Genomic DNA, 72,089 nt, shown 5'->3' with positions numbered 1-72,089 from the left:
TCCCTGCATTGGTTATAAGGCATAATGATCCCTATGGTTACATGTATTTTCTGAGAAGTATCTTACTAACTGCTTTGGGGCTCATTTACATGTGGATGTAAATCAATTTTATGACACGCCTCTCAGATGTAGCATTACACGCCCACTTTACCGCTGCGCTCATAGGTGCTGCTTTCACAATCTCCCTGAAATGCGTTTTCAAAAGTAGGCAAGTATGCTCTGGGTATTAGTAGACTCTAGTGCTGTTGCAGACTCTACTGCGCAAGCGCAGAGCGATTTTCCTAGTGTATATGCATAAAATGCCTGAAAAATGGCCGCTGCTCCATTTTTCCGGTGATTTGTACATCGCTGCTACCACCAATGCGGGACTCCGAAGAGGTAAGTATTGACTAAATGGGTGCAGGATGTGTGGTGTGGGCCCCCTTGGACCCAGGGGCCCATGTGCACCGCGCACCCTACGCCCATTATAGATACGCCCGTGCTTATTGAACACCCTATTGAGACACCTACCAGCTGCGGTGCAAATCTGCCGATGTGCGTGCAAAAGACGCACTATTGGACGGCTACCCTATCGGTCATTGCACCTTCCCCATGGCCGGTGCAGAATGTCCAACTGAACATGGCCGCCGGTGTCAGTGCAACTGTGTCTTTAAACTCAGTCTCTGATACCATCTCGCCAGCAAAACGCCCCCTTCTGGTAGCCACCCCCCCCCAGTTACCAACCAAAAACGCCATTGAAATGGATCTGCATGTAATTTGGATCTGCGTCTCTATGCGGTAACCATCGCGGCACATGAGCAGCGCAGGTGCGACGCATGTGCAGAGGGAAACCACTGGCTAATTGCGCCCGATGGCTGCCCTGCGCCCACCTCTGAACCACCCCCTCAATGTCTCATTTCTGACAGACGAACCTGGAGTTAATGAGGCGTCAGGTCATGGGGGAACTAACTGAGGAAAACCTAAAGCTGGGTACACACTGACAGATACATTGTCCGATCAATTGCTGCCCATCGGCCAGTGTGTACCCGCGATATGTCGGTTAATGTCGGCATTCGCCGACATATCGCATTGGCTGTGCTGCACAGCCAGTGGACAGATATGTTTGCAGACCGCCCATACACACACAGCAGCACCCGCGAGGAGGGGGGCGGGACAAGCCCCCGACCCACCCACCGGCCACCGGGTCCCGCCCCCGGCTGCCTGGACCCGAGGGTACAAGCAGATGATGGCCGTTCAGTGTGTATGAACGACCATCATCTGCAGATATATCTGTCCGGTGTGTACCCACCTTAGGAGTCAGCTTGAACCTTTGAGAAGTTGGAAAGTGACGCTTCCCTGAATCTATATGAATTACTGAAAAAGTTAGAGACCAGGGGGCCTATTCATCAACACTAAAATAAAGTTTTTAAGGACATTTTCCTTAAATAACGTTATTTTGGTATTCCTGAACAGACTTAACACAGGAGATATCACAGATATCTCCTTGCTAAGTTCCCCTGCATTAATTTCCACACTCCCCATACATACCGGCGCTGCTATCTACAAGATAGCAACGCCGATAGCCTGGGCTATGTATGAACGGTCAGATCGTCTGACCGTTATCGACAGCTACAGCCTGGTACTAGCCTATCCCCACAGCAGGGACAGCGCTGTCCCTGCTGCGGCGGCTGCCGGCTCCAGGGCTCCATGCGGGGGGGGTACGAAACTTAACGCATCTGTAGGCAGTGCTGCGCATGCGCTGGTTTTACAGATGTAACAGCGCATGCGCAGCACTGTTTCCAGATGCGATAAGGTAGTGTAGGCAGGGAAAAGTATCTATTTCCCGAAAAGCTGTCATCGCAAAAATGACAGCTTTTCGGAATAGATACTTATGGAGAGGTGGAATGATGAATTTCACCTATAATTAGCTAGAACTCCATGAGAGTTCTAAAGCTAATTATCTCCATTGAATTTTTATGTTTAATGAATAGGCCCCTATGAGGCAAATTTACTAAAGTGAGAGTTTTTAGAAGTGAGTTTTAAAAGTGATTTTGCCCATAGCAACCAATCAGATTCTACTTAACATTTAACTAGCACCTTCTAGAAGATACTGGGGTAGATGTATGAAGCCCAGAAACGATATCAGCGCACGTTATGTGCGCTGATACCGCTTCTCCCCGATATATAATCGGGGATCTGGGCGGTAAATGACAGAGGCGCTATGCGCCCCTGTCATTACCGGCGCTGCTATCTACAAGATAGCAACGCCGATAGCCTGGGCTATGTATGAACGGTCAGATCGTCTGACCGTTATCGACAGCTACAGCCTGGTACTAGCCTATCCCCACAGCAGGGACAGCGCTGTCCCTGCTGCGGCGGCTGCCGGCTCCAGGGCTCCACGCGGGGATCTCGCGATACTTGCGAGATCCCGTGTATGCTCAGTGGAGCCGGACGAGACAGAGACACAGCGCATCAGCACTAGGCTGATGCGTTGCTGTCTCTAGCGGGTAGCGCCGGAAGGGTGAGTTAACGCTCCCCCTCTCCTGGCCGATGAGATGTTTATACATCTCATCGGTAGTGCTTCCTGCTTCGCCTCGGTAAAGAGGCGATGGAGGAAGCGCTATAGCGGCACGTTAAGTGCCGCTATAATACATCTACCCCAATAGCTAGAATCTGATTGGTTGCTATAGGCAACATCACTTTTAAAACTCACTTCTAAAAACTCTCACTTTAGTAAATTTACCCCCAGCAGTAAAGTTATCGGTGATTTTCCTGCCCGGCTCTTGGGCTATGTCCAGCTCCGCATAATCTCATAGGATAGACAATTAGAACAATGTAATCTTCTTGCCGCTGTTTCACAAGATCACAGATGAAAGGAGCCAGGTACATTCAGGGGCGCTGAGAGGGGGGTGGGTACAGATTACTAGGGTCCGGGCTTCCTGAGGGGCCCGGCGGGGGCCCGGGTCTGGCGCCGCTCCCCCTCCCTCACAGTAGCCCAGCACACAGCGTGTGCTGAGCTGCAGTGGAGACTGCTCGTGGTTGCTGTGCGGGGGAGCGATCACACTGATCGCGCCCCCCCCTGGCTTTGAGCAGGGCTGAGGGGGCCCAGAGTGCCCCCCTCCCCGTGCTGCAAATCTTTTTTTTTTTCGAGAAGGGGGCGTGGCCACGCCCCCCCGCGATTAGGCCACGACCCCTAATACCCGGGGCCGCCGCGGCTCTCAGCGGGCCTGGGTACATTGAGCGTCACAAAAGGATCATCAGAAAGGAAATAAACTTCTACAAGTGTAAAATTAAAGCTGCTGACTCAGGATGTGGAGTTTCCATTGTCAGTGTAGATGTAGACACTGTACTAGCAGCACATGACAACACCTAGCTATCACTATATCTCCATGGTGCCTGGGATTGCAAAACAAAAAGACTTTGGGCGTGTTGCCTGAAAGAAAAATTAATTTGTAGATACCAGTGGAACTAAAGTCAGAAATTGAAAGTGCGTATTTTATAACTCCATGTAAGGGTGGTGTCACATGGGAGCTATCCTAATAGAACTGTAGGCATTCAAAGCACTCAGTGACTCCCATGTGACATGTTCAAGTGGGAATAGTTCACCCGTGTCCAGTGGGGGAGAGAACGTCATGCAGTGTGTGTGTGTCACCATGGCAGGAAGTGAACTTGTACTTTTAGCTGAAGAATATATCCAATCAGATGTTTATAATTGATCATATTTTGTAATGTCTTTGTGTAACCCAGGCGCATATACTACTGTTCTCTCCTGGTGTAACCCAGGCGCATATACTACTGTTCTCTCCTGGTGTAATCCAGACACATATACTACTGTTCTCTCCTGGTGTAATCCAGACACATATACTACTGCTCTCTCCTGGTGTAACCCAGGCGCATATACTACTGTTCTCTCCTGGTGTAACCCGGGCACATATACTACTGTTCTCTCCTGGTGTAATCCAGACACATATACTACTGCTCTCTCCTGGTGTAATCCAGACACATATACTACTGCTCTCTCCTGGTGTAACCCAGGCGCATATACTACTGTTCTCTCCTGGTGTAACCCAGGCACATATACTACTGTTCTCTCCTGGTGTAATCCAGGCGCATATACTACTGTTCTCTCCTGGTGTAACCCAGGCGCATATACTACTGTTCTCTCCTGGTGTAACCCAGGCACATATACTACTGTTCTCTCCTGGTGTAACCCAGGCGCATATACTACTGTTCTCTCCTGGTGTAACCCGGGCACATATACTACTGTTCTCTCCTGGTGTAATCCAGGCGCATATACTACTGTTCTCTCCTGGTGTAACCCAGGCGCATATACTACTGTTCTCTCCTGGTGTAACCCAGGCACATATACTACTGTTCTCTCCTGGTGTAACCCAGGCACATACACTACTGTTCTCTCCTGGTGTAACCCAGGCACATATACTACTGTTCTCTCCTGGTGTAACCAAGGCACATATACTACTGCTCTCTCCTGGTGTAACCCATGTACCTATACTACTGTTCTCTCCTGGTGTAACCAAGGTGCATACTCTACTGGTCTCTCCTGGTGTAACCAAGGTGCATACTCTACTGGTCTCTCCTGGTGTAACCCAGGTGCATACTCTACTGTTCTCTCCTGGTGTAACCCAGGCACATATACTACTGTTCTCTCCTGGTGTAACCCAGGCACATACACTACTGTTCTCTCCTGGTGTAACCCAGGCACATATACTACTGTTCTCTCCTGGTGTAACCCAGGCACATATACTACTATTCTCTCCTGGTGTAACCCAGGCACATATACTACTATTCTCTCCTGGTGTAACCCAGGCGCATACTCTACTGTTCTCTCCTGGTGTAACCCAGGCGTATACTCTACTGTTCTCTCCTGGTGTAACCAAGGTGCATACTCTACTGGTCTCTCCTGGTGTAACCAAGGTGCATACTCTACTGGTCTCTCCTGGTGTAACCCAGGTGCATACTCTACTGTTCTCTCCTGGTGTAACCCAGGCACATATACTACTGTTCTCTCCTGGTGTAACCCAGGCACATACACTACTGTTCTCTCCTGGTGTAACCCAGGCACATATACTACTGTTCTCTCCTGGTGTAACCCAGGCACATATACTACTATTCTCTCCTGGTGTAACCCAGGCACATATACTACTATTCTCTCCTGGTGTAACCCAGGCGCATACACTTCTATTCTCTCCTGGTGTAACCCAGGCGCATACTCTACTGTTCTCTCCTGGTGTAACCCAGGCGTATACTCTACTGTTCTCTCCTGGTGTAACCCAGGCACATATACTACTGTTCTCTCCTGGTGTAACCAGGGCCGGTTCTAGACATTGTGGAGCTCAGGGCGAAATTTCACAGTTGCGCCCCCCCCCCAAAAAAAAACAACAACTACCTTTTGTAGATGACGTTCCTCTGCGCGCGCTGAAAGCATACACGCTTCCGGAAAGGGGGCGTGTCCTTGCGGAACACCTCCAAATCACCACACTGTGGGACGTGCCCAGCACTTATGAAGGTGCTGGGCTTCCCCCAAGCTCTCCCCTCGTGGTGAATAATTCATACTTGCCTACCCTCCCAATTTGGTCGGGAGCCTCCCGAAAATCGGGTGCCGCTCCCGACCTCCCGGGAAGGCAGGCAATCCTCCCGGCCCCCGGCGATGTGCCCACCCCCCCCTGCGCCTTTAGGTACAAACCCCGGCAGCAGTGGGGCCGGTGACGCAATTCGCGCTGAATCGCGTCATCGTTGTTTAATTGTCCGTATTAACCTTTAGTATATTCCTTCCTATAAACCTCTAAGATTCACCTGCCTAGAACCTCTAAGACAAAAACCTGCCTATAACCTCTAAACAGAACGCTAATTGCGTACGCAGTATAACCGCAAATAAAGACAGGAGTTGAATCTGTGGTTCCAATGCACAAGTATTATTCAGGTAAAAGTACAGTCAGTTACACGCAATCTATACATACACAAGTTAGGCGTAAAAGGAAATAATCAAGTGAAATAGCAAAGTATTTTGGTGCGCTGTCACTATAGCAGCCAACCAGAGGTAGTCAGCCTCTACACCAATACGGATAAATTGGAGGATTTGTTGAAATCTGAATCTAGGCATTGGCTAGATAGTGTGAATATCCAACAATATATAGACAAAAAAATGGTACCACGAGGACTGAGGATTTTTAAGGCATCTATATTTCAGGACAATGTGGTTTATCAGCGAGAATGGGACCAACTATTAGATGAATGTTCCCTTTCGCTAATGAAGTTAGTTATTAAGTTCAGAAATGAAAAAGTAGAACAGTTAGAGAAAGAAATAGAGGGACTTAAGTCCTCAATGGATAAATACAATACATTACCTGAATATCGTGAGAAAGATCACAAACTTAGTGAGAGAATAATGGGCTTTGAAAAGAACCTAATGGATACTAAACAAAGGAAATTTAAGAGGGATTTGGAGGATTACAAAAATAATGAAGTTAGAAATTTTAGGAATAAGTATAGAAATAGATTTGTTACCCGTGAGACCACTGATAATATAAATGATCATTCACAGAAATCATACAATAGAAAAGATTCTTATCCCAAATATAATGATAATGATAGGTTTAAAAATAATAAACCTCATTTTAGACCTATTTATGAGAAACCTTTGATCCACAAATACTCTTCTCCGAACATTATGGGTGCTAGATGAAAAGAAATAATAAGAAGAGAGAGAGACGACCCAAATGATCTAATAAATAGAGAACAAGGTGAACAAAGGAATTCAGTAGAACGGAGGGTTTTTTTAGGGAACTGTCTCAGATGTCCCAGTCGCGACAGGTTGGAGTATCACAGTCAGAGACATATATATACTCCCAAAAGACAAAGAGAAATACATTCAGAGGAACGAGAGGAGGGAAACATAGGAAAAAAGAATTCAAGAAGAATCTAACTACACAAGAAAATGATCAACATAATAAGTTTAATAATGTTGTAAATTTATCATCTAAACAATTAGATAGTGCTCAACTTTCTCTCCTCAGTAAGGGTCTTAAGTTTTCTCCCACTGCATCTCCCAATATTTTCGATTTGTTTGTGGACCTCAATAGGTTCATTAGAACATTATGTCGTAAAAGATTTTTTGCCAGCAAAAATCTTAAGAAACAAAGAGATGATTCGGTTCCAATTATTTTGGATAAAACAGATGATATGGCCTTATCCTCTCTTGAGGAACTTTGGGAGGAAAATAATATAGTGAATGAAATGTCTCCAGTAATGGAAAAAAAAAAAAAAAATTTTGGATGTTCAGAAGAACCAAAAACAATTCAAATTAAAATCTGAATTTTTTCCCATTTGTGCTAAAAGTACCAATATCGAAGCTTTCTACAAAATCACATTACAGGATTTTAAAAATCTATGCTGCAGGAGTCAAAATACAACCAAATATAATACTAATCTCTCTAGGGAGGAAAAAAGGGCTATAAAAATTCTAACTAAAGATACATCAATAATTATCAAAGAGGCTGATAAGGGGGGTGCCCTGGTAATTATGAATCGAGTAGATTATATATCTGAGGCCCTCAGTCAATTGCAAGATTCAAGATTCTATACCATGCTTAAAAATGATCCTACATTGGAATATTTGACATCTTTGAAGGGATTATTGGGTGCAGCGGTAGACTCGGGGGTCATATCCAGGGAAGAATGCAGGTTTCTCTGTCCATCCTTTCCCACCATCCCCACTTTTTATTGTCTTCCCAAAATCCACAAATCCCTTTCTTCACCTCCTGGTCGTCCTATAGTCTCGGGTGTTAATTCTCTTACTGCCAATCTTTCATTTTATGTTGATTCTTTTCTCCAACCTCGGGTGAGCACACTGAGGTCACATCTGAAGTACACCACCCACTTCCTTCAATCCATCCGTTCCATTCATTGGAAAGACACATTTGCATTCCTCACATTAGATGTGTCAGCTCTTTATACACACATCCCTCATATCCAGAGCTGTGATGTTATATTGAGGAGGTTACTTTCGGATGGTGACCTCAGTGATGCTCACCGTTCTTTTATTTTAAATTCTATTTCTTTTATACTATCACACAATTATTTTATTTTTCTCGACCACGTGTATTTACAGGTGATGGGAACGGCCATGGGGACCAGATTCGCGCCCAGTTACGCAAACCTATATATGGGTGAGTTTGAGAACACCCATGTGTGGGAGAGCGACTGGGCCGCGTCTCTGGTCTTCTATGGCCGTTATATAGATGACCTTTTTATTATTTGGGATGGGGATCTTTGTTCAGCCACTTCATTTGTACAATCACTTAACTCCAACACTTATAATTTGTCCTTCACTCATTGTTTTCACCCCACCCGCATTGACTTCCTGGATGTGACCCTCGAGATTATTGATAATCAGATCGTGACTTCTAATTATGTCAAAGACGTCAATACATTTTCTTATTTACATTATGAAGCGCACATTAAGGCCCTTGGAAACGTAACATCCCTAAGGGCCAACTTATGCACCTTCGACGCACCTGCTCCTATACAGAGACTTTCAAGATTCAAGCTCAAAGCATGCTAAACTCCTTTAGAAAATGTGGTTATCCGGAGGATTTATTAGAACGAGCCTTTTCAGAGGTTTTACTAATGGAAAGGGATAAATTACTTCAATCCAAGATACCAAAGTTTATAGATAAGAAGGATAATAAACATCTGTCATTTATCTGTAAATATAATAACCAAGCTTCGGCTATTAAAGCTATTATTAAACTTAATTATCCTATATTAAAACAGGATTTTTTACTTAATACTCTTTTACCAACAAATCCTCAGATAATTTACAAGAAAAATAAATCGATTAAAACCATTTTGGCTCCTAGTCATCTTAGAATAGAAAAGACAGATGAAACACAAGATAAGGGTTCGGATTGGTTAGTTCAAAGACCAACTGGTTTTTATAAATGTGGAAAATCCAGATGTAATATGTGTTCCCATGTAGACAGAAGGACTACTACTATTATGATACCAACTACCAACGAACAATATACCTTACGATATTTTATGAATTGTGATAGTTGTTACATAATATACGTACTTACCTGCGGATGTGGACTTTATTATGTAGGTCGCACTATTAGATCGTTACGAGTGCGATTTATGGAACATAAATGGGATATCTCGAGACGCTATCAATATCATAGCGTCTCAAGACATTACTCTACGAAACATGATGTTAATCCCAGCTGCCTTTCGATTGTAGGGATTGAAATAATCCCACATACATTACGAGGAGGAGACAGATATAATAAATTATGTCGCCAAGAGGTGTATTGGACTTTGCAATTTAATTCTTTACATCCGACGGGTTTGAATGAAACAATCGAATTAAACTCTGTCATTTAAAAACATCTTATATATAGTCCTTCAGATCTATTTACTATATAATGAGATATTTTTGGGTTAACAAGATGATGATGATATATATTTAGATTTTATTTTATTTTATTATTTTTATTGTATAGTGGATAATCAATGTGACGGTCTCTATATATACATAATGTGATATAATACAGTCTATGTATATATGACGTGTAGAATGGGATACATATTAAATATTAAGTATTTGGTATGTATTGCCAAACTTAATCTGTAACACATGTCTATTCTATTCATTATAGTAGATAATATTATGTTGTTCTATCTCTCAATTGGGGTTTTAGTGGTTAAATTTCGAGATAGCCATGAGTGGATATACGATCGATGACTGCTTTCAGATGTTTATTAAATATATAGTAAAATCTATTACTAAATATCATTGTACTTGGGATATTAGTATATTCTCTCTCATTGGTTATAGTTTATGTCCTACCTTGTGGAATATTGTTGGTTTTTTAGATAACTGAAAGGGTTACGTGTCTAAGTAATCCTTAATAATACTAAACGCCATCTAGCTTTTTCATTATATGAAAATATAACCTTATCGAGTGGTACGCATAAGGTTGCCTAGCAACCTTAGTTTAATCACATTAATGTGATATTGACTTCCGATTGACATGTGACGAAGACATGTGATCGGAGAAATTTATGACGAGCTGGTTGCTTGGTAACCTGTCTAATAGGATATGAATGCAGGTGTTTTTTACTATATGAGACCTGCAATCATTGTACCATACTTATATTTGGAGTTGTTTTATGGATAATAACAACAAACAATATAATAAAGATAGATTGCCGTATTTGACACATTTACGAATCATAAATATGAGCGCTTGCCACATATCAGTTATTGATATGAACATGACTATACATGATGGCGACCAAACGGTTAGTTAACATCTACCTCTAATGTCATTAGTTTAACATCAGCCTTTCTATATATACCCACTGCAGTAGTATGATCCGGGATATTCAGATTTTCCTTTGGTTACCTAGCAACCACTTATAAACATGATGGGAATTTTCATTGGTTCCAATCTGATCACGTGACACTTTGTAGTCATGTGATCGGATTGATATTCGGAATGGGTTTCTAATAACAATGTATAATACAACCAAACGAGGTTGGTTAATACATTTATTTGTATGTATAAATAAATATTTATGTAGAAAAGGATTGCCTTCATTATTTTATTTATATTTGGCTCATAAGGATTTTAATGAAGCGGAAGTCTATTAATTAGACATACAGGTGTTTCTTGTTACACCCTTTAAAGGGGTATATATGGAGCTTTTCAGAGTCAGTCCATTTATGCTTCTGACGAAGCTGGAGTTCTGTCATCCAGCGAAACGCGTTAAGCAACCATTTATACTCTCTATGGACGTTGGTACTATCTGATTGCGGATCCAAAGAATCTTGTGAATATACCAGGCTCCATTTTCACATACAAGGAGACAACAGTTTCTACATCTATACCCACGACCAGCAATACAGTGTTCTGCTCAGCGGACCTAATCCTGAGGGACCTTCCTTATGGACTGAAGATTAAATACCAGTCTTACCAACAACATCATTGATACCAAATCTTGCAGTTATCTGCTAATTGGACTGCTATCCCGAAGGACTTCAAGCTGGTAATTATTTGTGGCTATTTGAACTATAATAACATTGTCTCCTGACTATATCATCTGGATACTATCTCAAAGATTCATACCCAGGATGTCCATAGATAGTGAATAATCGTTTGACTCACCATCGATGCTCCACAAATAGTGATTTTACATTGATTTATTTTCTCATTTTATATTTCCTTTCATTGAATATGTTATTTATATGTCTAATTGTTATTAAAATGTGTCTAAATATGTTTTATTAGACTTCCGCTTCCTACTTAATTTTATTACAGTTTTATACGCATCAGAACAAAACCAAACACACCTTGCTTATCATGTATAATACCTTAGTTATCAAAAACCTCTATTTCTTAGCATTTAAACTAACTTAACCAACTTGAATCATACAATTTGATGCTAATGGAACCTTGTGTGCGAATATGTAGTGTGTGAGTATTCGGGGTTTGATATAAGGACGCTAGATAATTTGGGGCAGATGCGTGCGCATAAAGCTATTTTTTCAGCGGTTTCATACTAAGTCTCATGCATTCGCTAATATGCGATTATTTAATAGCGCCCTTGTGAGTATAATTGTGCGTATAAAAAAATGGTGAAAGAAGCGATCGCATAGTGCTAATAAAAATATCGCCACATGTACTATATTGTGAGTTCACCTAAAATGGCGCTTTAGGCGGCCATTCGCAAAATGGCGTCTTGCGATCGCATTTCTAAAATGGAGTCTTGCGGCCATTCGCAAGATGGCGTCGCTGCGATTAAATTTTAAACTGAACTTGTCTCCAGTTATTCAGCTTCGACATCGTGGCTCCGCCCCCGCTGCACAATGCCATTAATCACGGCATTGTGAAGAGAGGGCGGAGCCACGATGACGCGATCACGCTGTCACGCCCCCATGCTCCGCCCCAATGCTGCGTCATGTGCCGGGCCCCGCCCCCTTTGGCCGCGTCACGCCCCCAGCCCTGTAAGTCCGACAGCTCCCTCCCGGAAGGAGGGAGCCAAATGTCGGCAAGCATGGAATAATTGCCATGTGCAGTAATGCGCCTTGCACATTAATGCCCTTTATAAATACATTATGCCACATGCAGTAATGCCCTTTATAAACACACTATGCCACATGCATTAATGTCCTGTATAACACATTATGCCACACGGAGTAATGCCCTGTATAACACATTATGCCACACGCAGTAATGCCCTGTATAACATATTATGCCACATGCATCGAGAGAGCTGTCCTTTGCGAAATCCTTGGTACATACCGCGGTAATGAACCGCGGTATGTACGCGAAGTCGGGGGGGATGTACCGCAACGGCGATGTCGCCGTTAATACATCTCCCCCGATGTTAGCTACCTGGGCCAAACTCCGGAGTACTTCACATCCCAGGACTTGGAACATTCAGCAAATAAAAAGCCTCCATAGGCTTCTACTCTGCAAGATTTGGAGTTGCTTGAGAAGCCAGGAGGAGGACAATGCCATGAGCTGGATGCCGTCGCTGCGGTGGGCCTGTGTGGTTTAAACGCCAGGGATGATTTTTAGTCCCAGTCCTGCCCTCGTAGTAACTTGGGTATATTGCACATTTGTGTTATATGCATGTATGCATCATAGGGGGAGATGTATTAACGGCGACATCGCCGTTGCGGTACATCCCCCCCGACTTTGCGTACATACCGCGGTTCATTACCGCGGTATGTACCAAGGATTTCGCAAAGGACAGCTCTCTCGATGAGAGCTGTCCTTTGCGATGCTGCCGGGCAGAGGGACTTCCGGGTTGAACAGCCAGAAGTCCTTCTGCACATGCGCAGAAGGCCGCGGGCCGCGGGGGCTCATGGGAGGGATCCAATCGGATCCCTCCCAGCCCCGAGCGTCGCGCTAAGAAGACCATAGGCTTCTATTGGGTAACGTCCCCTGGCGTTAACTAGCGACGCGAAGCAGCAGAATGCGCTGCATTCTGCTGCTTAATACATACGGGGAATGCGGTAAAACCCCCGAAAACTGCATTTTCGGGGGTTTTACCGCATTTTGCCGTTAATACATCTCCCCCATAGGCTTGATTCAGCAAGTATCGCAACTGCGATTACGCATGCAATCAGCCTATTGTGGCATTCTGCGCATCGGTATGCATTGCGGTGTGCGTGAGCGAACTAGTCATTGCGATCGGGACTGCAATTGCAGTGACTACGCAGACCCATCGCAGAGTGATTGACGGGAAGTACCGTTTGGGGGAGGTGACGAGGGGTGTGGTTGGCGAAACGCAGGCGTGCCAGTGCGTTTGAACGCCGTTGCAGGGGCGTGCAGAAATTATCCACTGTGATGCCATACGAAGCTTGTGCTTTCACAGCGTGCGCTGAGTTGTGCTATGACTGCATAGCGATCGCAATGGATTAGCATATCATCGTAGTGAGACTGCGTGCGTAATCGCTATTGCAATCGCAGTTGCGATCCTTGCTGAGTCAGGCCCAATAACAACTCTCATAAGAGATAATTGAGCCACTAAATCCACTTACTATTACGGCATGCTTTATTAGGGGCGGAGCAGGGGGCGTGACCAGACAATCGCATCATCATGACCACGCCCCCGCTTCACGATGACACCAATCAGCGCAAATCGCATCATCATCGGCCCCTCCGCTGCCAGGGTGTTTGACTTATGGTGTGTAGAGGGGGGGTTCGATGATGGTGCGGGTGGTGGGGAGGGGGGTTCAGGGTAGGCGGCTGGCCAGGAGACTTGTCCACTTTTCTGGGTGGCCAGGAGGGTAGGCAAGTATGCTATTAGATTAGATTAGATGCTATTATGCATGTTTCCGTGACAACACCTGCCCCTGCACTGTATTTATCAACTCTGATTGCTGATTGGTGCTTTTTTACAGCTCAAGCATAGATGAACCAATTGTGTGTATATGAAGAATGGGCAGGGCCAAATGATGCAATTATCATACAAGTATGTCATATTGACCCCACCCACTCCCAACAAACCGCAATTCCAGGCATTATGTTCCCCATCCTGCTCACTTTACTAGGAAGTGAGCTGGATATGGCAAATAAACCCCCCCTCTTCCGAAAGCCCAGGGGGAGTCTCCTGCAGGTTCCGGGAGCAGTAGTGTCATAAGTGGGGTGCGGGTCACACCCGGGTGTCACCAGCCGAGGGGTGACACCAAGGTGCAGACTCCCCTTCAGTGACAGAAGCTGGGTGCTGCTTTGTATAATTAAGTGCAGCACTCGGCTCCTGACACTGTGAGGAAGCCGGCACTGTACACAGGGCAGTCTGCACCTCCGGCACCCCACCTGCCCCCCAGTAATAACGGGACCACGGGGGTTTGGTCGCGGGACCACGCCCCCCTCCCACATGGCCACTCCCTGCCCTCGAGACCACACCCCCTTTCTGGTGGCGCACAGCGAACATAGCATCCCTCCCTGCACTAGGTGACAGCGTGGGGAGGGACGCCACTGTCCGGGAGAGTAGATAATTATCTGTGAGTTGGGCCTGACATAAACTATACTTGCCTACCCCCCTGATTCGGCTGGGAGGCTCCCGAAAATTGGGTGCCGCTTCTGGCTCTCCGGAAGGCAAACAGCCGCTGTCCCCTCCGACTGAATGGTGTACTTTAGGCCCAGCCCCCTGCTTCACAATGCTGGTAATCTCGGCATTGTGTAGCGGGGCATGGCCAAAATTATGCTATCACATGACCACGTCCCCGCTCCACCCCTCGATGCCGGTCACACCCACCTTTGATGCCGATCTGGCTGCCCCCTCCCAGAAGCTAACGCTAAGACCCCCATCTCACCTTCGTTCAGTATGCTGGGTGTTGGGATTTTGTAGTGGGCTAATGATAGGCGTCGGGATTTCGACGCCTATCTTTAGTCCCATGTCGGGATGTCAGTGTCAGGATATCGTCCGGCGGGATAGCGTCCGCCGGTATCCTGACTACATCCCATTCAGCAGAAGTCGGTCTCCATTATTTTGCCATGGTGCTGACCTTTAAAGATGTCACCAAGTCTTCTGCAAATTTTCTCTGCAAGTCTGCACTGCCCCAACCTACGTATTTCCATTGTATGAATCTATCCTTGCCTGCCATGTTTTCTTTATTTCTCATACTGATTATTGGCCAGCTGCACGCCTCAGGTAACCTCGTGTATGTTATCCATACCACTTACTGCAGCACAGGTGTCTCTATTATTGCCTAACACATTTTAAAAGATCCACAGGTGGAACTTTAGCCGGGTACACATTATACAATGTATCGTATGATATATTGTCTGTCGCAGATCGGAACGATATATCGTGCACCTCGTATAGTGCAGGGATGGGGAACCTCCTGCCCGGGGGCCGTATAAGGCCCACGGAATCATTTGCTCTGGCCCTCAAATGAGGCTAGCAGGGTGCCTAGAATGACACCCTGCAGCCAGAATCTATGCAGCAGTGCTGCCTGGAGCGTCCTTAGGACAATTCAGATGGTCACACTGCTGCCCTTACAGCTCCTCAGGATGCTCCGGGCAGTGGCGGGCTGGGCCGGGGGGCAGGGTGCCATGTGCCCCCCGGGCCGCAGCGTCATGCGGGCCGCGGCAGTTTGTGTCACAGTGACACAGACTGCACCGCGTGTGTAGTGCTGACCAGACGGAGTTCGGTCAGCGCTACACAAGTGACAAACACACAGCTGCCGGAGCCGGCGGCTGTGTGTTTGTTTTGATCAGCAGCCAATGAGAGTCTGTCAGACTCTCATTAGCTGCTGCTGCGCCCACTGCAGGAGCCGCTCCATCTTCCGGCTCCCGCAGTGGGCAATGGGAGAGGCGTCATAACGTCATATGACGTCTCTCCCATAATGCAGAGCGGCCCGGCCCGGGAAGGACAGACGGAGGAGCGAATGGCGACGGCCGGAGCAGGGATTCAGGTTAGTGTTTTTTTTGTTTTTTTTACTATGTGTGCCTACTGGGGGGGGAGGTTGGCACTACAAGGGGGGAGACCACTACTGGGGGCACCACAAGGGGGGAACCACTACTGGAGGCACTGCAAGGGGGGGGACTACTACTAATGGGGGCAATACAAGGGGGGGACTACTACTACTGGGGGCACTACAAGGGGGGGACTACTGGGGGCACTACAAAGGGGGAACCACTACTGGGTGCACTACAAGAGGGAGGGACTACTACTGGGGGCACTACAAAGGGGGAACCACTACTGGGGGTACTACAGGGGGAGATCACTACTGGGGGCACTACAAGGGGGGACCACTACTGGGGATTATAACTGGGGGCACTTCAAGGGGGGGGACTACAACTGGGGGGACTACTACTGGGGGCACTACTACTACAAGGGGGGGACTACTACTACTATGGGCACTACAAGGGGAGGGGACAACTACTAGGAGCACTGCATAGGGGGGAGGGGACTACTACTAGGGGCACTACATAGGGGGGAGGGGACTACCACTGGGGGTACTGCATCGAGGGACCACTGCTGGGGGCTCTATAAAAAGGGCAATACTGGGGGTACTGCATAGGGGGGAGATTACAACTGGGGCCACTATTTAAGGGGCACTGCATAAGGGTTACCACTATTGGGGGCACTGCATGTTGTGTGGACTGATACTGGGGGCACTATATAAGGAGCACTGCATAGGGGGTACCACTAATGGGGGCACTATATAAGGGGCTTACTACTGGGGGCACAAGGGGCACTGCACAGGGGGGACCACTACTGGGGGCACTGCATGGGGTGTGGATTGCTACTGGGGGCACTATATAAGGAGCACTGCATAGGGGGTACCACTACTGGGGGCACTATATAAGGGGCTTGCTACTGGGGGCACAAGGGTCACTGCACAGGGGGGACCACTACTGGGGGCACTGTATAAGGGGCACTACATAGGGGGGATAACTACTGGGGGCACTACTGGAGGCCTGCATAAGGGGGTCCTCTCCTGGGGCAAAGGGTGGCACTGCATATGGGCACCACGACGGGGCTGTCCCTAATCTTTATTTTTACTTTACATTAATCCCATTTGGCCAGCCTCCTCCCTGGAACACTTGAGGGGGGGGCGCCGTAGCACGCACATTCTTCGGGCACCCTGGCTACACGCTACTCCTCTGCCAGGGCCGCCTGCATGCATTTGCCCCCCAGGCTAAAAGTTGCCAGCCAGCCCCTGGCTCCGGGCATTGCTGTAATCCCCAGCAACTGTGGCTCCGCCCCCATGTGACATCACATGGAGGGGGTGTGGCCTGCACTGGGCCCGCAAATAATGTTATATATATCAATATGGCCCTCGGCAGAAAAAAGGTTCCCCACCCCTAGTATAGTGTGTATGCCTGATCTGTCGTTCCCAGCTGTCTTTCATTGCATCTTCCCATCTGCTGTTCTGCGCGGTTACATGCAGCATGTAACGATACATTGCACCGTCGTACGCCGAATCATGCAGTGTGTACGGTGTGCACAATGTATCGTTACTCGCATTGCACTGTTGAAAGGTTGCACCATCGTATGATGTGTATCCAGCTTCATTATTTCACTTGTGATTCTCCAAGGAGACCTGGGAGACAGGTACAGAGGGTTCCCTGGGAATAGGAGTTGGGAAACGCTGCCTGAATAACGGTAGGGTTTCGTTCTGATAGAAATGAATAGCTACACACATGACCATTTGAGTGAGTACAAATGAACACACTTTATTTATAAATAATAAACAAACAATTAACGTACAAAGTATACAGTATTCTCAACTTTGTTCTATATATTCGGATGACATCTATCATTCATCATCTTCAACATAAGATATCGTTCATCTTCATCTGGGGAGCCCTCGTTTCAATAAGGCCCAGGTACTGTAGTTCAATTTACATTGCAGGCACTTTACTGCAGTCTCAAGTCCATGCACGAGCCAAAGAGCCTTTGTCTAGGTCTTGATTTATATACCATAGTCTGGGTGTTGGCTTTCCGGATATTAAGCCCATATTAGTTGCAAACCGGGTATCAAGCTCTGATTGGTACAACATAGCATGGACCATTCTTATCTCTTGCACATGCTCTGTAAGCACTAAGATATACTCGGACAAAGAAATACAGTTATGACGTGTCCTAGTATGTTCCACTGTTTCAAAGCCCCTTTGTGTAGAATATGGACATCACTATCAGTAACCCATAATGCTTAGCATCTCTACACAGCTTACAATGGTCATCCCACTAGAATATGGCTAACTGTCTACAACTAACACCATATAAGGTATAAATGGCTCATTATACATCTACTAATAACAGGTACAAGTTGGCCCCTCAAGTTATGTCTTGTCTGACCCCAAAGGTTATCTAACCAGTCTATGCATAGACTAGAACTACATGAATACAATCTCTTTTCAAACCTCAATGTTGCCTAATGTAGGTTGTGTGTTACAATTTATATGCCTATGTAGAATTTTATTATTTAACCCACTGGTTACACTGCCATACAGTATCTATTTCGTTAACACCTACATTCAGAGTTTCCCAAACTCCCCCAGTACAGTCCAGGTTTTAAGGATGTCCAAATGCTTGAGTCCAGATGGTTAAATCAAATTGACTGAGGTACTAATTAAGTAACATGTGCTCGAGCATGGTTATCCTTAAACCTGGCCTGTAATGGCGTAGTTTGGGAGACTCTGGGGGTGATTTAGCACTGGGCAGAATTGCAAGCTGCATGCAAGCCTCTTTCCTCTCCCCCCCCCTCAACGGCCGAGACACATCTGTTTTAGAAAGTGGAGGCCGTCGCTGCCTCCTCCCCCCCCCCACACAGCAGCAGACTGTCAATCACTAACGCATGTGCAGATTCCTGACTATCGGGGATCTGGGTTCAGCAGCGCACTACTGTGCGTTGCTGAATGAGGCTCTCTGTCTACATTTATATGAACCCGTGCCACAGCAACTCACTCACATAGGGCTGATCCTGAGGTTCACGGATTTCTCTTCATTGACGCAAATGGCGAGAATTTACACAGCACATGCACAGAAGTGAATTTATACATTTGCATATGTCCGCGCTATTCTTGGCCGGATCTGACTTTCCTTGAAAAAGCCTGAAATGGGATACTACGCCACTCAGTACAAATACACAAGAAGGTGCAGGTGTGACCGAGGTAATAATAAAATAGCAATTTAATATGTCACATATGGGGCCTGTTTCTGAATTGGACGCTATTCCGATATTCACGCAAATGGCTGATGATTATCGTTCTGCACGGATGACCCGATTTTGTATGTACATAGGGCCTGATTCAGAGATACATCTCCGATTGTTGGTGGTCTGCGCTGTGCAGAACGGGTCCTGCGTGTTCGCTCACAGTCCCCCCTTGGCCGCAGCATGATTGACACCCCTGTTTTGGAGGCGTGACGAGTCCAAGAAATGCGTCGTCAGGCGCAGACTACCTGGACCCAGCTGTCCAGTTCCGCTGGCCACGCTGAGCAGGTCTCGGCTTACGCAGCCTAGACAAAGCAGCAACCATAGCGACTGATGGTCACATTGGTGATCTGAGGCATGAATTTGTATTATATAGCTTCCCTGCGGCTGTGCTACAACGGCCATCTCTGAATCAGGCCAAGTGTCTTAGTACAGATTTGGATGCACAGTAGTGGAAATGTATGGGGAATTCTTGGAGGGTGACTGGGAGGTAACAGGGGTGGCCAAAATGATGCACGGAGATGTTACGTCTTATGGGATTGTCGCAGACCTGTCACGGGTGTGTAGCTGAATGAGGTTGCATAAACAGATGCTCAATCTCTCACATAGGAGGCCGTACTGAGAGGGAGACTCTGCACCTGCCATAGCACATCATGGTGTCTGGTGTCTCACTTATTCCTTGGTAGGCTCCGAGAGTGAGGGAAGGGGAGGCTGGGTGTCTGCATGTCACCACCAGGCTGGAGGCAGAGTGGAGGGGCAACCCTGGGGTCCTGGTCAAGTGGCAGGCAGAGTGGATGGGCAGCTCTGGGGTCCTGGTCAGACGGCAGGCAGAGTGGAGGGGCAGAATTGGGGTCCTGGTCAAGCGGCAGGCAGAGTGGAGGGGCAGCTCTGGGGTCCTGGTCAGGCGCCAGGCATAGTAGAGGGGCAGCCCTGGGGTCCTGGTCAGGCGCTAGGCAGAGTGGAGGAGCAGCCCTGGGGTCCTGGTCATGTGGCAGGCAGAGTGGAGGGGCAGTCCTGGGGTCCTGGTCAGGCAGCAGGCAGTGCAGGGGCAGCCCTGGGGTCCTGGTCAGGCGGCAGGCAGAGTGGAGGGGAAGCCCTTGGATCCTTAGTCAGGCAGCAGTCATAGTGGAGGGGCAGCCCTGGGGTCCTGGTCGGATGGCAGGCAGAGTGGAGGATCAGCCCTGGAGTCCTGGTCAGGTGGCAGGCAGAGTGGAGGGGCAGCCCTGGGGTCCTGGTCAGGTGGCAGGCAGAGTGGAGGGGCAGCCCTGGGGTCCTGGTCAGGCGGCAGGCAGAGTGTTGGGGCAGCCTTGGGGTCCTGGATAGGTGGCAGGCAGAGTGCAGAGGCAGAGTGGAGGGACAGCCCTGGGGTCCTGGTCAGGCGGCAGGCAGAAGCAGAGCGGGCAGAGTGGAGGGGCAGCCCTGGAGTCCTGGGCAGGCAGCAGGCATAGTGGATGGGCAGCCATGGGGTCCTGGTCAGGTGGCAGACAGAGTGGAGGGGAAGCCCTGGGGTCCTGGTCAGGCGCTAGGCAGAGTGGAGGGGGCAACCCTGGGGTCCTGGGCAGGTGGCAGGCAGAGTGGAGGGGCAGGCCTGGGGTCCTGGGCAGGCGCTAGGCATAGTGGAGGGGCAGCCCTGGGGTCCTGGTCGGATGGCAGGCAGAGTGGATGGGCAGCCCTGGGGTCCTGGTCAGGTGGCAGACAGAGTGGAAGGGAAGCCCTGGGGTCCTGGTCAGGCGCTAGGCAGAGTGGAGGGGGCAGCTCTGGGGTCCTAGGCAGGCGGCAGGCATAGTTTAGGGGCAGCCCTGGGGTCCCCTCTCCACTGTGTGTGTGGTTGTGCTGGAAACTGCTCGGCTCACTGCGAGAAGCTGCTCACAGTGCCATCTACTGGCTGGTACTCTACGTCCCAGCATAACTGGTGTAACAGTCAGGCCTGCCCTGAATAGCATAAAGTAGTAAATCCAGCTTCCGCGGCTTCTCCGCAACTATAGCCACTTTGCGCCTGACTCCTAATCAGCCCCATAGTATAGCCTTTTATTCCTATAATTATGTCTCAATGACTGTTTATATATAGAGTACGTTCTTTCCTCTCTGATTACTGGGATTCGGATTCCTTGTGGCCTACTGCTGGATATAATGCTGATAAAAAGTTCAGTTTGCAGGAAAACTTTGTAGATAATTATCAAAACCATATTCAGGGAGTTTCCTTTTCCCTTCAAGCTAAGGATTTGATACTTGATTAAACTGTACTTTTTTTTTACATCTATTATAGTTAGTGTTGGCATAATGGCCTCCGTGAGCCCAGAGTGGAAAATGGGCAGTGACGTATTCTTAAGGTTTTTCAATGAATTGTTATGAAAAGTATAATATTATCCTCAGTGCGGTGCGGTGATGTCAATGGCTGGTGAGGCACATATGGAGATGGGTCTGAGTGCTGGGAGCCTCTTGCTGCTGCTGCTGACTGAGCTCCGATCTCTAAACACTGTGGTGCACTTCCTGGTCACATGATACATCCAAGGTGTTTATCACGCCCCCCCATATGCAGAGGCATGCCTCTATCAGCTTTCTTTCTGTGCAGCTTACTGCCCGTAGTGTGGCCCCACCCCCAGCTCTGCAAGCAGTGTCTGACCATACAGAAGTGAGGCTGAGCTGTTGCTGCCTCATCTCTTGTCTCCCTGCAGGGAGCTCCACAAAGCTGGTGAGTGTTAACTATAAAAATGATTACAATAAACAAAGATGTTTATAAGTTATAAATATCTTTTTTGTATTATTCCTCCCTTGCCTACTCTGACTGCACGTCCCTGATTATCACTACTGTAATTCTGTGCATACACACTGTGGGACACGCTGTAGTAGCAAAACAATCGCTCTACTGCGTGAACATTGGCATTGAGTGTGACTCGGAATTAGGCCCAAAGTGCTGCTTGTTATTTACGTTATTAGCGTACTGCACAGTCTCACATCTGTCTACATTTTTAGTCTCTCTTCATTAAGGTGCCAGCACCTGCTGCATTTATTCTGTGGTTCAGGGGGTCTCTTCTTGTTTAAATAAAGCATGCAGGCTGCAATGTCTAAAGAAATAAATGTAAGCATTGCTGAATGTACTACACTAGCTCGCCCACCGCAGAGCATCACAGTGACAGCCATATAATACAGAGAGCATCACAGTGACCGTCATATAATATAGAGAGCATCACAGCGACCCCTAAATAATGCAGAGCACATCGGTGACTGCCATATAATACAGAGAGCATCAGTGACCGCCATATACTACAAAGAGCATCAGTAACCACCATATAATACAGAGAGCATCGGTAACCACTATATAATATAGAGAGCATTGGTAACCGCTATATAATACAATGAGCATTGGTAACTGCCATATAGTACAGAGAGCATCACAAAGACCGCCAAATAATGCAGAGAGCATCGGTGACTGCCATATAATATAAAGAGCATCAGTGACCGCCATATAATACAAAGAGCATCGGTAACCACTATACAATACAGAGAGCATTGGTAACCGCTATATAATACAGAGCGTATCGGTGACTGCCATATAGTACAGAGAGCATCACAGTGACCACCAAATAATCCAGAGAGCATCGGCGACTGCCATATAATACAGAGAGCATCGGTGACTGCCATATACTACAAAAAGCATCAGTAACAGCCATATAATACTAGGAGCATCGGTAACCGCTATATAAGACATAGAGCATTGGTAACTGCCATGTAATGCAGAGAGCAATGGTGACTGCCATATAATACAGAGAGCATTGGTGACCATCGTATAATGCAGAGAACGTCAGTACCTGCCATATAACACGCTGAGCATTAGTGACTGCAATATAATACAGGGAATATCAGTGACTGCCATATAATACCAAGAGCATCAAGGACTGCCATATAATGCAGAGACCATTGGTGACCGCCTAATAATAGAGAAAGTATTAGTACCCGTCATATAATACACAGAGTATTGGTGACAGCCATATAATACAGAGAACACCAATAACGCAATATAATAATGAAAGCATCAGTCACAGAGCTCATCAGTGATCTCCATATAATTCAGAGGGCATCAGTAACAGACATATAATACAGAGGACATCGGTGATGCCACATAATACTGAGAGCATCAGTCACATCCATATAATACAGAGAGCATCAGTAAACTCCATATAATACAGAGAGCATCAGTGACAGCCATATAATGCAGAGAACGACTGCCATATAATATAGAGAGCAATGGTGACCACCATATAATACAGATGGCATCAGTGACCACCATATAGAGGAGTCAACTAACATGCTCATAGTTGGACATGGCTGGTCTGCACTTAGGGACTCGTTCAGAGATGTATGCAAACATGATGGTTTGCTTACATCTCCAATGGTGGGGCGTCTGTGCACATGCAGGATATGTCGTCGCACATGAGCCGCAGCCTGATCGACAGGCTGTGGCCATTTCTGGGCAGGATAGTGGCGGTGCCGGCCTCTGTTCTGCAAAATAGGGCGTGTTGCCCCACGTTTTCTGGGAGTGCTGAGGACAAGGTCTGTGTCTTCCAACGCAGACTTCCTCGCATTGGAGCTGTGAGGGCCAATCTAGATAACCTAAGGGTTACTCAGATGGCAGATAGTCTCGAAAATTATATAATACTGTTGGCTCGATTCAGATCTGCTCTCTAGATGCGTACGCTCGTTCCCAGTGTATACAAATTCGGCTAAGTGAAGGCAAGGCAAGGCCAAAGCAGGTCCACTATGTCTTGGCGTGTGATCGCTTTGTGTATGCAGACGCCCACCAGCCTGTCTTAAGACGCCCACTTGCGCACATCATCTCCAGGAAGTGTATGCAACCATCGGTACATCAGGTACCATCGGATGCATTCGCAGCGCTTGAGGTTGACTATACCCTACTGGAAGCACTGCGAGCACTTCAGTGTCAAATTCAACCAGGTGACGTGTACAATGGCGCTGCCTGTTAACGCCTCTGAAACGCCGTTAAAACACTCAGGTACGCTGGCGTTCGCACCTCCACTCCCCCCGTTTCTAGCGGCCTTCCACTGTCACCACCCACAAACGGCTTGTTTTGTCACTCATTCAGCTGGGCTGTCTATGCTCAGCGAGCGTAAGCTTCCTCAGCGAGTGATCGCTCGGACTAGTTCGTGCACGCGCATTGAAATACATATGCATGCACAGAATGCGAACCATCGGCAGCTACGAGCGAACACTTCTTAGCGACCGGGTCTAAATCAGCTCCTGTATCTTAAGCTGGGTACATATTACACGATGTATAACCAGCATGACATCGCCGGCGAAGGGGACCCTGGATGCGGCAAGTGCATACACACTTGCCGACTCTGGGTACGATGGGGGGATGTTACTAGCGACCCACAGGAGCATGCATATCATGGGTACATGGCGATGTACCCGATATGTTGATCTGATTCGCGGGATTGAACGACATATTGTGTAGTGCAGGGGTGGGGAACCTTTTTTCTGGCGAGGGCCATTTTGATATATATAACATTATTCATGGACCCGATGCAGGCCATGCCCCCTCCATGTGATGTCACACGGGGGTGGGGCCACATTCGCCGGTGATTACCTCAATGCTCGGAGCATCCTGAGGATGCTCCAGGGAGCTGTAAGGGGAGCGGTGTGACCGTCTGAAGCTTCCTAAGGACGCGCCAAGCGGCACTGCTGCATAGATTCTGGCTGCAGGATGACATTCTAGGCACCCTGCTAGCCAGATGAGGCTAGCAGAGAAAACTCTGAGGGCCAGACCAAATGATTCCAGGGGCCTTATACGTGGTGTAGTGTGTACCCAGCTTTAGGAAGCAGCACTCAGATCTGCGGTATTGCAGGAGGCGATTTGCAAACTATTTATTTCTAGTAGATTCAAGACTATAGTTCTATAGTTTTTATCCTATACATTTTCTTTCCTTTTGCCTATACCATTTTTTTCCTTCTCTCTCTCTTTGGGAAAATGTAGTGATTAGTATCTAATTTGAATGCAATCGCAAAGCCATCGCACAGCCAGCATAGAGATGCCCACTACCGCTATCTCACATCGTAATACCTTGCAGTCCTGCGTGTAACATTAAGTAACATCGGCCCCTCACGCAGAATTACAGCCGGTCTGACCTTACTCAGAAATTGCTAACCTTGTTGCATGCAGTCAATGCTCAAGCTGTGTATATGTCATTGCAGTGGCTAATTTATTCAAACGGCGTTCAAACGGACAGTGTGTTTATCCGATGACTCCCACATCACCACCCCCAAACACTGACCTCCCATCACTCACTCTGTGATGGCTTTTTTTCTGCGTGAGTGATCGCAGAGAGATCGCAATGCTAACTCACGCACGCAGACTGCGATGCATATGCATGCGCTGTACACGCCATCGACCGATCTGCGTACGTTGTTGCAGTTGCGATCCGTAATGAATTAGGCCCACAGTGTAATACTGATTTAATTAAATACAATAAAAACACCTAATTCAATAAAAAGAAGTAGACAGAAGATATATGAACAAGTAACCAATGGACTCCTACCAGATGGTATGTCTACTCAGGCGGGTAGACAGAGAAGGCATGGGTTGTATAATGAACCGGGCGTCCTCAAAATTCCAGAGTAGCACTCCTAAAAATGACAGGTAGGGTCCACTGTATACTTTCCTAACCAACGCGTTTCGATACTAGGTATCTTTCTCAAGGTGTTTCTTACTTTCTCCTGTAGAAAACGTGCAGCATAAAAGCCAAAAAAGTATCACTTATCTGCTCTATTTATTAACATTAGTTTTACTAAAATAAAGTGAAAAAAGAGTGTTTTCACACCCTTTTCACATTACAGGTTGAGTCTCCCATATCCAAATATTCCGAAATACGGAATATTCCGAAATACAGAATATTTTTAGCATGACTGAGAAAGTGAAACCTTTGCTTTCTGATGGTTCAATGTACACAAACTTTGTTTAAAGCACAAATTATTAAAAAATATAGTATAAAATAACCTTCAGGCTGTGTGTATAAGGTGTATATGATTCATAAATGCATTCAGTGTTTAGATTTGGGTCCCATTCCCAAGATATTTCATTATTTTATGCAAATATTCCAAAATGCGGAATATTCCGATATCCAAAATACCCCTGGTCCCAATCATTTTGTGTATGGGAGACTCAACCTGTATTTTAGTTTCACCTAAATTTACTGAAGGGCAATTGGAGTAGAATTCGTAAAAATTCTACTCCAACCCCTAATTATCACATATTTTTAGTAAGCAGATCGCATTTCCTATAATTGTAATGGGAAATGCGATCTGCCTGCAAGTTACTAAGAATAAATTGTGAAAAAATAACGGGGGAGGCCCTGTGATAATAACGCCACCTGGTGGCGTTATACAGGGTCTCCCCCGGTTACCGGACTCCTGCTCTGCTCTAACGGGCAGAGCAGAGCCTGGAGCTGGCCCCAGTAATCAGCTGTGTGGTCTAAACAGACCACACGCTAATCTCTGCTAAAAAAAAAGATAGAAAAAAAAAACAACTTACCTGAGTCCGGGGCTGGTGATCGGTGCTCCGGTGGTGACCGGGTCACAGTGCAGGATGGGAGACCAGCTGACCTGAGCCATGGAGGACATCACCGGAGCAAAAATTAAGGGGGGGGGCCGTTATCACGTGCGGGGTGGGGGGGGGGGGGGGCTGGTAGCATTGGATTGTCTGCACTTTGTCACTGTATTTTTTTAATAAGTGTGCGGAGGGGATTCGCAGGGACAGAGCTTTATCGCAATCTCTGTCCATGCAATGGATTTTTAATAGATCCCTGTGATAGTGTCTGAATGCGAATTCAGTCGGTAATATCACGCTACAATCTGCATTTTAATGCGGATTGTATTAAATAGAGCCCTATATGTTTTATCTGCTCTAAGAAAGATATATATAATGTCTGGTTATTATGCATTTTAAAAGCTGTAATTTAAAAAAAAAAGCAGTTTATATATTAGTTTGCACTTTTTACCTTATGCAACACTATCGAACTGCCCCAGCTTTGCACGGGAGCAATTTCATCTCACCAAAGCCCCCTGCACCTCATAACAACCTATGCCATGTCATCACAGCCCCCTGCATCTCATAACCTATGCCATGTCACCAAAGCCCCCTGCATCTCACAACAGCCCCATGCATCTCATAACAACCTACGCCATGTCACCAAAGCCCACTGCACCTCATAACAACCTACGCCATGTCACCACAGCCCCCTGCATCTCACCACAGCCCCCTGTATCTCATAACAACCTACGCCATGTCACCACAGCCCCCTGCATCTCACCACAGCCCCCTGTATCTCATAACAACCTACGCCATGTCACCACAGACCCCTGCATCTCATAACAACCTACACCATGTCACCAAAGCCCACTGCACCTCATAACAACCGACGCCATGTCACCAAAGCCCACTGCACCCCATAACAACCTACGCCATCTCACCACAGCCCCCTGCATCTCACCACAGCCCCCTGTATCTCATAACAACCTACGCCATGTCACCACAGCCCCCTGCATCTCATAACAACCTACGCCATGTCACCAAAGCCTACTGCACCTCATAACAACCGACGCCATGTCACCACAGCCCCCTGCATCTCACCACAGCCCCCTGCATCTCATAACAACCTACGCCATATCACCACAGCCCCATGCATCTCATAACAACCTACGCCATGTCACCAAAGCCCACTGCACCTCATAACAACCTACGCCATGTCACCACAGCCCCCTGCATCTCACCACAGCCCCCTGTATCTCATAACAACCTACGCCATGTCACCACAGACCCCTGCATCTCATAACAACCCCCTGCATCTCACCACAGCCCCCTGCATCTCATAACAACCTACACCATGTCACCACAGCCCCTTACATCTCTTAACAACCTACGCCATGTCACCACAGCCCCCTGCATCTCACCACAGCCCCCTATATCTCTTAACAACCTACTCCATGTCACCACAGTCCCCTGCATCTCACCACACCCCCTGCTTTCACTTCTGCCCCCTACATCTCACCAGTGTCATCACAACCCCCAATGTTGCTGCCCAACAGCTGGCTGGGGCCTGGCCACTGGGATGTGTTGGGAAAGACAGGAGGATAATGAGAGATTTGTATTGCAGCTACAGTAAGCATTATCAGCAGCATGTCTCTGGGGCTAGGGCACCTGTGCATATTTCTGCAGCCTCCATGAGCACCCCTCCCCAGCTGCCGAACATGGCAATGAGCAATGTTCTCAGAGAAGACTACCATGGGAGGTGCCTCCTGTTCACCGAGGGCATGTGGCTGAGCTGGAACATCACACTGGAGAGGGAGCAGTTCACGGTGGAGGATTGGTGGTCGGAGTACGCCTGCAGGCTCAGCGTAGGGATGGACATGAGAATCCGATGGTTGCTAACTATCGATGTTTTTATTCCGATGGTAGTGGTTTTACCATTTGATGGTGGTGATCTGATATTTGCCATCATTGAATGGAGATCATTTGATGGTGTTCCAATGTTGGTTTTTTTTAATTCTTGATAGCTATGCCTCCCCTGACTCCTTCCTGGCTACCGTGTCTGCACCAGGGCATCTTCATGGGTTCATTGGAGGCTGTCTCTCACTCTCTGCCTCAGACGTGATCCCTGCTCAGTCCCTGACTCCCTCCCGTCTCTAGGCTGCTATTAAGCAACAGGGCACATTGCTATCTCAGATTGGCTCTCAATGTCTCTTACTGTTTCAGCAACCTGGCCAGCTCCTATACAGCAGCTTGGTGTAAGATTTTTTGAGACTTTGCTTCACTAAAATCATCATTGCACGGCTCCCTTTCATCACACATGAATGGGTCATACACCTAAACCTTCCTCGAGGAATGCTGTATAGAATAGTGAAAACACCATCAAGAGATGGAGAATTTCAAATATTTCTAAGCTCACTCTGGTTGCCAAACTGATTTCCAGTACAGGTATTGAGTCAGTAGTCAAAACTATTTTCAAATCTTTGTTTTTTTTTTTAAGAAAAAATAAAGGACCATGCTAAAAATTGCCAACATCCCATAAATCACAGCAACTTCATCCCCTTCTCTGTGGGCCTTATTCAGATGTGGGCGCAGCTGAATTTGCAACTGCAATGTCAGACCTAGCAGACATGCTAAAATCCGCTGATGTTTTTGCACAGAGACGCCCACCGCCAGCATCTCAGATCCGCTGCTTACATACAAAAGTCTCAACAGATTTGCTCACTAAGAGCAAATCTTTTAGCCCGTCCGAATCTGTGTCGCACTTTACGGCAGTGGGATCTCACGCAAAAGTGTTCTCGTTTAAACGCAGCGGCAATGGCAATTCGCACCCTTTGCCGACAATTGAATTCCTCCCTAAGCCTACTAGGAAACATTTGGGTAGCGAAAGGCCAATAACGAGGGAATTGCAATAGATCAGGGATGGGGAACCTCAGGCCCGGGGGCCATTAAAGCAAACTTGCCTACCCTCCCGTTTTGGTCGGGAGCCTCCCGAAAATCGGGTGCCGCTCCCACCTCCCGGGAAGGCAGGCAATTCTCCCGGCTGCCACCCACTCTTCCTATCACCCCCGCATTTACCTTAGAAACCCCGCAGCAGGGGGGGGCGGTGACGCGATTCACGCTGAATCGCGTCATTTTGGCTCCGCCCCCTGCTTCACAATGCCTGTAATATCGGCATTGTGTAGGGGGGGCAGGGCCAAAATGATGTGATTGTGTGGCCCCGCCCCCAGCTCCACCCCCAAATACACAGCGACCGCGCCTCCTCATGATGGCCACGCCCCCTGTCATGCCGATCTGGCTGCTCCATCCCGGAAGGGGCAGCCAGAAAGTCGGCAAACCTGAGTATAAGGCCCTTGGAATCATTTGGTCTGGTCCTCGGGGCTTTTCTCTGCTAGCCTCATATGTCTAGCAGGGTGCCTAGAATGGCACCCTGCAGCCAGAATCTATGCAGCAGTACCGCCAGTAGCGTCCTTAGGATGCTTTAGACGGTCACACCGCTGCCCTTACAGCTCCCCGGAGCATCCTCAGGATACACTGGACATTGCTGTAATCACCGGCAATTGTGGCCCCGTCCCGTGTGACATCACATGGAGGGAGCGTGGCCTGCACCAGGCCCACAAATAATGTTATGTATATCAAAATGGCCCTCAGCAGAAATAAGGTTCCCCACCCCTGCAATAGACAATGCAGGAGATTATAAGCCTAACTGTGAATTGGGAGCAAAGCTATAAAATGCAAGTAAATTTGCACCTGGACAAACCATGTTGCGATACAAGGGGTGCAATACAATTACTTTTTTTTGCCTGCAGGTAATATTGGCTGCTTTTGCATGTAGCCCACAAAGACTGCACAGCTTTAGTCTTAAGGTGCGTACACACTAGACGATATTTTGCACGATCTGCCCCGATTTCAACGCATCGGAACGACAAATTGTGCAAAATATGTGCAAATCGTGAGTGTCCGCTGATAACAATGCCGATGTGTGCAGCCGCGGATCGTCCATAGTATCTTCATATCATACCTACGGCGGGCAAGATCTGCCAATCTCGTACACGTTGCACTGGAAATCGTTAAGGATGCACGATAGATCGTTGGTCAGATTGGACAATTTTAGCACCATATCGTGTCCTGGAGTGCCGTGAAGAGTTCAAGGGATATCATTCACGACATCGCATCGCTTGCACATCGTCTAGTGTGTACGCACCTTTACACTACAATTTTTAAATCCTAAAGCAGTGTGGCCACGCCTCCCGCGATTAGGTCACGCCCCCTTCCCCGGGGCTCAGTGCAGCTCTCAGCGGCCCTGAGGATATGTGCATATTCTGGAGAACCTCCTTTTATATCTCAATATGAAATGGAAAAAAGACATTCAGTCAACACAGATAGTAAGAAATCTAAAGAGAATAGATACATTTGGGAGTCAAACGCATACAGATGATACTAAGGGGGTCATTCAGACCCGGTCGCAAGCACTGATGTGCTTGCAACCGGGTCGATGGGTGACCCTGCACACGCGCAGCAGCCGCACTGCGCGTGCACAAGCCCCGGAGCGACAGAGAAACTCTGTCGCTCCGGAGCTCGCTACAAAAGGGGCGGCTGTCGATGTTGATCGACAGCTCGCCCCTTTTTGTAAGCGGGCCGGGGGGGTGGTTTCCAAAACGGAGGCGTTCCTTTAGGAACGCCTACCGTTTTGTGGGCGGCCGTACTGACATCATCAGTGATGTCAGTGGGGAGCTTCCTGCTCTATCAGAGCAGAAAGCTCCCTGGGGCTTGCGAGTGCCCAGACCCAACCTTAGGGTCTGCTCGCAAGTCCCGATGGTCGCGATGGTGATGACCATCGCGACCATCACCCTGGTTGCTAGCTAAGCTGTGGGTGGTAACCCACGGCTTAGCTTGCGACCAGGAGGCCGCACCAAAAAACTAGAAGCAGCCGCCCTCATTCAGAGAGAGCGATCGCTTCTTGCGATCGCCTCTGAATGAGGTCCTAAAACCCAAAGGAGGTTATTCATTTTCTAACAGAAGTGGTATAAAGAAATGTGGAGGGCTAAAGAAGTGGAGGGGAGGTAAAGCCACAGAAATGACACTGAAGGAGCTGCTTGATAGCAAAGGTGAAGACCCAGGGAATGCAGTGCTTGTATCAGAAAAGATTAATTGATGCAGTCTAATGCAGCACAAAGGTCAAGGAGAATAAGGGAGGAGAAGGAGTCCTCAGTGATCAAATAACTAAAGACCTTTTTGTAGTCTTAAATACGAATATGATTGGATGAGCTTAGATTGAAAAGAGGTTATACTTATAGTGATGCAGGGCAGATTGCAGGCGATCAGGGCAGGTAACGGTCAGGGGAAGGAGTCTTAAAGAAATCAGAAATAAAACTAATTTTGTAAAGAAACAAGAGCGAAGCAGTGGCCATCCCAGTCCAATGGGGAGTGTCGTCCACAGGGAGTGGCCAAGTGAGGAGCGTTGAGAGTGTAATTTGGAACGAGAACAAGCATTTGGATCATCAACTCAGAATGTCAGAGACAGTGGTGCCTATGATCCAAATGGCAAGTGTGGGTGTCATGGTGACCTGTTTTGTTTCATCATGGCCTAGCCCCTGGCTGAAGGTAGTGGGTGGGAGGCAACTTGTCTTCATTTCCGGAGTCTGCCAAACATTGTGGGAGACTGGGCAACTATGAGGAAAGCCTGGGTATGAAATGTAAAAAGATTTGCAGGGGTGATCCAGGGGGGCAATAGATCCCAGCAACACACAGCAAGGAAGGGTTGGATACCCGGATAGAATGCACTTTAAAAGAAGGGGAAAGTGAGTGACGGAACCGTGTCATACCTCCCAACTATCCCTATTTAAGGGACTCAACTGGGTGGGGTTTCCACAAAAGTGGACCTTTAGGGCAGAATGGGGAGGGGCTTATTTTGTCCAGATTTCTCATGTGTAAACAAGACGATCGACATGTATGAAAACCATGGTGTCGCTGACGGCATTCAGTCCGTTATTTGCATTTATTTCATAAATCACATTACACAAAGGATAGGTAGCATCTGAACGGTTGCTATGGGAAAGACCACAGACTTCCTAAGCATTATTTATGTAGAGCTATCCTATACACATGTTCATGCTTTTTTCAAACTTGTGTACAATAAATGGCAAAGATATCACTGTCAGTGAGGGGAGACGTATTACACCTATGCCCTGAAACATGCCCTAGGTGGGACGTGGGAAGATAACTATGTTTACCGAGAAGATATTATTTTACTCTAAGAAAATGGATAACATGACAACTCCCAGCTCCCTTCACTTTGCCCCAGGTAAGATGGCGACTAGACAATGACACAGCACGTCACATGACGCACGGCTGTTGCCGCCTCCACCAGCTCGCCAATCAGCGCGCAGAAACGCGCGGTGACGTCAGCAGCCCCGTGACTGCTGCTGACTTCCGCTGTGGAGAGAAGGGCTGGCAGCGGCGGAGGAAGCGGAGAGCAGCAGAGGGCCCGGCGGACAACGACACCGGCCCGGGGACACGAACAGACGCTCGGCATCCACTCATCGCTGGTAAGGGAGGCCTGTGGGTCTTGGGAGTGGATCGTCCCAATCATAGCACCCTGGGGGGAGGCCTCGTCAGCAGCGCGGCCCGGTACGGGAAGACCCCCGGGACATCCTGCCGGTATCCCTCCGTGATAGGTGTCCTGGTCATGACCGCAGCGTTTCCAGTGTCTTACCGTTATCTGTCGGTGTTCTGCCAGTGATTTGTTTGTGGTATCCCCGCCCTGTCCAGTGTCCCCACCCTGTATCCCATACCCCACCTTACCCCTGTCTCATTATGTTCCCTCTACCCCAAATACACCACCTTACCCCTGCGTCGTTATGTTCCCTCTACCCCAAATACACCACCTTACCCCTGTGTCGTTATGTTCCCTCTACCCCAAATACACCACCTTACCCCTGTGTCGTTATGTTCCCTCTACCCCAAATACACCACCTTACCCCTGTGTCATTATGTTCCCTCTACCCCAAATACACCAACCTTACCCCTGTGTCGTTATGTTCCCTCTACCCCAAATACACCACCTTACCCCTGTGTCGTTATGTTCCCTCTAGCCCCAAATACACCACCTTACCCCTGTGTCGTTATGTTCCCTCTACCCCCAAATACACCACCTTACCCCTGTGTCGTTATGTTCCCTCTACCCCAAATACACCACCTTACCCCTGTGTCGTTATGTTCCCTCTACCCCAAATACACCACCTTACCCCTGTGTCGTTATGTTCCCTCTACCCCAAATACACCACCTTACCCCTGTGTCGTTATGTTCCCTCTACCCCAAATACACCACCTTACCCCTGTCATTATGTTCCCTCTACCCCAAATACACCACCTTACCCCTGTGTCATTATGTTCCCTCTACCCCAAATACACCACCTTACCCCTGTGTCGTTATGTTCCCTCTACCCCAAATACACCACCTTACCCCGTGTTGTTATGTTCCCTCTACCCCAAATACACCACCTTACCCCTGTGTCGTTATGTTCCCTCTACCCCAAATACACCACCTTACCCCTGCGTCGTTATGTTCCCTCTACCCCAAATACACCACCTTACCCCTGTGTCGTTATGTTCCCTCTACCCCAAATACACCACCTTACCCCTGTGTCGTTATGTTCCCTCTACCCCAAATACACCACCTTACCCCTGTGTCGTTATGTTCCCTCTACCCCAAATACACCACCTTACCCCTGTGTCGTTATGTTCCCTCTACCCCAAATACACCACCTTACCCCTGTGTCGTTATGTTCCCTCTACCCCAAATACACCACCTTACCCCTGTGTCGTTATGTTCCCTCTACCCCAAATACACCACCTTACCCCTGTGTTGTCATACCCCCACCCTCTAACTTATCCTACTATATGCACCAAATACTTTGCTTTACCCCTATGTCATAATATTCATTCTGTACCTTTCTCCTGTTTTCTGCCCTAAATTACACACACTATCCCTGGATAATCATAAACCCCTCTGTACCATATCCTACTTCTATCTGCCCCAAATTCCCCACTTACACCTTATATTATAACCTGCTATCCTGCTCCCTACTAATCTGACCCAAATACCTCACTGTAACCACATGTCTGCATACTCCCCTCGTGCTGACCAGATCATCTTTTCTACGCCAAATACCCAGTATACCGTTAGGTCATCATATCTCCCCTCTCTTTGAACCATGTCCTATATACAGTATAAATTGCTATTATCTGCCCCAAACGCAGCTGCCCAGTCGCAATGTGAAACTTGTGTGGTACAGATGGAGCCATTGGAGGTGTAGGTGCCAATAATTCCTTGTTACATTTACAATAACATAATAGTTTTTGTTATTAAAACATCCCTGTGTCCTGCTATATCCCTTTATCAATATTGCTCATTGTCTTCACCTAATCGTAGTTCATGGCCTATTCTTTTGTTGGTTTTCCCAGAACCCTTTGCTTCAGAGTCCTGTTCACTGTTCTGTCCTAATGTTTAAATTGCCTCCTCTGCTTCAGTCACTTTTTCCCATGTTTCGCGCAATAATTTGCTTAGGGTAACCCATTCCATAAACATATATTTAAATCTCATCCATGGACTCTGCTAATCCTATTCAGCTGCACAATCCTTCCAATTTGCTTAAGACTCAGTTATAATTAATATATCCATGTACATCCACATGCCCTTTTTATTGGATCTGGACAGGTGTATACTTTCCTCTGTTTGTGGCAATCCCCCCATTCTGTCTCCCCTCTCACTTCCAGTGTCCCCTTCATCTCCTAAGATCCACAAATCTTTATTTTAAATGTTATTATTTCAAGGCTGCACTGTCATTAACATACATCCCTGTCTTTGCAATCGATTTGGTTTTTAGTGCTCTTATGCCCTCGCATATGCAAAACGCAAACCTATTTGTGCTGTCATGTAAAATAATCGGTTTACATGAACTTTGAGTTGAAAACCTAAAATGCAGATCGATCATCAGTTCGTTTAAATGCAACATGACCCCCATTTACTAACGAGTTTTATCACCAAAACGAGTGATACATTTCACTGTGTATGATAAATGGTGCTCCAGCCAATCAGCTCCCAACTGTTAGAACAATGACAGTTGGGAGCTGATTGGCTGGAGCACCATTTATCAATCGGCTCCCAACTGGCATTGTTCTAACAGTTGGGAGCTGATTGGCTGGAGGACCATTATCATACACAGTGACATCACTTGTTTTGGTGATAAAACTCGTTAGTAAATGAGGCCCCATGTACGGTGAATATTGTTGCAATGTCAAAAATGTCAGCATTGCAACACTGACATGTTGTTTTGCTAAACAATAATAAGTCTGTAATTAGGTGTAAATGTATTATTGACATGTTAGACTGGCGGCTCTGATTGATCTATTATTACATCACTGCAATTGTTCCGTGACGGGTTCCCTCCCCAGTCTAATTTGCACCATTGTCCCTGCTCCTCTATTGTTGCCCATACACTGTGACAGCAGCAGACTCTCCTGGTGCCATTGCCACGTCTGTACATTTCTTAGAAAAGGTTTTTGTTTCATCTGAGCACAGACACAAGTTTGCCTTCGTAGCTTTCAATTTCGTTATAGAATTTTCATATGTTGTTCATTGAGAGATTACAGTTGTTATACGTTTATTACTCACTATAATGCTTTTATTCTCTCACTGCGCTCTCCAGGTTTTTCTGTGATCTCCCATCCCCCTGCCCCCATCTATCTCCAAGCTTCCCTTTTCTGGCAATACTGTAATCTTGCGCTTATAGTGTTTGATTTAGTCACGTGTTTGTGTAAACTACGTATATTTTTTTTTATTTAGGGATAACCGTTTCACCATAAACTACCTTAAGGGGAAGAACAGGGAACGTAATGCATCTTTTACATGTGTCCTCTGTGTTACTAATTCATATTATGATGACAGTAGGCAGTGGTTCCTAGAAGCACAAGGACTGGCGTTGTTGTTTCACTTTGTCTGGTGGCCACAGCCTGCTCAGGCCCAGAGGAGCCCTGTGTGTTAGACCTTAGGCTGTGACACAATATCCCCAAAGACGTTCGACTGATTTTATTCTAGGTAAATAGTTCACAAATGTTTTAATGAGAGAGGTAGAACATTCTCTCAGGACTGCCCTCGTCACTGGTCTGGTGGGCAGAGACAGCTTTATGCAAACTCTTCCCTTTACGCACCGACATTGAGTTGTGTGTAACCCGGATGGGAACAATGAATTAATGATTGAGATTTGACGGGGGCAGTCAGAACAGATAGCGTATGACACACATCCGGGCAGTGCTCACATTGTGCAATGCTGACACATGACAAGTTGATCATTATAGCTGGCTTATTTATGTCTTGATAATTGCTGCGGTATAATAACATTCCTCATGACAGTTGCTGCCTGTTTTTGGTCTCTCCATGCTTAGCATTAATTTGTTGGAAATACAGTTCAGAGCGCTGCGATGGCGGACACCGCCGCGCACTTTACTGTCCGTTCGCAATGATACTAGTTGTGATGTGGCTTCACCCGACACTTCATGGCAATTTGGATAAATTAGATCGCACCTCCTGAGTATTTGTCACTTCCCCCTCCCCAGCCCTTATGTCCATGTCCTGTATCCTGGGAACTAACTAACTTTTTTTTATTTTTTTTTATTTATTTAGCTTGTTATGAATCTTAGTGCTTTTATGATTATAGATTTTAGAGTAGCTTTTTGTATATAGTTGTGCTCAGGTTTGAGGGTTTTTTTTTTTTTTTTTTTAAATTGGAGGAACAGATAGAACGTTTGCATTATTGAAACAAGTGTCGTATGTGTATTCTGTAGAATAATACTGTTTATGGTTACATTGCAGAGTTCTCCCCAGGCTGTTTTCTGCAGGCGCATCGCCCGGCAGAAATAGCCTGCCGCCCGGCACTTTTCCCCGCCATCCCCCGCTGTGGAATGTTGGCCTCTGAAGTGACCGGAGACTAAAGAAGTCTCTGATCGCTTCAAAGGCAAGCGTTCCCAGTGATGCACTGTGCGGGTGACATCATGACGTCACCTGCGACGTGAGGAGCCTGCCCCGCGCGCCTGTTGGATCTAGTTAGATCCAGCCAGCGCGAGGCAGCGGCCAGCAAGTAAAGTTAAGTGCTGGGCTGGGGCCAGGACCAGTCTGGGGGCACTATTAAAGCCTGGGGATACTGCATAAGGGACACTATTAAACTTGGGGGCACTGCATAAGGGTTCACCTGGGGCTACTGCATAAAGGGCCAGCCTGGGGGCACTATTAAAGCCTGGGGATACTATTAAACTTGGGGGCACTACATAAGGGACCAGTCTGGGGGCACTACATAGGGGCACTACTTCAGCCAGGGGGCAATGCATAAGGGCAAAGTAAAACTACAGGGGCAATGCATAAAGGGGAAAACTACAGGGGGTACTGTATAATGGGCACAAATACAGGGGGCACTGTATAATGGGCACTCTTGACTGAGAGCCAGTGGGGAAGCAGCCTGAGACCTGTCGGGCTGGATTGGTAAGGGAGATGCCCCTTTTCCCGGCGCGCACACAATTGCGAAGGCCCCCACCCGGCTACTTTTGGATGCCAACCGGCTGGAAAAAATTTCTGGGGAGAACACTGCATTGTTACACTGTTATCACTTCAATAAAATATGGTGGTGGCGGGGTTCCGGCTTTATGTCCTTTAATGTTGGTGGGTGTGATTTATGTTGGCCCCTGTCCTGGTTTGAATTTAGCAGGGAATTCAATTGGGCGTCTGACAGAGCTGTTCAATTATTTTGCAGGAGTATTGTGGGCGCCCATTATTTCTGCTTACGCACTCCTGAAGTGGTGAGCAGAAAAGTCCAGCTTTTGGCCACTCAAACTGCAGTTTTGGTGGCTTGTCCCAACAGAGCAATTCAAGCGATTACAGCTGCTGTAGCACAGATTTGTGCTCGCAGCCTCTTGGCAGACAAGCGGGAATGTGCGATAAGTCGGTACTTTGGGCGCCTAAACGGGAGTTTGGCCGCCCAAAGCAGGACTCTAGACGGGTTTAGCCACTTTACGCGGCTAAACCCTGTCTATTTGGGTGCGACATTCATGTGCGCCCAAAAACAATAGAAGATCGCACCCTGACCTCCCGGGGAGATAGGGGGCAATTAATTTGTTTTATTGCACCCTGTCTAAACCCAGTGCATTTAGGCGTGACATGTGCAAAAAGTAATGGTCGTCTGAAACAATTGAATGTTGCCCTATCACTTTAACCGGTAGAGCACAAAAACCCAATTGAATTCCCCTCTTAGAGGCCAGCACCATTGTAGCGCGAGTGACCAGGGGCGGTATCGCCTTGCAGTCACGGTCTCAGAGGGGCATTATGTCTGCCGTAGTGAAGTCTGTCAGAAGTCGGGCACGTGAGAGCTATCATGCTGTGATGAGATCAAAGCTTTGTGTACTAATGCATTATTGTGTGTGTTTTTTGTCCCTATAAGTTGCATTTGCTAAAATCAGATGAGTCTTATGGGCTCGATTCTATTCAGCGCGATGTAAATAGCTCCGGGAGTTAGCTCCCGGAGCTATTCAATACACCGCGCTGACAAGTCCGACTAATGATTTCTTCTCTCATCCCTCCGGGGATGAGAGAAGAAATCCGACAAAAGTCCCGGCGCGAGGCTGTTTTCTGCCCTTAGCGCCGGGAAAACAGCCTCGCGCCGGGAAGTTAGGTCGGGGAATGCCCGTTATCGCGCCTAAACACCCTGTTCAAGGCGCGATAACGAGCCTTCCCCGACCTAACAGCGCGATGAATTGAATAGCTCCGGGAGCTATCTCTCGGCGCTATTTACATCGCGCTGAATTGAATCGTTTGTCTTATTGCATATTCTATTATTAGACGCACTTTGGTGCGTAAGAACCATAGGTAACTCTCCCTACTAAAGACTAGAAAGGAAATGCACATTCCTGATCTTTGCAGGCAGAGCTCTATTTTTGCTGTCTCATAGGTGGTTTCCCAAGGTGCGGTTGAAGAGTGGAATTTGCGATGTACTATAGATCACTCAGGCTAGAGGTTTTAAGAATATCCCTGCTTGAGTCCAGATGGTTAAACCAAATTGACTGAGGTTACTAATTAAGTCACCTGTGCTCAAGCATCCTTAAATTTGGACTGTAATGGTGGATTTTAGGAACCTGTGACTCAGGCGCTCCGTGGCTCTGTTTGTTTTGGGATTCATTACACTATTGATAATTATGCACTACAAGATCTGGATGCCAGGCAGTAGTTATCATTGTGAACGTCGGAGTCTAATTACCTAAAGTGATTGAATTTCAGTGTGCTGTGCGCCCCAATTCATTGTAATAGGCGTGACATATGTTAGACTAGTATACACCGTCCCTCCCGAGAGGCTCGCATGTGGATTCACAAGCCGTTATGAGGTCCATTGTGAGAAACGCCAGATAAGATCCGGTTTGCTACTGTCCATAGCATTCTGGGAAATAGTCTGCCTGCCATAAGAGGAGCAGCAGCAGCGTAGGAGACGTGGAAGCAGCCATAGATTTACGTATCGCTGGTGCAGCGATTTCCTCTGCTTTTGTTTTGTAGGGAGCGAAGATCTCGTCAGACAAAGGCAGCTCAGTTAATAATAAATCACGCAGTCCGTTATGTACTCCTATAGGAACCGTGGCTATTTTCACCCTGCCATAATATGATGTGCTGTAGGGTTTCCCTGGATGTGTGCGAAGATTTGTACGTTCTATATTACAGGCTCTTTGTTCACACGTGCTGTCCCCTCCCTTGTGACTCAAGCAGCTGATTTAGCCACATGATTCCTCATATAATACAGTCTTGGGGTTTTTGGGCAGTAGAGACAACATTTAACCCTTCTGGATACACGATCGCCAGTGCTATGTGTATTATAGTTCTATTCGTTGCGCTCTTTCGTCTGAAGCGCAACAGTGCAGAAATAATCCGATCAGTGGAGGAAGATGGTGGTCATCTGCTCTCAGAATTGCCTTTTACACCGAAGGACTTCAATTTAAAAGGCTTCATTTACTGTGTTATTTATAAAGTGCATAAGTTACGCAGCGCTTGACAGAGAATATTTCAGTCATTTTCACATCAGTCCCTTAACCGGTGGAGCTTACAATCTATAGTCCCTATCACATAGACATACATACATACATACATTAGTGTTAATTTTTATCAGAAGCCAATTGACCTACATTTACTTACATTCTGTCACGATGTTGCTATCTGTATTCTGACCGCCGGGATAACGGGAATCTGTATGATTTACCGCCGGACCCCTGCCCGGCAGTTGGAGTCCCGACAGCAGGAGGCCAGCAGAGGAGGAAATCCCGATTGTCGAAGGTAAGTGTATACTAACCTAATTCTAACCCCCTAACCCTAACCTTCCCCCTTCCCTGCCGCCTAAACCTAAGTCCCCCGGGGGGGGGGTGCCTAACCCTCCCTCCCCCTAGCCTAACCTCCCGGGGGGTACCTAACCCCCCCCCCCCCCCCGGCTATCCGCGCCCAGCATCCCTTAGATCGGGATGCCGGTCTCCCGGCGTCGGTAAAATGACAGGCGTCTAGATCTAGACGCCTGTCATTTAACCCTCGCTGAGATATGACAGTCGGGAAGCCGGCTGTCGGGATTACGTCCGCCGGCTTCCCAACTGCATACCGGATAACGTACCCAACCTGTTAAGAAAGCTGGTGTCCCTCTAACTGGACACTTCAGGTTTACTGCTTTGGGAAATTATGGTATTGCCCTGTCCATATGGGCATGTTTATACATGACCTTGCATTATCAGACCATGGTTCACCCACTATCATGCAGGTGGGAATAGTGAGCACATATCTGTTTAAGGACTTTTATCTATGGCGTGTGTTCGGTGAGGTTGTATTCAGAGGAACAGCTCTGACAATTGGAGGCAGATGGGACGTTTCCGTCCTGTAACATAACAATAATTTTCCATTTTACTTTCACATTCGTTCTCACCTAAATATGTTACTGGGACCTGTGCTGGACTATTTAGTTTACACACCAGTCTCCATGGTGGAACTGTGAAATGTTATTGGTTTCACATTACTGGGGTGTGACTCATGGCAAGATTTCCCCACTGATATTAGGAGGAAATAGGTGCAGTAAATCTTAAACTCCAAGTCCATCAGAGAGACCTACGTTCAGCGGAGGCAGCCATGTTTCCAATTTAAATAACCCAACACCATCACTGTGACGCAGCCACTCTGTGAGCTGAGCTAACATTAAGATGCATCACACACATACTTTAGGAGCCCGTTTTATACCACTGCATCCAGTAACTTGTTCTTGTCAAAGTCCAGGCTTCTCTCTGATCTACGCAATAATGTGTTTAGTGATCTGAAACTGTGTTGTGGCCTCAGCCATTGCACAACCCAAGTACTATATCGCTTATGGCTCTAAATAGACCTTAGCAAGCCGCCTTTCCAGTAAGTGATGGCGAGGAAGAACGATTAACACATAGATGAAGTGAAACAAATGTGGATGATGGTGGAAGTGGCTCATGTAAATGATGCTTGGTGTCTGAAGAGCCAGCTTCTTCTAGTGGTGATGCAGTGGTATTTTGTCCAGTTTGCTTATAATTATAAGGCTGAAAGAGCAATATCTCGGATTGTGCAGCATGTGGGAATACTGTGTCATTCTGGCAGACGTTGTAGGACTGTCCTGGGGTTCGTAGACCATGAATAGCTGGGTGGGTTTGTACTTGTTGGACGGATGGGGGTAGCGGTACTTCAGATGAATCCCAGGCTGTGCAGATTTGGGTTATCGTTGGTAGAGAGTCCTTCATGACTATGACCAAGGACCGCATGGATGGCAGTCTTCATACTTGGTTGTTCTTGGTTTATCAACATGATCCAATAAGATTTCCCATCGCAAATATAATGTGCTCGCATTGTTGCATATCTGGGCCTATGCTGCAACCTTGAAGATGAGCCAGGCCGCGTGCCTTCCAGGCTGTCCACTCCTGTGCAAGTTGTATATAGATTGCATAGTACCTGGTATGCGGAGCTAGAAACATTTTGGATGATATCTGATAATATCTCAATGCATTTACTGGAGATGTGCCGCCAAGCATTGCCACGATTCTCATATGCGTACACATCAAACAGTTAAGGTACCGCCAACATTGCAAGTTTTCGCATCTCTACTCTTCGAGGGTTAAAGCTTGTTAGGTGCCGTTCCGGAATGGCACATCACGTTGTATTTAATGTCCTACATCGGCTTAGTACCATGTGGATGCCTCAGCAGACCAGTGTTTCCAGTCAACTGCTTTATCTGTGGCTTGTTAGTAGTTAACCTATAGGACCCCTGTATTTAAGCCTGCAGTCCTTCATAGCCCACTCATGTACAGTGGATTGGATCCTGATCTCGACTGTGATTCCAACGTTATTGCTATGTAGGATTGTACATCAGGATATGGGCTCCCTATTGAGTTGTTTTAGGTGATTGTATCTGTTTTACGTTGCATGTTAGTTTTTTTTTTTTCCTCCAAATATTTGATATAACATAAAAGACAAGTATTCAGTAATTGCCTTCCAGAGCGTCTGCTTTGCCGCTTTCCCGTCAGATGTCCTTTATCGGTTTTATATCTTGGTTTGAGAAGCCCTTTGTTAATTTTAGCTGCAATTCAAGTCCGTTTGGTGCTTTTGAGTGCATTGAGGGAGGTTTATAAACTGGTGAGAAGAGCGGTGGCGTTGCCCATAGTAACTACACAACTTTATTTCTAATGGGATTTTTGCAAAGGTTCTGTGTGTGTGTGTAACTGTTTCAAGGAATGTATTGATTCTCGGGGGGGTGGGGTATTATCAAAGTTCTGGAAGTAGTAGTGCTTCTTATTGGTCAATGTACTTTGGTGGTTCGTAAATAATTCCCGGTGCGTTTGTATACAAGCAGCCCAATTGAATTGCTCCATTGGGTGCCATTAGTTTGGGCACCTTATAAAACAATTGAATCGCACCCTTAGCATATCCAGGGTGGTTGGAATTCCTTGGGGTCTATTCAATAGTTTTTTACATTGCGGTAATTAATGGGCAATTCAATGTTGAAATTCAATTGTTTTGGTCGTGGGTAAGTAGACCAGGTTTAGCCGCGTAAAACGTCTAAAGTACAGATTAGGGCGGCCAAAACCAGGATTTATCTCACATTTCTGCTCACCTGTTCAGGATGGGGTGAGCAGAGATACCGGCGGCTGTTCGCATCCTAATGGCGCAACAATTGAATTGCTCTGTCCGGCGCCCGGCACTATCAGCCGGGGGTGAAAACTAATCACATCCCCCCCCTCCCCCGAGATGGTGATTCAATTGTTTGTGGGCGCCCATTGGTTGGTATGGAAATGTTATGCCGACAGGCACGACTGCCGTGGGAGCCCATTACTTGTCACGCCCAAATGCACCGGGTTTAGCCACACAAAGCAGCTGAAACTGTCTATTATATTGGGCACCCAAAAGACATACATTTTGTAAATTTTTGCTCACCACCTCAGAAGGGTGCAAGCAGAAATAAATAGGTGCCAACGGCACTCGCGCCCAATCAGCAAATATTGAATTGCTCTGTCAGGCACCTGTTTAGTTACAGCTGCAATGTAACAATTGGAACCCCCCCTCCCCCTTTTTTGTTCTCACTGGAGTGTCTTTGCAGCGGTCGGACATAGGCACTTCATGAGGAGTGACTGATAATTTTTCCTTTTATCCCATAGTGATGCGCGGGAAAACAAATGTGCGCACAGCCAAACATCACAGTGTGCTTAGCGGCCCATTGCTAGGGTTTGAGGACCTCATTCAGAGTCGGTTGAGTCGGTTGTTGCGGCCCCACGGTCGTACGCCACCGATGTTCGCTAAACTGCACATGCGTCAAGTTCGCAGTGCGCAAACTAGCTGCTACGATCAGAAATTTCTCTCCTAGAACACAGCCAGGTCGTTAGTTTGAGTGACAGAATGAGGCGTTTGTGGGTGGTAACAGGGGAAGGTGCTTGAAAACGGGGGAGTGGAGATCCGAACGCAGGCGTGCCTAATTATGCGAACAGCGTTTTATGGGATTGCATAATTAACAAAGTAGCGTCATAGCACACGTGACATGGGTGGTTTGTACACTGACCTGATCGTAGTGCTTGAGAGGGTATGGTCAACCTTAAGCTCTACGACCAGTTCCGATGGTTACCGATGGTCTCGATTAATCCTTATATGGCCGGTGATAACGTGTAATGCGTACGAGAAGGGGGCGTATTTTTTGTCTTACGGCCGCATCCTCCCCTTGGTCGTCCAGCTAACGATCCGATCTTAAGGACGCAACTTGCGAGTGCATCATTTGCATATCCGGCCCCTTTTCCCTTACCGCCGTGCGGCCGCCACGACCGACTCTGAATGAGGTCCTGAGTGTCGTCCCCCCCCCCTCTTAGTGTTAGGAGGGAATTGTATATTACAGCCTCTGTGTAAAGCGGCTTCTCTTCCGAGAAGTGGGAAATTTAGACGGTAGACATGAAGGTACGCTATGACAAAACATTGTGCGCGTAATACAGACTTTCTTAACCAGAACAGTCCCCTCCTGCGTGAGACGCTCAGAACAAAGTTCATTTTCTCCTGTATTATGGTGAATCAGTGAGTCAGCAGCACGTGGCAGCTAGCAATGATGCAATCTTCACATTATTCAGTTGTGTCTTCCTGTATTTATTAAGTAGTCGCCTGTTGAGCTCCTTCATTATCGTATCAGTCTTGTGGTTTGACCGGTTTCCATTTGGACCCTACACATGGAAGGCTTCCCTCCATAAATCTTCCTGGATGGATGCTGCCGTAGTTCCGTCCCTTATGTGCGGTCAGAGACTGGGATCATGTTTACATGTTCCACTTAAACAAAATAAAATGGTCAAGCGACACAGGTTTTCTATTCTTTCATTTTTAGCCAACCTGATTTGGCCACTGTCTCCCCCTCTTGGGCCAGGATGACCTATAATATAGCACACCTATACCTTCCTTCCAATTTTACAGACTGCAAAGTGCCTGGTGCTTATGGGGAATTGGGCTTGACCGATATCCACAGTTGGGTAATCGCTCAATTTTGATTTGAGTTGAGCCTCAGACTGTATTATGCTCTTTCCTTCCAGCTTCCGTTGTATGTGACGGCTATCTGCTCGCCCTGGTGACGTCAGGGAGGTATGACGTGTGGATGAACGTGACCGTCGCAGCCTGAAACAAAACCTATGTTGAATATAATTTCTATAATGTGTTTCTGTGCCCTGGTTCCCTTTGATGACACTACTCCTGAAGTGCAGAGTACGTGCTAATGTATGAAAACTGTTTCCCAATATTTAGCTCTTCTCTTATTTCTTCTGAGAAGTGTTGAGGAACATTGACATTAACCGAATGGATCTGGTAGTTACTATTGCATAATGTACCTTGAGTATGCTCATTAAATTGTAAATACATTTTGATCCAGTGTGCACAGACATTTGGTAGAGATCTATTTAAAGGTATGCCTTGTTGCATAGCTGAATGCTGTTCTCTTAAGTTTAATGGCCTGCAGCGTCCTCCCAGACCTGACCCATGGTCTGATGCATCAAGCAGGGAAGTATTTCAGTCCTGGTTTTAATAATTGGGTATTTGCAGAATCACGATTGTTCCTATTTGTAACTAAAGAGGCTTGTATTTCAGTAATGATTAGTAATAAGCTCCTAGTGTTGGTGCCGCGTCTGCAGATTAGTGGGGTTTTTTTTTTTTTTTGTGGAAATTCTTAAATGGAATTATATTATTTTCATGCGAAAATTAAAAAAATCTTGCGAGGTTAAAGCTTGAAAGAAGGCCAAATGCACAGTGATCTGACTGGGCAGCCATAATTTATATATATCTAGCGGGAACAATCGCCCCCATAAATTACTAGCGGATCGTATTAAATCTCCCATGCGGACACAATAAATGATGTACACTTGGCTGTCCCGCAGACATTATAAATGGGATGCTCTGATCCCAGGGTAAAAGCTTTTAATGTCCTATTTTACTTTGTTGGAAGGAGGAAGGAAGCCATAGGCTGAGGAGATTGTCTTTAAAAAAAAAAAAAAAAAATCATTACAGACTTTTTTTTTTCTTGCATAACTTCCCCAATCAGAAAACCATAGGCGTGAGCCCTACCCCCAGGAAGCGACCCCAAGCCTAAGAAATAATATAAAAACACTGAAAATAAACACAATGAGGAATACAGTATAGACCAGTGTTTCCCTAACTTTTTTGAATCACGGCGCCCTAGAGTTACAGCATTGTTTTCATGGCACCCCTAAGCCAAAAGTTTGTTGTGGGAAAATTCTGAATAAAATGTAGGGAAGTAGTACAGTGATGTAAATTGTGCTGACCTGTCATCCTTAGGTTTGGTTATATAGTGGTGGACAGGTTTGTGCTTCTGTTTGTGCACGTATTTACATTGACCATAAAGAATTTGATTTGGTGCGGGGCCACCAACCTGAGGCACCCCTGCAAGTGTCCTGAGGCACCCCAGGGTGCCACGGCACACAGTTTGGGAACCACTGGTATGGACAATGGGTATAATACCTTCAGTAGACGATACGTTCTTATAGACGCAGCCAGAGAGCTGGAGGAATACAGTATAGACAATAGGTATAATACCTTCAGTAGATGATACGTTCTTACAGATGCAGCCAGAGAGCTGGAGGAATACAGTATAGACAATAGGTATAATACCTTCAGTAGATGATACGTTCTTACAGATGCAGCCAGAGAGCTAGAGGAATACAGTATAGACAATAGGTATAATACTTTCAGTAGATACGTTCTTATAGACGCAGCCAAAGAGCTGGAGGAATACAGTATAGACAATAGGTATAATACCTTCAGTAGATGATACGTTCTTACAGATGCAGCCATAGAGATGGAGGAATACAGTATAGACAATAGGTATAATACCTTCAGTAGACGATACGTTCTTACAGATGCAGCCAGAGAGCTGGAGGAATACAGTATAGACAATAGGTATAATACCTTCAGTAGATGATACGTTCTTACAGATGCAGCCAGAGAGCTGGAGGAATACAGTATAGACAATAGGTATAATACCTTCAGTAGATGATACGTTCTTACAGATGCAGCCAGAGAGCTAGAGGAATACAGTATAGACAATAGGTATAATACTTTCAGTAGATACGTTCTTATAGACGCAGCCAAAGAGCTGGAGGAATACAGTATAGACAATAGGTATAATACCTTCAGTAGATGATACGTTCTTACAGATGCAGCCATAGAGATGGAGGAATACAGTATAGACAATAGGTATAATACCTTCAGTAGACGATACGTTCTTACAGATGCAGCCAGAGAGCTAGAGGAATACAGTATAGACAATAGGTATAATACCTTCTGTAGACGATACGTTCTTACAGATGCAGCCAGAGAGCTGGAGGAATACAGTATAGACAATAGGTATAATACCTTCAGTAGATGATACGTTCTTACAGATGCAGCCAGAGAGCTGGAGGAATACAGTATAGACAATAGGTATAATACCTTCAGTAGACGATACGTTCTTACAGATGCAGCCAGAGAGCTGGAGGAATACAGTATAGACAATAGGTATAATACCTTCAGTAGATGATACGTTCTTACAGATGCAGCCAAAGAGCTGGAGGAATACAGTATAGACAATAGGTATAATACCTTCAGTAGACGATACGTTCTTACAGATGCAGCCAGAGAGCTGGAGGAATACAGTATAGACAATAGGTATAATACTTTCAGTAGATACGTTCTTATAGACGCAGCCAAAGAGCTGGAGGAATACAGTATAGACAATAGGTATGATACGTTCTTACAGATGCAGCCAGAGAGCTGGAGGAATACAGTATAGACAATAGGTATAATACCTTCAGTAGACGATACGTTCTTACAGATGCAGCCAGAGAGCTGGAGGAATACAGTATAGACAATAGGTATAATACTTTCAGTAGATATGTTCTTATAGAGGCAGCCAGAGAGCTGGAGGAATACAATGCTTTTTATTGGAAGAAAATCAATAGAGAGAAATAGCTTTTCCACCCAATATAGTGACGACTCAGCAGCTTCAATCACTGTGTTGGAATACACCCACTGGGCACTTATTTCACTGGTACAGTCTCCCAAAAACAGGGGCACTGGGGGGAAGGGGGGAGTTTATAAAATGTAGTAAAAAAAAATGTGTAAAACCCCCGCATCCAGGATGGCAAAGATGCAGATTTCATTAAACTGCGGAGAGTGGGAAGGTCTTTGTGTATTTTTAATTGATATGAATGGCTATTAATTCCAGTTCCCCGTCATTCGCCTAGATTGGAACCCAGCTTTATGCAGTAAAAGTCTAAAAATCTTTTTTTCCCCACAATTCTTAATGAGGAATAAATGCTCATGGTTTGGTTCATAATGGCATGGGAAAGGTAAAATGCCTAAAACCTATACACTAAGGTGCGGGTGTTGGGGCAGGGCCTAGGCACCCAGAAATCACCCACCTTCAGCCCAGAGAATGAACCCTATCCAACGAATTAGGAACCATTGACTGTACTGATGAGTGAAGGGTTTAGGCTGCAAGGGGGGGGGGTTAGATTTAGGCTGTGGGCGGAAGGTTAGGGTACTTGCCTGTAGGTGACTGCGTTGTAACCCTGTCGGGTTGTCAGTGACTGGATCCTGAGCGCCAGCAGCCCGTACCCAACCCCATTTTCTCTGCCTGTCATTTGTACACCGTGAAGTCGGCCATTTTGTTGGCTGAAATAACACTCATGGGAATGCAGCCTATGCAATCACATGCCCAATAATATTGTGATTTTCTCGCATACTGATAAACTACACACTGATCATCCAACACTGTGTGTGGACGTTACACTTCTATTAACTTGACCCACAGAATGGCTGCTTCCAGCGGCAGCATTGCCACTTCAAATCCTGGCAGTACCCTGACATTCTGAAATTGTGTTGTTGTTCTACATCTGGTCACCCAGAAAGGAGTGATGCTCACATCCCCGGCAGGTGTAATATCTGGAAGCCGCAGAAGAAGGATTTAAGTCATCATGCCTTTACAATGTCCTCAATTTCTCTTAAAAAGTATCTTGTGCCAGAACTGCTGTAGGTCCTGTTTATGGAAACTCCATCTTGCGTTACAGTTGGACATTCCGGTGACGCAGGTGTAACGACTGAAGGAGCTTTTTAAGTTCAAGTATGTTTAAACTTTTGAAAGCTTAAACCTTTTGCAGTTTACCCTCAATGGGCCGAATTCAATTCAGTGCGACGATGCTTAGCCGCAGGAGGGAGCTCCCGCAGCTATTCAATACACCGCGCTGTTTGGGTGGCTAAAGGATTTGTTATTGCACCCCCCTGGGGATGCGAGGAGAAATCCGACAAGTGTGCCGGGCGCGCAGCTGTTTGGCTTAGCGCTGTGCTAACCGATGCATGCCCGGCACTTTAGTCAGAGAACGCCGGTTACCACACCTTAACACCCAGGTTAAGTCGCGAGAATGGCATTCTCAGACTTAACCAGCTCCCGACAAGGCACACATCGCGTTGTATTGAATAGCTCCCTCCCGCGGCTGATCAACATCACACTGAATTGAATTCTGCCCAATGTAAGTATATCATAACTGGTCTATAGGATTCTAAAGTCTGTAATTAAGCGGGAGAGGTTTCAAGCCTTGGAGAGAGATAAAGTACTAACTAATCGGCTCCTAACTGTCACCTTTCAGATATTTGTAAAGTGACGGGGGAGATGATTTAAGACCTGGAGATGATTTAAGCTCCTAAATCCCATGCAGTCCTATAGTTACTAATGCAAAAGACCCAATTACATTGTCAATCTTACTGCTGAGTCTGCATATGCCCCCACCCCCCTTTGAAAAACTGTCTCTCTCTCTCTCTCTCTCTCTCTCTGTCTCTGTCTCTGTCTCTGTCTCTCTCTCTCTGTCTCTCTCTCTCTGTCTCTCTCTCTCTGTCTCTCTCTCTGTCTCTCTCTCTCTGTCTCTCTCTCTCTGTCTCTCTCTCTGTCTCTCTCTCTCTCTCTCTGTCTCTCTCTGTCTCTCTCTGTCTCTGTCTCTCTCTGTCTCTCTCTCTGTCTCTCTCTCTCTCTCTCTGTCTCTCTCTGTCTCTCTCTGTCTCTGTCTCTCTCTGTCTCTGTCTCTCTCTGTCTCTGTCTCTCTCTCTCTCTGTCTCTCTCTCTCTCTGTCTCTCTCTGTCTCTCTCTGTCTCTGTCTCTCTCTGTCTCTGTCTCTCTCTGTCTCTGTCTCTCTCTGTCTCTGTCTGTCTCTGTCTCTGTCTCTGTCTCTCTGTCTCTGTCTCTGTCTCTCTCTCTGTCTCTGTCTCTCTCTCTGTCTCTGTCTCTCTCTCTGTCTCTGTCTCTCTCTCTGTCTCTCTCTCTGGCACAGCATAATATCAAATACTGAAGATCAAACATCAAATACTTGATTGTTACCTAGTAAAATTGAATTCGGTTTAATGTAAGGAAATACATATGTTACGCCAGCCCGACGTGGAAGGAAATCCCGATCGTGCGAAAGGTAAGTACTATCTAACCTAATCTACCCCCTAACCCTCCTTTAGGGTGCCTAACCCCCCCTTTCCCCACCATCTAACCCTAAGTTCCCCCCGGGGGTGCCTAACCCTAACCCTCCCTCCCCCTAGCCTAACCCTAACCTCGGGGGGTGCCTAACCCTAAGTCTACCCCCGGAACCCTAAACCTAACACACCGTCTGTCCGCGCTCTACGCCGGGATGCCGGTCTCCCGGCGTAGGTTAATTGACCCTCGCCGGGATTCTGTAGTGGAGATGGCGGCCGGTCTAGCGACCACCTGCATCATAAACTCATACCAATGTCAGTAGTGTTATATACAAGGGCATCCCTATTAATATTTCATGCGGAGTCTTATCTGAATAGTCTATCTTGTGCACTAGCTACCCTCATGTCACCTGTGTATCTACACTCTGTGCTTAGTGGGCTCTCGGCTGATTCCCAGTTTTGCAGTTACAGTGAATGGTTATTAGGGCTGTCACAGACGTGGTGAGTGCTGGGGCTGTGTGTGGGCTCTGGTGACGTGATCGTTTCCTCATTTATGTCTGTAAGAAGACTCTCCCTAGCTATCTATGATGGGGATGGGTACAGGATGCCGGTGCTCAGGATCCACGCGGTCAGATTCCTGACGCCGGCATCCCTATCCCTAACCCTTCCTCCCCGCAGCCTAACCCCCCTCCTAGTGCCTAATCCTAACATCAATACTTACCGTCTGCTGGCATTCTGAGCACCGGTGTCCTTAACCATCGCACAACCCAACACTAATCCTCCCCCTAGTGCCTAACTTTAACCCCTAATCCTAACCCTCTGCCTGCAAATAGGTGCATTCTGTTTTTCATAAGATTGCCCGGCTGGGTATATATGTGTGGTACTACTGTTCTCCTTAATGATCATCTGTTTGATATTTATGTGATTTGATTGTCACTTGCCACCTCTCATATCTGCAGTTAAACGGTTAATGTGAACTGCAATTCTGTATTACATGGGGGGCAGATGGTGTCAGTGCACAGTGCTTCTTGCTTGTTGCCCATCACTAGACATCTGTAAGCTGAGTAAGGCATTCGATGGATATTGTGACTTAATGGTTACTATAGCTTAGTGGTTTTTTTTTTTTTTTTCTTCCAATGCATGTCTGCAGTCTTCCTGCCCCATGAAGGAATACATTTAAGTGGGAATTAGTGGCTATATTAAGGTAACAAGGTGGGTAATGGGGAACATGGACACCTCCAAACTATCTAGGAAGCTACAACACTTTATAATGTTTCGTTGCCTGATAAACTGGAATTAAAATGGATTGTGTGAAGGTGTGCATCATTTCATTCACAGAACATGCCTACAACTGTGAAGTTGTGTTTTTTTAAATATTTTTTTATATTGTGAATCAAACATTTAGGACAACATAATGGAAAACTTCAGCGTGCATAACGATTCACACCCCTAAAGTCAGTACTTTGTCGAGCCACCTTTTGCGGCAATTACAGCTGCAAGTCACTTTGGATAAGTCTCTGAGCTTGCCACATCTCGCCCCTGGGATTTTTGCCCATTCCTGATGGCAAAACTGCTCCAGGTACTTCATGTTGGTTGGTTTCTGCTTTTCAAGTCTGACCACAGATTCTAAATTGGATTGAGATCTGGGCTTTGACTAGGCAATTCCAACACATTTAAATGTTTCCCCTTAAACCACTTGAGTGTCGCATTAGCAGTATTCTTCGGGTCATTGTCCTGCTGGAAGGTGAACCTCCGTCCCAGTCTCAATCACAGGCAGACTGAATCAGGTTTTGCTCTAGAATATCCCTGTATTTAGCACCATCCATCTTTCCCTCGACTCGAATCAGTTTCCCAGTCCCTGCTGTGGAAAAACATCCCCACAGCATGATGCTGCCACCAGCATGTTTCACTGTGAGGATGGTGTTCTTGGGGTGATGGGATGTGTTGGGTTTGCGCCAGACATAGCATTTTCCTTCGAGGTCAAAAAGTTCAATTTTAGTCTCATCAGACCAGAGCACCTTCCTCCATACATTTGGGGAGTCGCCCACATGCCTTTTGGTAAACTCAAATCGTGGCGTCTTATTTTTATCACTAATGTTTTTTTTCTGGCCACTCTTCCATAAAGCCCAGCTCTATGGAGTGTACGGCTTATTGTGGTCACATGCACAGATACACCAGTCTCTGCTGTGGAACTCTGCAGCTCCTTCAGGGTTACCTTTTGGTCTCTGTACTGCCTCCCTGATTAATGCCCTTCTTGCCCGGTCTGAGTTTTGGTGGGTGGCCCTCTCTTGGCAGGTTTGTGGTGGTACCATGTTCTTTCCATTTGATGATGGATTTGAAGGTGCTCCGTGGGATCATCAAAGATTTGGATATTTTGTTTTTATAACCCAACCCAGAATTGTACTTCTCAACAACTTTGTTCCTGACTTGCTTGGAGAGCTCCTTGGTCTTCATGGTGTGATGCCAGTGAGATAAGGGACTACTCAGAGACGTGGTCACACATCCCTTACAGTTTACCACCTTCACTCCTTTGACTCACCGTTGCCAGTTAGGGAAATTCACATCACCTTGGATTTTGGCTATATACCACAAGGTACCTATTTACCATCTGATCTAATGTCTGACTTTACCCCCAACTGGGACTTGGCATTTTTAAATTGTACACCCTGATGGGTGTTTAAATAACCTTTTTTTTTTTTTTTTTTATAGGACAGAGTAAAACGCTCATTAGCGTATCTCTCTCATCTTTTTCCTTACCAAGGAACAAATAGGAATTGCACTGTCTAATGTATTTTCATGTTTGTCCATATTTGTTGTACCATGTGGTCTATAGTCTAGTCATATATTTATGCTTCATGTATTCTAGGAGGCATCCCAGACTTTATCTACATTAAATACACACCCTTTTACACAAACTTGCGGTAGTGTATATTTATTTGTGGTCCGTTAGCATAGCGCCTGAGAAACTTGTTTGTCATTTTGAATATATGCATGGTAGGTGAATCCCTGCTTACCTTATAGGCAGTTTCAAGGTCCAAGAGTGTCTCTTCCTTACTTCATGGTGTGATGTCTCTTGCTTAGTGGTGTTGCAGCGTCTGGGGCCTTTCAGAAAAGGTGTGTTTATACTGACAGATCATGTGACACTTAGATGTAACGCAGGTGGACTTATTTCACTAATTGTGACTTCTGAAGGTAATTGGTTGCACAAGAACTTTGGAGGGGCTTCATAGCAAAGGGGGTGATTACATATGCACATGCCAATTTTCAGAATTTTATTTATAAAGATTCTTTATATTTTTTTTTTCCTCTTCACCATATTAGACTATTTCGTGCAAATCCATCAAATAAAATTCAGATACATTAAAACCTGTAATTTTTTTTAACAAAAAAGGTAAAAAGCCAAGGGGCAAGGCACTGTATATCCCCATTGAATTTGCAAGCCACCTTATAAAAGAGTTCTCCCATATGTCTTTATTGCCTTGGTGAGATGTAATCTGTGGAGCTCCCTGATTTGCGGATCAGGATTTGTCACGTCTCAGACTACACTTTTATTTTTTGTTCCTTGTTAAAGTCTGCCTGCAAAGTTTCTTGGACTGAGAAGGGAATTAAAGGCTGAGGTGGGGGTTTGAGTCAGGAGTTCTCCTTCTCCAATCAGGAACAACACAAGGTCCCCGTATACAGTGGTGATGGTGTATTTCCTTCAGTCACAGGGCAGAATTCAATTGTTTTCGCGACCCACATCTCCCGTCTAAAGTGACAGGAGATCGCGGGCCGCTATACAATTGTCCAAGATTTTCGTGCTGATCGTGCCCATAGAGGTCTGGTTTAGCCACGTAAAGCAGCTAAACCCGACCAAAGTGCTGGGCGCGATCGCGAAAAGTGATGTTTGGGCGTCCAAACATGTCACTTTTTTCACATTTCAGCGCTCATCCCCCAGGGGTTGCGAGCTGAAATGTAGCACTGGCAGCTCATCGTTCCCGACAGGAGCAAGAATTGAATAGCTCCTTCGGGCGCGATAGGGGCTGGAAAGAATTGAATTCCGCCCACTGTGTCCAACATGGACAATCGCCAGTGACACCCCCAAGCACAGTCTCCAGGGATTCCTGCATCCATTAATGTTATATGTATCCTATCTATCTGTCTCTTGCTAATCTTTCCATTGGTGACCGTGTGTGCATGTCTCGATTAAAGTACCCTGTCCTCCCCGTCACTTCTGGGTAATCTGAAACCTTTGCTCCTTTTCCCGTTGCAGATTTTGAAAGATGACTTCCAGAAAGAAAGTGCTTCTGAAGGTCATTATCCTGGGGGATTCTGGGTAAGTGGAGCAGTCGCCGTTCCATTGACTTATTAATGTTGTGGGATTTAACATGGGGAATCTCTACAGACCTTGACTAATAACTATTCTTGGCCCCAGTTTACATTGCATTAACCCATCCAGAGGGAAATCCGGATGCAATCGCTGCTGTGCCGCTGTACAAGTCACCTTTGAATCATTCCTCGCTGTGTTTTTATAGCTGCCGCGTTTTACGAATGTGATCTTTTCTCTCTCCCTCCCCGCGTTTTGCTCGTGTTCACAGCGGGTGAGGGATGGGGGAAATATAAAAGCTGTGTCATATGGTACAGTGTCCGCTAGCAGATGAGCCATCGCAGTGTGCTGAGATGTCACTTTGTGGCACGGACATGCTCTCGCAGTATTGGGTAATTTCGTTTTGTTACATCCTCCTTTCTTTCTCGGTTAAACCTAGAGTAACACGTTAGAAATGAGTGTTATTAGGCTGAGAGCTGAGCTGTTTCTATAGGCTCAGGAAGATTGGCGCATGACTAATTATATCGGTGAAAATGTCACGAGCTCCTGCTCGTCATAGCGCTATTTATTTATATCTGAATGTTAACGTGAATAGAATACAGAGAAATACAGGAAAAACATTTCTGGCTGTCAATAATATTTGTCCTATTTTGATCTTTGTTGAGGTCTTTTTGGAATAGGACGATCAATGTTATATAGCTTTCTGCTGATTTAAACTCCAATTTAGGAGACACCATTTCCGTTTTTGTCCTAATTATTGTGCATATTCTGGTTCAACTTTCATTTCCTAAGGAACCGTCCTTTTTATATGGTGGTTTTAGAAAGCAGTGATAACTTAGGAGCTTGACATGGTGGCCCAGCCATTGTCTGGTATACTTCAGGGATGGCAGGTGATGTGCGGTTTAGATAGGCTTACCATATCATCCCTTTAAATCGGGACACATAAATTACACTGGTTCTGTGGCTGGCTGACTTCAAGCCTGGATTTCACCTAGTTTTAATCAGCCACAGAACCTGTGTAATCCATGAGTGTTCAGGTTTAAAGGGATAGTATGGTAAGCATAGGTTTAGAAGACAGTCTCACCTGGCTCTCTATCCTGGTGGCTACGTGGGTGGATGGCACACTCTGTTTCCCGATGGCTATTGGGGGTAGGGCATTGCACACTCTCTCTATCCTGGTGGCTAGTGGGCGGAAGGGGATGGCCCACTCTGTATCCTAGTGGGGGGAAGGGGGTGGCCCACTCTGTACCCCGGTGGCTAGGGAAGGGGTGGAAGGGGGTGGCCCACTCTGTACCCTGGTGGCTGGGGGGGGGGGGGGTGGAAGGGGGTGGCCCACTCTGTACCCTGGTGGCTAGGGGGGGGGTGGAAGGGGGTGGCCCACTCTGTACCCTGGTGGCTAGGGGGGGGGGGGTGGAAGGGGGTGGCCCACTCTGTACCCTGGTGGCTGGGGGGTGGCCCACTCTGTACCCTGGTGGCTAGGGGGGGGCCCACTCTGTACCCTGGTGGCTAGGGGGGGGGGAGGGGGTGACCCACTCTGTACCCTGGTGGCTAGGCGGTGGGAAGGGGGTGGCCCACTCTGTACCCTGGTGGCTAGGCGGGGGGAAGGGGGTGGCCCACTCTGTACCCTGGTGGCTAGGCGGGGGGAAGGGGGTGGCCCACTCTGTACCCTGGTGGCTAGGCGGGGGGAAGGGGGTGGCCCACTCTGTACCCTGGTGGCTAGTGGGGGGGAAGGGGATGGCCCACTCTGTACCCTGGTGCCTAGTGGGGGGGAAGGGGATGGCCCACTCTGTACCCTGGTGGCTAGTGGGGGGGAAGGGGATGGCCCACTCTGTACCCTGGTGGCTAGTGGGGGGGAAGGGGGTGGCCCACTCTGTACCCTGGTGGCTAGTGGGGGGGAAGGGGGTGGCCCACTCTGTACCCTGGTGGCTAGTGGGGGGGAAGGGGGTGGCCCACTCTGTACCCTGGTGGCTAGTGGGGGGGAAGGGGGTGGCCCACTCTGTACCCTGGTGGCTAGTGGGGGGTAGGGGGTGGCCCACTCTGTACCCTGGTGGCTAGTGGGGGGGAAGGGGATGGCACACTCTGTACCCTGGTGGCTGATGAGGTGGATGCCATGCCCTGTATTCTGGTGGCTAGTGAGGGGAGGGGTTTCACACTCTGTACCCTGGTGGCTAGTGGGGGGTAGGGGGTGGCCCACTCTGTACCCTGGTGGCTAGTGGGGGGGAAGGGGGTGGCCCACTCTGTACCCTGGTGGCTAGTGGGGGGTAGGGGGTGGCCCACTCTGTACCCTGGTGGCTAGTGGGGGGGAAGGGGATGGCACACTCTGTACCCTGGTGGCTGATGAGGTGGATGCCATGCCCTGTATTCTGGTGGCTAGTGAGGGGAGGGGTTTCACACTCTGTACCCTGGTGGCTAGTGGGAGCTGAATTTTCACTTTTTACTAAACTGACTTTGGATTGAGACAAATGTTTGCCAGTTACTGCTGTAAGATGTCATTTGAAGCTTATAAAATAGTAATGCCGGTGTAATTACATCGGAACGTCCATCATTTACCAACCTGCATGTTCTTTCTTCTTCTTCTAGAGTTGGGAAAACTTCTCTTATGAACCAGTATGTTAATAAGAAGTTTACTAACCAATACAAGGCCACAATTGGGGCAGATTTCCTGACCAAGGAGGTGATGGTGGACGACCGATTGGTCACAATGCAGGTACAAGACAGTCATTAAATAGCTGCATTAGTATAGCTGTAATAGCCGTAGTTTTCTACTATTGCCATATTGCCAGCTTATACACATCACAACAACTTTTTAGATTAGATAAAGTAGTAGATGACGGGATGTTTGTATTGGGAGCGTTGTTGTGATGTGTATACAGTAATAGATGACGGAATGTTTGTATTGGGATCGTTGTTGTGATGTGTATACAGTAATAGATGACGGGATGTTTGTATTGGGATCGTTGTTGTGATGTGTATACAGTAATAGATGACGGGATGTTTGTATTGGGATCGTTGTTGTGATGTGTATACAGTAATAGATGACGGGATGTTTGTATTGGGATCGTTGTTGTGATGTGTATACAGTAATAGATGACGGGATGTTTGTATTGGGAGCGTTGTTGTGATGTGTATACAGTAATAGATGACGGGATGTTTGTATTGGGAGCGTTGTTGTGATGTGTATACAGTAATAGATGACGGGATGTTTGTATTGGGAGCGTTGTTGTGATGTGTATACAGTAATAGATGACGGGATGTTTGTATTGGGATCGTTGTTGTGATGTGTATACAGTAATAGATGACGGGATGTTTGTATTGGGATCGTTGTTGTGATGTGTATACAGTAATAGATGACGGGATGTTTGTATTGGGAGCGTTGTTGTGATGTGTATACAGTAATAGATGACGGGATGTTTGTATTGGGAGCGTTGTTGTGATGTGTATACAGTAATAGATGACGGGATGTTTGTATTGGGAGCGTTGTTGTGATGTGTATACAGTAATAGATGACGGGATGTTTGTATTGGGAGCGTTGTTGTGATGTGTATACAGTAATAGATGACGGGATGTTTGTATTGGGAGCGTTGTTGTGATGTGTATACAGTAATAGATGACGGGATGTTTGTATTGGGAGCGTTGTTGTGATGTGTATACAGTAATAGATGACGGGATGTTTGTATTGGGAGCGTTGTTGTGATGTGTATACAGTAATAGATGACGGGATGTTTGTATTGGGATCGTTGTTGTGATGTGTATACAGTAATAGATGACGGGATGTTTGTATTGGGATCGTTGTTGTGATGTGTATACAGAAATAATGACGGAATGTTTGTATTGGGATCGTTGTTGTGATGTGTATACAGTAATAGATGACGGGATGTTTGTATTGGGAGCGTTGTTGTGATGTGTATACAGTAATAGATGACGGGATGTTTGTATTGGGAGCGTTGTTGTGATGTGTATACAGTAATAGATGACGGGATGTTTGTATTGGGAGCGTTGTTGTGATGTGTATACAGTAATAGATGACGGGATGTTTGTATTGGGAGCGTTGTTGTGATGTGTATACAGTAATAGATGACGGGATGTTTGTATTGGGAGCGTTGTTGTGATGTGTATACAGTAATAGATGACGGGATGTTTGTATTGGGAGCGTTGTTGTGATGTGTATACAGTAATAGATGACGGGATGTTTGTATTGGGAGCGTTGTTGTGATGTGTATACAGTAATAGATGACGGGATGTTTGTATTGGGAGCGTTGTTGTGATGTGTATACAGTAATAGATGACGGGATGTTTGTATTGGGAGCGTTGTTGTGATGTGTATACAGTAATAGATGACGGGATGTTTGTATTGGGAGCGTTGTTGTGATGTGTATACAGTAATAGATGACGGGATGTTTGTATTGGGAGCGTTGTTGTGATGTGTATACAGTAATAGATGACGGGATGTTTGTATTGGGAGCGTTGTTGTGATGTGTATACAGTAATAGATGACGGGATGTTTGTATTGGGAGCGTTGTTGTGATGTGTATACAGTAATAGATGACGGGATGTTTGTATTGGGAGCGTTGTTGTGATGTGTATACAGTAATAGATGACGGGATGTTTGTATTGGGAGCGTTGTTGTGATGTGTATACAGTAATAGATGACGGGATGTTTGTATTGGGAGTGTTGTTGTGATGTGTATACAGTAATAGATGACGGGATGTTTGTATTGGGAGCGTTGTTGTGATGTGTATACAGTAATAGATGACGGGATGTTTGTATTGGGAGCGTTGTTGTGATGTGTATACAGTAATAGATGACGGGATGTTTGTATTGGGAGCGTTGTTGTGATGTGTATACAGTAATAGATGACGGGATGTTTGTATTGGGAGCGTTGTTGTGATGTGTATACAGTAATAGATGACGGGATGTTTGTATTGGGTTCGTTGTTGTGATGTGTATACAGTAATAGATGACGGGATGTTTGTATTGGGGTGAATTGGGATCATTAGCAGAAGTGCGCTTGTTTTCTGCGCTCTCTTATTGTGGGGTCACTTAGCAGCACTTGGATGTGTGCATTTATAGCTGAAGTAAGCGCAGCATTAATAAGTGCTCAGACGCTGCTATGAGGACAGGTTGAAGGTCTGATAACACGACATGGCGATTCGCCCTTGTGATGGAGAGCAGAGCTTCTCCTTGTCACCACGGCAGCCGTTGAGCTTTTATTAAAAAGCATGAAAAGCCCAAACCCTCCCATGTAACACTTCCCTTATGTGCTCCCAGCAATGCTCCCACTGCCTCTGTTATATTTAGTGAGCACTGGGAGGAGGGTTAGTGAATGATCACTTATAGAGTTGTAGATGTGTCCTCTCTTTACACCATATGATACAATACGCCCCGTGTTACGTAGACTCTCCTAGAGGCGTAGCGTGCACATTAATCTTTAAGCTTTACGGCTTGGTGGCATCGCAAAAGCCACACTCAATGTACTAGAGGCGCTAGACTGCGGTGTTCATTGAACATGAATTGGTTTCACACACGTGCAAAGTCGCAGACAAAGCACAATGTAAGGAAAAGCCGCGGCTGCTCGCATCGGAGCCCTCCTTACACAGATTCACATTGTTGCTCACAGATGTACAAATGTTGGATTCCCCACTGGTCAGCGCACGCCAGCAATGCAGTTTTTTTGTCACTCCCAGTTTTATGCACATTTTGGGTGAAAAACGCTCGGGACCTAGAGCGCCGAGGGCTTATTTGGTGGAACTGAAGCCACAGTAAAAAAAAAAAGGCACATCTGTATAGTCTGCTACCCTCATCACTCTCCCGTTATGCTTAAAAAGGCAGAGCACATGCATAGTATGTTTTCCCTAAGCCTCAATCAGTGCGATCCGTGGTTTACGCTCTGCCCACTGTTCTCCCTTACACACCTTATAATTGAATGCAATTTACATTTCTGTAAATAAGATTTAAAACTACATTCCTACTCGGGCGCATATCTATAATAGGTGTGTGGGTCCCTGAGTCACGGGGGCCCCACACCGATCAGCATGCACTCATTACTTACCTTGCTGTACCAGAAATCATCGGTACAATGGCGTTATAACTGGTTATTACGTTGGTTTCTCTGGTAAGCGTTTCTCCTGAAGACCTCAATACTAAGGAAGTCACTTGGGCATACGTAATAGTCAGACCACTGATTGTACAGTAATTACAGCAAGCTTGCCTCGTTCAGCAGTTTTGTTCCAGAAAAATATTGTTACAGCTATTAATAGGGAATTAGGTACAAAAAAGAACGTTCATAGGGCAGGTATTTGGCTTTTCTTCCCCTCAGCAAGTGACCTATTCCTGATTAAAAAAAAACATTCGGCCTCTTCATCCATTAGAAAGAAGTCATTGGTGATGGTGAAAGCAAGGACACATTACTAAAGAAATCCCCAACACTGCAATCTATAAAGCCATCATTGTACACGCCTTAGGGGGGCATCCACTACCCGATTTTAGCAGGCGATTGAACGATAACTACGTCGTTATCGTTCAATCGTTAATAAATTCTTGCAGTGTTTGGTCGTTAACGATCAACGATGCGCGCTCCCGCTGATCGTTTGATCGTCTCGTCCGTCGACTGAACATGCAGGTCAATTTCACTTGATCTATTAAAAGATCGTTTGCAAATTTCAAGGGAAAATCGTTTAGCGATTAGACAGGGAGTAGATCGTCTAGTGGATGTGCCCCTTTAAATGATAAAGTATGGCCATTAAACAGTGGTGGCAACATGCCATGTGATAGCGTTGTGTAGCCATAGCAAGGTAAACCTGCAATGACTTGCCAATCAGCGGATAGTTCGTGTGCACAGCCCAGGAGCAACCCTACTGTTGGCTCGCCTTCCTGGTGTGCGCAGCAAAACGGACGTCATCCGCCATCCGATGAGCCATTGGAAAGAAGAATTGGTGGCAATGTCTGAAACCCAGTGGACAAAAAATTTCCATTGGTGGAAAAGGGATGAAACTGCAATATTTTATAGCGTAGATGGTATAAGTGATGTATATATGTTTTAAGCTAAGTTAAAATTCAGCCTTTGCTTCCCTTGTTACCTTAAACTTATGGAGCGTACACACGGTCAGATTTGTCAGACTTGTCAGATTTGTCAGATGAACGATTGAACGATTAAACGATTTGAACGATTTTACCAAAGTTTTGAACGATTTGAACGATTTTTGACTGCATTAAAATGAATGGAATCGTCCAAGTCTGACTGCAAACACATCAGATATCAGAAATCGTTATCTGACCATCGGGAACGCGCATCGTTGATCGTCCATCGTTCAGGCATGTCAGATATGAACGATTTTCCTTCAGATATGAGCGACTGAACGATTTTTAAATCGTTATCGTTCATATCTGAAGGAAAAATCTGATCGTGTGTATGCACCATTAGACTTCAAATCATTGGTGGGTAACGTTTCACCCTCAATATGTGCAGCCCAACCCCCTCGTCCTCTCTTCCTTAGCGTACAAAGTCTTTGTCGATTAGACCGTGATGTCCTCGTATCAGCCTAATGTGTTTAGGTATGTTAGACACCTTGGATGTGGCTACACTATCTGACATTGAGGCAGATGATTCAAGCAGTGAAAACAGTGGTTGCTATGGGCAACTTCTCCATTCAGGTTCTAACTATCATTTATAAAGTACTTTTTTTTTTTTTTAAATTTTTTTTTAATAATTAAATAAAAGCTGATTTGTTGCTAATGGCAACCTCTCCACTTGTCCACTGTTTACTTGTACCCATTGTGAATATACTCCATTTCAGCATTAAATGCATGATCTGTAGTCACCGGGCATAGCACTTTGGATGTTCAGACTGCGTCCTGGTCTTCAGTGACACTGGCTTCCATTTGGGACCATGGGCAGCTTGTAAGGACCCAGAAACGTTGTGCTGCCCATTGCTGTCCTACGTCCTGTTATCACTCTGTGACTGGCTGTATGGTGACGTCCAGACCGGTATTTGTAGTTTTATAAGTTCCTGTTCCATAACCAAATATTATTCAATCCAACCACATGCAAACATTTCCAGCGAGAACGACAGTGTTCCTGTTGTGCGGTAAATATAATAAAACTATGACAGAGGCACTGCAGAAGGGTGAGCTAGAATGGTCGACGCCACAAGGTCGACTGGCTCTGAATGCCGACAAAGGTTGGCTATCATTCTGTAGACCTGAATTTAGGTCAGGCATGTAAACTCGCAGGACGCATGCGGACCAAAGAAACCTTTTGTGGCCCAACAGTGTGCGCCCAAATACATACATTATGCGCCCAGTCACCCCTGCTCAGCTCCGAGCGCGGAAGTGGTGATGGGAGCCGCATAATATTTGTTTAAACTTGGAACGCTGGTCTCTGAAGCGATCAAAGAAGCCTCTGATCGCTTCAGAGGCCAGCGTTCCCAGTGATGCAGTTCGCGGGTGACGTTATGACGTGAGCGGCCTGCCTTGCTGGATCTAGTTGGATCCAGTCAGCGACAGTAGTCTGCTCGGTGGTGGTGCCCAACGGCCAGCGTGAAGAGAGGTAAGGACTTCACAGGGGAGTGGGGCCTGTTCTATAGTGGGAGGGGGGCACAGCATAAGGGGCATTACTGGGGACACAACATAAGGGCACAACATAAGGGGCACTGCAATAGTGGGCACTACTGGGAGCACTGCATAATACACTACAGGGGACACTGCATGAGGGGCTCTAATACAGGGGGCTTTGCATAAGGAACTGTTTTATAAAGGGGGCATTACATAAGGGGCACTACTACAAGGGGCATTACATAAGGGGCACTGCATTGGTTTTTATTAATAACCTTTTTCAAAATTGCATATAAGACTTTTTTTTTTTTTTTTATTCTTGCGGCCCACACACTCTTAGACCTTGAATATTCGGCTCGGTTGGTATTTTGGGTCTGACATGCCTGATTTAGGTCAACAGGGTTAAATGGTCGTCATGTAACATGTCAACACTAAAATGGCGGCACATGGTTTTTGTTATTTTGGTCTAATCCTATAAAAGTGTTGATATTTAGTGTCGACATGTTAAATTACAACCTTTTGACTGTCGACCATTTAACCCGGTCGACCTAAATACATGTCTACAGAATGATGGTCAACCTAATGACCAGCTCGATCTTTTTTCACTGTCAACATTTAGAATGTGTCGACCTTCTGAATGTTGACCGTTTTATTGTCGACCAATTGACAGATATCCATTGCATTCTTCATTAAAAACTTTTGCAACAGTTTGGTGACTTGTAAATTGATTGATACAAGAATAACAGACGTGATGACATTTTCCAAGTGAGATGTCACCTTTATTGCCGATTGTGTCTCATTGCCGGAGGGTTTCTTGCTCTTCCAGCCTAAATGTGTGATTACATTAAGTAACTATTAGCTTTCTTCTTGGTCAGGTACATCACAGTAAGATACAAATATTGAGACTGATGGGCCTCCTATATAAATTTTCTTCCTTCGTCCATGTAATATTATCCCCCCTCTATGTAGATATGGGACACTGCCGGTCAGGAACGTTTCCAGTCTCTCGGTGTGGCTTTCTACCGGGGGGCCGACTGCTGCGTCCTGGTCTTTGATGTGACCGCTCCGAACACTTTCAAGACCCTAGACAGTTGGAGAGATGAATTCCTTATCCAGGCCAGCCCCCGAGACCCTGAAAACTTTCCATTTGTTGTTCTGGGAAATAAGATAGATCTTGAAAACAGACAAGTAAGAGTCCATCTATTTTTATTTAATTTTTTTGTTTTTTATTTTGCTTTGAACAGTGTATTTATATTATTGTGTGCCTTAGATTACTTTAAACAGGATTTGTACTTGGCGTCGTCCGTCTTCATTGCACAAGACCGTCAGAACTTCCCCGGTTCATTTTAATATGCCCACTTGACTTTGGGATCACTACGTCCCCTGTTTGTAAAACCTATGTTTCCTTAGAACCTTTCTTAACTGGAAATTTCCCATTGTATACTCTGTCTCCTCAGGTCACCACAAAGCGAGCACAGGCGTGGTGTCATAGCAAAAATAACATCCCATACTTTGAAACGAGCGCTAAGGAGGCAATAAATGTGGAGCAGGCTTTTCAGACCATTGCACGGAATGCACTTAAACAGGTAATGAGCCCCCTGTTGTTCAGTGACCAATCATTCTCTCAAATGTCTTGTTTTGATGTTTTCACTGTCGCATTGTGACCCAATGCAATCCCAGTGACATAAGGGAAGCACCAGTGACCGCTGGTTGTCTCGGCAAGGAAGTGGTGATCTGGATCTAGCAAAAGAAATATAAATTATAGCTCGTCACCTTTATTGCTAGAGCTTGTACACTTGCTCTAATGTATTCTAGATGTCTGATCCAGCCCTGTAGTGTTTCATGCCCACACTTGCTATCACTTCATGAGAAATCTTATAAAAAAAAAAAAAAGTATGTATGTGTGTATATATAATATCTGGTATATGTTTTAGAAGCCGGCGGACGGAATGCTGACCCCCGGCTTCCAGATTACTTAATCCTGGCGAGGGTTAAATGACAGGCGTCTAAATCTAGACGCCTGTCATTTTGCCGACGCCGGGAGACCGGTGCCCGGTATCCCGTTCGAGGGGATGCCGGGCCGGACAGCTACAGGGGGGGAGGGTTACGTTTAGGGCTCCTGGGGGGGGACTGAAGGTTAGGCACCCCCCTGGGAGGTTATGGTTAGGCTAGGGGGAGGGAGGGTTAGGCATCCCTGGGGGGAGGCTAGGGTTAGGCCCCCCCCCTCCCCAGGGGACTTGGGTTTAGGCGGCGGCGAAGGGGGAGTTAGGTTTAGGCACTTAAAGGGGGGGTTTGGGTTAGGCACAAGTGGGGGGGGAGGTTAGGATTAGGCACCCTAAAGGAGGGTTAGGGGGTAAAATTAGGTTAGTTTATACTTACCTGGGGACGATCGGGATTTCCTCCTCTGTCGGGCTGCCGCTGCCGGGATTTGAACCGCCGGCCGCACCGGCGGTGAATCATTCAGATTCCGAAATATCTACAGGTGCGCTTGTGTTAGGTTAGCAGATCACGTCCCAGCATGATTTTGGTGACGTGTAATCTTGCTGGATCGGCCCAGTTACCTATCGTGGCCAGCATGGCTGCAAGAGGAGACTTTGATAGAGGGATGAATGTTGGGGTGTGTGTGTCAGGAGGTTCTGTGGCAAAGACTGCTAATGGTTACCGATCGGCTGTATCTAAAGTGATGTCAGCATTGAGGGAAGTAACCTGTGAAGTGTATAGTGATTATATGCGCATTTAAAGTGCAAGGCACAATAGGCGTTCAAATGTGGATCAATTGACTGTAAATTGCAGTGAACTCCGCAGACCTGGCTCATTGATCCGAAGAGCACGGACAATGTATTACTGGGCAGTGAAGATGAGCATCATCCTTTGCATTGTTCTCGACAAAACAGACCAATGCGTTCCCCCCCCCCCCCCCCCCTTTCCATCTCCCATGCACAAAGCAGTCTCTACATTATTAAAGGGATGCACATAACACTCCCAGGAATCCATGCTACATTAGTGGGTTTGCTGTGGCAAGGTTTGGGAATGAAAGGTTGTAATGGAACGTCCAGGTCTTTGTAATCTCAGGGCATGATTCCGCCGTTATCCGGTCCCAGGCTCCCACACTATGGATACTTGCCTTTGCTTATTAGTGACAATGCAGCCACCTGTCCTGTGACAGTGATCTGACCAATTGAGGGACTTCTGTTTAGATTACGAAAAAAATGGTTCTCTCCATAAAGCTCTTTAAAGTGGTCCTGTCAGCATCAATTATATTGTATCTGCAAAATGCATGATCTACGGCTTGTGACTATACTGTGGCCTATCTACAGGATCAGTCAGACATTGAATATTAATAGTTTACTTTCTAAGCAGCATTAGCAGACTTCCCTCCCATGCAGCATCATGGCTGTAAGTGCTTCCATTGTGATACGAGTGCCAGACAAGCAGGGGAAGGGTATCGCGAGCTAATGACTGTCTTGCTTGCACTCTCAGGCCTGTGCTTGTCCCTTCTCTAGTTCTCCTTTCACCCAGGACTCTGTCCTTATCTAGCGCAAGAAAAACCTCCACTTGTGTCATTAGGGCAGAGCGCCAATCTCCATGTGGTCTATTTACTAAACCTTGGATGGTGGTAAAGTACCAACAATCAGCTCCTAACTGCCATGTCACAAGCTGTGTTTGAAAAATGACAGGAGCTGATTGGCTGGTACTTTTTTCCCTATTTACTTTATCTCCATCCAAGACATAGGGAATAGACCCCTCCATATCACTGGTGGTCTGCGATAGGTGCCATCACAGCAGCCTTCCCATTGGATGCCAAGTGATGAACATTATGTCCATGCTAGTTGCCATGCCTTAGTATAATGTATTTATGGCTCATTCCTTCTCTCCCTCCTCAGGAAACCGAGGTGGAGCTGTACAATGAATTCCCAGAGCCCATTAAACTGGATAAGAACGACCGAGCGAAGACCTCTGCGGAGAGCTGCAGCTGCTGAGAGAGAGGGTGAGGCGAACCAGGAGCCCTTCACTAAACCGATATCACACTTAGGCCTTCAAACACGAGACCCTCTCCCTTCCCTGCCCAGAGTGTAATCGCCTGCACCCTCTCCAGCTCCCAGGCACGGAAACCACCACCTGTACTATAAAGCAGGACACCAGTCGTTCTCTTCACCCCAGTTCCCCCGTGGACTAAGCGCCCGTGTTGGGTTAACCCTAGGCCTTACCAAGTGGTCTGCAATAAGTAGCATTGCAGTCCGCTTTGGGTGCTAAGCGGTTAACATTTAATACATACAATTTCAACAACTTAAATTTTTGCGTCTTGTGGAGAGACCGTTTTTTTTTTTTTTTTTTTTCTTCTTACAGTTGTGTATAATTAACATATTACATGAAGATAAATAAACGAACCTTTTAATCGTTCGACGTCCCTTTTTGAAGGCTCTAACCAGAAAGGCTGCCTATCCTGTAGTCCTTTTTCCAGCTCCCATATTCAGTCTCCACTAGAATTTTTGAGTTTTGTATGTACTTCTGTTAATGCTTAATTACTTTTAACTAATCAGAACTTTTTACAGACTCCATTTATTATGTATTGCTGCTTTAGAGAAAAAAAAAGAAATGTCCGAATCTTATAGTACATGTTAATATATGCAACCAATTTAAAATGTATAAATTAGTGGATTTTTTTTTTCTTTTGATTTATGTATTGAAGCGCAGGTATTTAGACTGTAAAATAAGGACATGTATTACGTGCTTGGCCTGCAAACGTTACGAGAACTGATAGACGAGGCTTTCAGCAAAGTTTTGGTGATGAATAAACCTGCACCTGTCTCCTACCGGGGTGGAAGCAGCCCAATATTTAGCCTATTAGTTCACAAGGCGGTCGTAGTGGCCCAGAGACGCCACTAATTTGTCTGCGTTACCATTCATATTTACTAAATGGCCGCTTCCACCATAGGCAGCTGGTGCAGTTTTAAAGAGACTCGTTCATTTCATTATACAAGCTGTCTTGTTTAGCTCCATGACTGCAGTTAGATCTGTAACAATGATGCTCATAATGGACTTTAATGTATGGTTAAGTACAGGTATTAAGTCATCTTATTCTTTACCCTTTATATAATGCTGTCATGTCTACAGGGGATACTTACTAAGCTCTTATTTCGGGGGGTGGGTTTCCCCGGTTATCTGATTAGAATTTGACTGCTCTCTCCTCTGGGGTTGTGGTGTTCCTTTCCCTTCTTCCCTAGCAGGTAATGTAGAGACCCCCCCCCCCCTCCCTTCCCCCGTAGACCTTGTGCTACGGATCAGACTCCCATTGGTATGAAACCCCCCCTTGGCAGTTTAGCTACCCCCCATGTCTGTCCCTGCATTTGTAGCTTGCTTCCATATAGTGCTTCTACTTTTTTTTTTCTCTATTTTTGTTATTTTGTATTTTGTTTTGTTTTTTTCCAGGCGGTCTATACATGCTACTGTATAGGCTGGGTTCTTCTGTAAAGATGAAAATGATGCCAATAAACTTAACAAGAAAAGATTTGTGTTTTCTCCAATAATTCATATTGATAACACTGCGTTGGTAGAATTTTACTTGTATGCCTAGGTAACGCCATCCTAACATATAATCTGTTCACGTTAAAGTTCTAGGAAATGTAAAAATAAGCAAACAATTACTTGCCTTCCTCATGGTTACTTCCGGCATCTCTACCGACGCGTTTCGCCTCCTACAGAATTGATGTTTGTAACTGCTGGGTGACTTGCGCCTGTGTACCTTCTAATCATACGGATTTGCGTAAGAATGAGTTCTATTTTAGGTTTCACATCAAATCGGTGCACTTGCAGCATAGGCTTATTTTTCGATCTTCAATACTGGTGGTTTTACCAATCATGTAAGCAAGTGTGACTGGAACATGAGAAAATACAAAATTACTGGAACAGATTTGTTCTTTAGTGTTTGTCTTTTCCCCTCTTGGAATGGCTTATTTATTTTATTGTGCAGGGAGAATTCTAAATCACATGGAGGATAAGTCCTACTTGTGAATACCTAAAGGTTACACCCCATGTTGTGAACACATAACCTGAACACAATGTATCCCTGATCAGTTGTGCAAGCCCAAACTTAGTATATTATGCAACCGGATTAAAGATTGTTTTTAATGTGTCAAATTTCCACAGATGTCAATGTGTACAGTAAACTGTACAAACCTGTGTTCCTCAATGTACCTTGTGGTCCTCTTTCATTAATGAGCCAAGCAATCCTAGTCCTGGAAGGCTGCTATAGCCATATAAGAGGCTGAATAGACATGACCTCATTTGTCTGTATTCTACAACGTCTCTGAAATCATTGACCCGCACTAGAAATTTGGGTGTCTTTTTGATTGAAGGTGCTTGTTGCATCTATTATCGCTCCTCAGATGTTTCATTAGATTGTATATACTTCCTTTTTATACATTGCCAATTTGCTTGTTCTATCCCTGTATACGCTGCGTGAGGTTACATTAAGCACCATGGTAAATGAGGTACTAAAGCAATCCAAACATTAATTCAGAAGATTACATCATATACATGGACTATGCAGGAATGTATGTATTTCTCCAGTTGCCTATAATTATGACTAGCATGCAAGAGGATGATGGGGGCGCGCTTGTTTCTAAAAGGGAAAACTCTTTCCGAAAAGGGCAGCGGAGGTCATAAGTGCCTTCACATTAAAGCATAGATTGGCAAACTGCTGCACATAACGGTCTGTGGACTTGAAACTGGCACCGTGGTCCGACAAGACCCCACACAGAGGCATATACAGGTCTGGCTGAGTAGTGTTGGAGATGTAATAACGCTGTATACAGAGGACTCTGCATGCAAGGTCCGGGAATTAAACAGGATTGTACCCAAAGCATCTACGGTCCTTGAAACAAAATGGTTTTCCTTTGAAATTAACAGAAGGGCTATTGTTCTATAGCATAAACCTAAGAGAATTGAGTGGAGGAACCTGACATTGGGCCTGATTCAGAGAATCGCTCTGAATCTGCTTTTTTTTTTTTTTTTGTGTGTTCGGCCTCCTGGCTGTTCGCATAGCTGTGGGTGACCACCCACAGCTATTGCGAGCGGCCAGGATGATGGTCGCAATGGTCAAGACCATAGGGGCTTGCGACGAGAGCCTTGTGGTAGGGTCTCGTGGCCGCAAGCCCCAGAGAGCTTCTGGCTCTAATAGAAGCTCTCCCACTGACATCACTGGTGATGTCAGTGGGGCCAACCACAAAAGGCGCAGGCGTTCGCATAGGAACGCCTCCGTTTGTGAAGCCACACCTACAAAACGGGGCGAGCTGTCGATCAACATCGACAGCCGCCCCTTTTGTAGTGAGCCACGGAGCGAGAGAACTTATCTCTCACCCCGGAGCTTGCGCTCGCGCACTGTGGCTGCTGCGCGTCTGCAGAGCACACCATTGACCCACTCACGAGCGATCAAGTGATTGCGAGCGGGTCCGAATCAAGCCCATTGTATGTAGCCGCCCTGTGGCCTTCTATCTAATATTAAACTCCATTTACAAAATGTCCCTGGGTCCATTAGTGCACATGTTTGAGGCCCTTAGTATATACAGTAGCTGTTGTGGTAATGGTGGAATTGGTGATGTCTAGATTTATCCTTTGTCCCTTCTGTAACAACAGCAATAAATGATGATCTTTGTTTTATTCAAGATGTGACTTGAGCAGTTATAAGCTAGTTACACACCACCCTCGTACCTGTATAAATAATATTGTTCTGAAACTAACATTTAATAGATCGGTACAGAATCCATATAGGTCTTCTTTTTAGAAGGTACCGTTTGATAAAGGCAAGGGTTTGGAGACTTAATATAAAGCTCTCCATCAAAGTAAGTCTAAGGTTAGCTCCTAATGGAGAGAAATAAAAATGCAAAAAAGTAATTACAAGAACTTAATGTGTTCTCTCTTCAAAGTTGTATCCTATTACAATTTCTGACAGCCCCCTAAGACCGTTTAACAGAGGAT

The 72,089-nt window shown here is 46.2% G+C and overlaps 1 protein-coding gene across 1 annotated transcript; it reads left to right on the top strand.

Moving 5' to 3' along the window:
- The first annotated feature begins 33,131 nt into the window (after positions 1–33,131).
- RAB7A (RAB7A, member RAS oncogene family) lies at positions 33,132–69,621 on the top strand. Its single transcript, XM_088479835.1, has 6 exons — positions 33,132–33,271; positions 55,508–55,570; positions 58,142–58,268; positions 65,082–65,300; positions 65,570–65,698; positions 67,997–69,621. The coding sequence occupies exons 2-6, from the start codon at positions 55,518–55,520 to the stop codon at positions 68,090–68,092; spliced, it is 624 nt and encodes a 207-aa protein (XP_088335961.1). The 5' UTR covers positions 33,132–33,271; positions 55,508–55,517; the 3' UTR covers positions 68,093–69,621.
- The last annotated feature ends 2,468 nt before the right edge of the window (positions 69,622–72,089 follow it).

The sequence above is a fragment of the Taudactylus pleione genome, unplaced genomic scaffold (genome assembly GCF_031769625.1).
Source record: "Taudactylus pleione unplaced genomic scaffold, aTauple2 ptg000247l, whole genome shotgun sequence".
NCBI classification, from domain to species: domain Eukaryota; kingdom Metazoa; phylum Chordata; class Amphibia; order Anura; family Myobatrachidae; genus Taudactylus; species Taudactylus pleione.
The sequence above is the reverse complement of the archived record's forward strand: the minus strand, read 5'-3'. Positions and strand labels throughout refer to the sequence as shown.

Excerpts from the sequence above, each read along its gene's own strand:
- RAB7A (XM_088479835.1), top strand. The coding sequence starts at position 55,518 with ATGACTTCCAGAAAGAAAGTGCTTCTGAAGGTCATTATCCTGGGGGAT. Across the intron at positions 58,269-65,081 it reads ACCGATTGGTCACAATGCAG|ATATGGGACACTGCCGGTCA; the intron begins GTACAAGACAGT and ends CCCTCTATGTAG. Across the intron at positions 65,301-65,569 it reads TAGATCTTGAAAACAGACAA|GTCACCACAAAGCGAGCACA; the intron begins GTAAGAGTCCAT and ends CTGTCTCCTCAG.